The sequence below is a fragment of the Pollachius pollachius genome (genome assembly GCF_949987615.1).
Source record: "Pollachius pollachius genome assembly, chromosome: 8".
Classification (NCBI taxonomy): Eukaryota; Metazoa; Chordata; class Actinopteri; order Gadiformes; family Gadidae; genus Pollachius; species Pollachius pollachius.
In genome coordinates, this window is record NC_136941.1 from 17,531,766 (window position 1) to 17,595,225 (window position 63,460).

Genomic DNA, 63,460 nt, shown 5'->3' on the forward strand with positions numbered 1-63,460 from the left:
GATGGGGTGAAAAATGAATTCAAGTCAAATGAATCTATATAGCGAAGTAGAACTGACCCAAGGATTCTTTACTTATGGATACTATCATACACAGGAAAAAGCTTTTCTTTTAAAAAATATGTAAATCGAAACCACAAACACAAAATAATAATAATAAGATTGTGTGGCCTCATTGCATCTGATACATTGGAGGAGTTGATGTCCTTCTGACTCGAGGCTTGGTTGAACATGTGTGCATATCATACTGAACAACAAATTCCCAAATAGCTAAGCAATATTGCAAGCAATAAAGGGTTCATCTGAAACTAATTGGGTTTTTTATCCTGACAAGTGAGCGCTACACCGGGGTGAAGTCAGTCTGGGGTTTGTAGAATGACCCGATGTCTCCGTGTCGTGGAAGACCTATCAAAGATCCCTGCTCAAGGAAACGGTGGAGAACATACTAATACAACTGTCGAACGTGACTCCGAGAGTACCTTGAATAGTCCATGCAGGTGAAGCAAATCTACCTCATTAGTCTCAGCGTCGGGTCTGTTTGATTTATTCTTCGGCGCCGGGGACGTGGATGGGCGCCCACTCGTTGGCTCGGGGCAGGCACCATGACAAAAGCAAAGCAGTCTCGCTAGCTTTCGCTGCCTACCCTTTGGCATTAATCATCACGTCTCACCCCATTTACATTTTCAGGCAGAATGGCCTGTTGCTTTCGACAACAACAAATTGGCATTTCATGCAACTCTCTCTTCTTCAGGTGCATCTCTAAACAATTTGTAACTAATGAGACTGACACAGACTTAACCTAATGAAACCCTTACATTATCAGAGCTTCTGTTTAGAGGTTTGCTGTTGCTGTTGTTGTTGTTGTTGTTGTTTATGCCCTTTTAAATCAATTTGGGCAGTGCCAGTTGTCCATGCAGCCCTGTATTTAAAACATGGAACGGTCACTTACATATTTGGTATTATAATGTTCATGTTTTATTGTAGCTAGAGCTTATCTGGCTCAATCCGGCTGACTTCAACATGAAACCCAGCCTTGTGGCCAACAGCCCAAAATAGACCTATTGTGGCATATTAAGTTCGAGCGCGCCACTTCCATATTCACAAAATATCTTTTTTTTTTCTAACACATATGTTATCAAGACTTCACCAGTCATTTAATGCAGAGACTTCAAGTTTATTTCTTTTTATATATAACTGAGGAAATTATCGACAAAGGGGACGGTAGTTGTATGAAAGAAGTTCTTTGTTGGAAAACAATATTTCATCTTTACATACCCATTCTGAGCTTCTTTGTTATGTTCCCACTGAATCGTCGCAGTCCCCCGGTCGTCGCCAAAGCCCAGAGCTTATTGCCAGCCGGCACAGACACAACCGTGTAATGCATCCCTGCTCATGAGATTCCAATTGAACTGACTTGTATGTGGGGGGAAGTCTATCGAGAGGTACTTTAAGACATGATGAACACTTTATTATCGACGCCCACCGTGTAATCTCGGTGTATCTATAGGACTAGACGTCCTTTGACCGAACACCCCCACCCACCCACACCCAGCACACACACACACAGACACACACACACACACACACGCACACACACACACACACACACACACACACACACACACACACACACACACACACACACACACACACACACATACACATACCATATGAATGGAAACTAACTCACACACCTCCAGCCAGCTTTAGCGAGCACGGTCGTCACACTCAACAACCTCATCATGTTGCTCCCAGACTGGGCAGACGCTGCCCTTGAAAAGCACAAAAAATATAAAAAAAACACCTCTGAGGACACGGATTCGCTCGAGCTATTGTGATGCTGACTCAAGTCGGCCACACCGCGCGTGTATTCAACGCGGGCCTTCCTGCGCATAGGGGATAATGAAGCACGCCCGCAAATTCTGTTGCTATAGCTAAGACGTGGCGTCCATTGTTATCCACCCCTCTGAAGAAAAATGATAAAACATTCTTGATTAAATCAAGACATTCATGAGTGGATGTTGATAGCGTGGCTAGCCCTCGCATGCTATTAGCATTCCTGCTACGTTCTTCCCTATCCCGCCTCATGATGTGCTTAATGATTCTGCCGGCCATCGACAGACCCCAACGCATGCCAGCCAATGGAAACATAATCCCTAGTATTACAAGTCCTCTGATATGTAATTACACAGATGTTAGGGTTGAGATGGCTCCTGCCATCGTGTTGCCGCTGCCCTTTTTTTCCCCCCTCGTTTTGAGGCACGGACAAGCCGATACGCCTGGCTCGCTCCTCTAATTATTATTTTTTTGCTCTTCTCCCTTTTTCCACGGCCAGTCTCTGTGTCATACTCTCTAGTCGGAGCTGTGGCCCGGGGAGTTGGTCCCTAAAGACATGACACTGGCTGTCTCGTAGGACTGTAAATAGGCAGCGGGCGGCAGGCCCAGGTCAATCACGAGCTCTCCAGGTTCACAGCAAGGACTCGAGGAATATAAAGCTGAGACAACGCCGCCACTCAAAGTCAAGCCAGTCACACAGTTTGAAAGCCCTGATAGGCCTTCAGTCTGTCAGGTGTAATGCACTGGGGTGTGTATAATGTATACCCTTAAGGGTATATTACACAGCTCGATAGATGGATATAGGATGGATCTCATAATCAGAACAGTCAAATAATATTATTGCCAGATTCTATGTGGTAGCCTGAACAGTTTGATATCTATCTATCATCTGTCTATCTATCCATCTAAAGATGCATGGACGGTTTGACTGGCAGACAGACAGACAGACAGACAGACAGACAGACAGACAGACAGGCAGAGAGAAGAAAGCTGTAGTGAAATTGAGAATAGTATTAGGAAGAACAGATTTCTTCTTGTATTACATGCTTTGAGCAGCCCCAGTGTCTCCAGTCACACAGGCTTTAGTAATTGTCTGTATTCAGCAGATAAAGAGGGGAAACAATGGTTTTAATGCGCTTGTTGCGGGAGCAAGTCCAACAAGCAATGTTTCAGAGAAAGCCAATTGTTTCCTGTAAGGCTGAATTTAACTTGAGTGACAGATCATAAGCATATTGGTCTGTGACTGACCAATATGCTTATGATCTGCCACTCAGTGGTGCTGAATTGTTCTGCGTATGAAAAATGGGCTAAATGTGTGTCGGGACGATTATTCTACGACAAAACAGAACACTTTGCTCAATTTGGCAGGAAATAAAGTTGAATCACTCTAAATGATGTGTGGCGGCTATCTCATTTAGCCCTTAACTTTGCCTTGCTTCTCAATTTCATGAACCATTGTGAATGAATCCTAATTGAGTGGTCGGGGGATTCTGCAGCTCTTTGTTCTTGCATTGGTTCAAAGTGCAGCCTCGCTCTGTTTGGTCCAATTTTTAGTCTTGATGTTTCTTTGTTTCAACTCAATGCCATTGGTCTGAGCATAACTGCAACATTTCTAGTAGATAACGGCTGACATGATTTTGATTATTGCTTATCATTGCTTATTGCTACATAAATGGGCTACCTAAGAACATATCTGTATTTAGTTTCAGCGTTTCCTAATTAAACTAGGTACATTATTTCTCTGTTTAGGGACATGTCATCTCGGCATAGTCCCACTCGAAGACACTAGCACTAACACTAGCTCTCATCTGTCTGTGTTCTTGGTGCCTTGTTGTGGGATGTCTCCTCCAAATGGTTAATTGATGTCATCTGCCCTCTAGGGACGTGTTCAGGTAGCGCAAGAGCCTTAGTTCCTCCTCATCTTGCGGCTCAGGCCTCCACACACACGACACCCGCATCCTTAATTACACCCATAAGTCGATAGCAGTCACCTTATTGTGTGTCAAATGTAGCTCATTAACATAGCGCTCACGGTTAATCTTGTGTATCACGGAGACAGACTCTGCAATCAGGAGAAACGCCACCAGGGCCCTGACGCTCTCCACTCTGGAGAGGGTGATTGAGTCCTTGAAGGCTCCCTGGATAGACTGACATGGTAATTTATCCACTGACTGGTGGAACATTTTAACACCGCCTACACGTAGTACTACGGCTAAGATATAGGCTACACGGCCGTGCATTTAGACGTCCTGCCAGTCCAGATGCCACTGGCCCCCAGCGTGTGTGATGGGGTGACAGCTCAGAAACCACTAGTCCTAGGCAGGGGGACTGGGGGCTCCACCGCACAGTACAGTTAACTCCTGAATCTGGAATATGTTATAATAACACGGCATCGCCCTCCGCCGGAGCATAAACATCGCAAGCCTAGAGATTAGTGCCGCTGCTGCACCGCGCGTAAAGACGATTAGAGAAGATTATTAACAAACATGTTGGATTAGACGCCGCAGCATCAGCACCAGCGACTACTTTCCCCTGACATCCCAACTGTGTCATTAAAACAGTGTTACACTTAGTAAAAAAAAAAAAAGACAAATGTTTGCAACTGATAGCCACGCAGTGAAGGGGTTTTGCTTGATCGGCGTCCACCAATTTACAATTTACAGTATTTACCAATTTAAAGACTCCAGATAGGATGGGGGGGGGGGGGGGGGGGGGACGACTATCTGAAGTCTTTAAATTGGTTCAGGCTGGGGTTTGGATGTTGCCCTGCTTCACACCAGCTTACGGAACATCCTAGTAGTACCTATGGAATTATAATTAGTATTCGTTCTGGGTTGCAAGGCACACCCTATACTCGCCTGGCTGGCAGGCATTCTTTTGCAATGAATGTGCACAATTAAATGGATTTTTGACATTGTGTGTGCTTTGCTTCCCGATATGCAGTTTGCATATGAAAATGTAAAAGTAATTTCATACAAGCATGGAGCAATGAGTGCTCATGGTAGTGGTCACATTGCTTTGTAGGGGGGTTTGGTCGGCGCACTGTGGCCCCGGATTCAATCTGCTGGGTCTCAATTAACGTCAGATACACTGGCATCAGCCACAGTGCAGGACGATGATTATGTACAAGCTGTTCAGTAAGTAGTTGATACACAGATTATGGGAACCAGCCTTTTAATTAGGGCCCTTCGCTTTCTCCGTACAAGTATACAGAGTAAACCTAGTCATGCATGCGATTAATACACGCCTTGACTTGATGTTTTGGGCCAGTGTTTGACAAAAGCAGTATTTTAATTAAATCTGATAACAGTTTCAAGAGGATTCAAATTAAATCACAACGTCTGCTGCCGAGTTTCTATTGAACTTGATGGTTTGTCTCATTATCGATTGTGTTATTATCACAGATTATAATGAACACAATAACTCTGAGAAAGAGGTGTAGTTTCACCAGCCCCAGCCTCAGCCACTAGGACTGTAATCTTGTAACCTTTGTTGAAAGGACTGCTGCTGCGAAGCGCCCTTCTCCACATGTGAGTGGTTCATAAGCCCCTGACTGTAGAGGGCCGCTCTCTCAGGGAGACGCCAGAACAAAACCAAGATATTATTATTTGTTTCAATATTTCAATTTCGAGGCAAATTACCTATTGTTGTTATATTAGTAGTAGTAGTAGTAGTAGTAGTAGTAGTAGTAGTAGTATTAGTAGTAGTAGTAGTAGTAGTATAATAATTAGTAGTATAGTTTACAATGAACTAAAATGTACAAGAAACAATCTTTATCGAAATACTAATGGATAACATTTCACTCTCTTCTTGGCATTTTAAAAAGGGAAACATAGACTCATTATCTCTCTAAATCACAGGACTCGAATGCAAGTATTTATTGCCATCTAGTGGTGAAATAGTTACATTTTGGTTCATGTTGTTGTTTTTCTGTGGGTGGTTTTACGTCAGATCTATGTTTTACATGAATTCAAAATGTAAGTAAGAAAAGCAACCCACCGGCCGGGGGAGTGGGGGCTCTTTCACACTCACACAAAGGCTGTTACTCTACTGCTGACGTTTCTAAACAATTTATTTAATAACTTATAACAAACTCCACATATGTCAACGTCAACATATAAACACGCATGTATCCACTTAGGTTCCCCTTCCAGCGTAAAGATTCAGGATGTATCCTTTATTCAGTGTCTTCGCTTATGAAATGTGTTTTCACAGTCGAAAAGGACAAGACACACAGAAAACATAACTAAGAGACAAACAAGAACAAACAGGAAACACGATGTATAATTTAGAGTGTGCTGGGGCGATGCTGGCCGAGGGCAGTTCTTTCCAAAGAAAGCGTTCCCTCTAACAGAATAGCGCTGACAACCTCTGGCAGGGTGGGAGGAGGGTAGGAGCAGTAGGGTGAAGCTTGGGCTGGGTGAAGAACAATGGTGAGTGCTTTGGGGGGAGATGGTGGAACATTTTAAAAGTGACACGAACAGGAATGGTACACCTTGCAGTTTACCCAGGGCTACTGAATAAAAGCTGAATTTGTTCATCCACATATAGTTTATGACATTACGATAGCAGCAGCCAACATATTAGCTTACGATTATCATGCATAATGTATCACCCTTGGGGAAGGCCAATATTGAAACATTTATATTAAAATGTACGAATTATCTATTTTTTTCTTTTTGTAGAAATGCAATCAATATGTTCTTATAGAAGCTATGTATATACATGGTATGAGAGTGAATGATAGCAGAATGCATGTAGGCCTATACCAGATAATGGATAGAGTGATGTTTAATTGGGAGGCTGTTCATTACTAGAGCCGATTCATGTGGTCAAATTAAAAGGACTGACTTGCCATATCCCAATAAAATGTATCCTAATGTGTGCAAGCACAGTTCGATAGGCTGATGGATCAACCTGAAAGGTACAGATATTGTGTTTATCGATTCTGAATCGGCCCAACACCCGGCAGTGCAGCATCCATACTCACCAGCAGGTGGCGGTATACGCGGATCATCGCATTGTGTTGTTACAGCGGCGAGCAGAAAAAGAAAGGTGACGTTCGTTACGAAAGTAACCTGCAAACGCACTGGACCAATACCATACAACCATTGTTGGTGTTGTTGCTGAATGACTTCTTCGTTCGTACAACACACCATACATTGGCATTGCTTGAATTTACTTTAGGTTTAAGTTGGCTGCTTAATTGAGCGTTTATACCCTGAATAACACTTGTGTAACCATTGAAATGTGTTATAACTGACTTGTGTAAGGTGTTTTGTCATTGATGTTAACCGCCTCATCTGGCAAGACGTTGGTCGTTTAAGATTCGGTTCAATATGTTTCATATGCTTCCCAAAGCACGGATGCCAATGACATTGGCATTAGCCAGAGGAGTTCCTTCCTTGGCGAGCTGCAGATCTCTCTGCCGCCATCAGAATCGGACCTTCTCGACGCAACAATCACTTGTCAGGGTAAAAAAATACTGGTTTACAACACACTTGTGTATTATTTATTTATTATTTATTTACCCCCTTACTGAATGACAATGGGGTAAATAAATACGGCAGTATAATGATTATAATTGTGTATAATGATTATAATTGAGTATAATCATTTATTCAAACCAATTGCAGGTGTTGTACGATGGACTTTGTCCCATTTGTGTGACAGAGATACGGTTCCTCCAGTATTATCAGAGAAACAAAGCAGAAAAAGTCACATTTGTTGACATCTCACTTCCTGGTTATGACGGAGGAGAGTTCGCAGGGGTCAGCTACGACATGGCCATGGATGAGATGCACGTGATTGATGAAAGGGACCAGGTGAGCATCTTCTAATTCATAGGGCTAGCAATGCATTTGATGTGTGTATGTAGACACTGCACTGCATGCATTTACGTAATTATAAATTATAATCACAAAATCAAACACAGTTTATGTAACACATTTTCTATTTCTGTTCACTCTGTCAGAAGAGATGGAGAGCATACTGTATGGTCTTTGCAGCAGGACTTCTAATTGGTGTAGTCAGTGGAAATTATGCTGTATATACTTACCATTACCTTCCTGTGAACTCTGCAGGTACACCGTGGGATCCCAGCGTTCTCAGTCATGTACGGCGCCGTCGGCCTGGGCTGGTTGGGGCGCTTGATGATGTGGGCCCCTTTGAGGCCCTTGATGGACAAAAGCTACGCCATCTTTGCCAGGAATCGCCTGAAGTGGACTGGACGTGGGGATGAGTGCCGTAGCGGAAGCTGTGCAAAGAAAACAGGTTGATTGTTTGGATGGCAGTTCGACTATTTATGGGATGGATTTCAAAACTGCTGGGCACCTGGCACTAGATGACAATGAAGGTTGGAAAACAAGCTCAAGTGTCGCAATGAAATGCTAGCAAATGTGTTTTTGAAGGAAAGCATTTTCAAGAATGACAACATTTACAACAACACAACACCTGATGTTGATTATACAGTGGCATTACCTTGGCCAACACAGAATGTAATCCACACCTTTGTATGGTTTGTGCAATAAAAACGTCAGTAAAGCTTTAACACGAGTGACATTATATTGCTTACGCAATAGCTCTATTGCATACACAGTACAGTGGGCCACACCCCTTTCAACTCCTGTGGACATTCTTGTGTCGAACTGACCTAAGATCTATAAAATAAGATGCTGGTGACAGATAGTTTCTTAGAGACATTGGAGTAGAGGATGATTAATAGAGGGGAATCAAACATTGTTTCCAAGAAACACAAGGGTGGCTCTTCCAGGCTTGTCCCTGTCCTGTAACCTTCATGGGAGAGGCACTGTGCTGGTGTCCTCTGACGCCTGCGCTGGGCCTGCTGGCTTTCAAGACCCACAACTTGTTGTCTTCCCTAATATTAGCCCTGTGCTTGTGTGCTGTACAGTCAGCCACGATGGCACATGACCTTAAGCTTTTGTTTCCTTGCACGGCATTGGTCAGCCAGCAGGGCTGAGGCGTCCACCCCTAAGCCAGTTTAGCCAATTCGATTAGAGCTCCTCTATGTATAGCAGGAATAGCAAAACACTCTAGTGTCAACATGCTAGCTACTTTAGTGGAATTGTGTACAAGACGTTAAAGCACAACAAACTGGCTAAATGGAAGAATGAACAATCATGATTGGTGCAATAGAATAAGGTATGTTTTGGGCTTAGAAGTAGTTTACATAGATAATGATTTTATTTCCATATTATTGAATCTGTAAGCCACCATAGCTGTTGACCTTGATCATTTTAATGCAATTCCTGTTTCAATGTATGGTTTCTTTAATAGCTTTGCCACTATTTAACTTTATTTTCTTTATTTTCTGAAATTATTATTAAGTTATTAATTATTTAACTTTGTAAATCAGTAAATCATTATATAGCTATGATTTACTATTATTATGATTGTTAACTAGATTAACTAGGGTGAAGCACTTTCCATTCACCAACAACAAACAAACGTGTATACCAATGGCAGAGGTACTGGACTGCTTATTATTTTGAGGTTTAGAATTGAGATGGCGCTTGTGTCTTTACAGTTTTTTACAGTCCAAAGCACGGATAAATCCACAGCCAATATTCAACCATGACTATACTTACCTTTTGCTGGTTTGGGTAGAGCATGATCAATCCCCCTTTGACCCAGGCCTTATCCATTGCTTTACCTTAGCTGGAAGAGATTTCAATATGTGTCTCATTTCCGGTCATTAAATTAATGATATCCCACTTTGTTGAGGATGCGGTCAACCGATTACTTTGTACATTGAATCATTTTCTCTAGATTAATATGTTTATTTTATAATACGACAAGAATGTTAATACCATACAATTGTTTGTTATTCCAGGATACCAGAGGACTCTGGTACACGTATAGTATATATAATTAGACTGCAATATTTCCACATTTTCCTTTAAATCCAGAGATGGGACGCTACCTATGCACCAACCTCTTCAGCGCAGGGACACTACCATCGTACTGTAAGCTAAGGCTCCTCATTGGCTTTCTCAGAGGCCTTCCCCGCTTTGCCAGGCCACCCTTCTGCTCTGACCTCAGTCTCAACCCAACCCAGCTCGACCGCCTCCAGCGCCACCGCTTCACACAAAGCGCTAGACGCAGAAATGCCAAGATAAGCGGGCGCTGCATACTGCGGTCTACCTCCGACCCCTTGGCCAGGAATAGCATCAGGGAGGTGAGATACCTCCAGGCTGTTGGGTTCTGCTCATCCTCTAACCGGAGTGACTTTAAGGCCAGCCCTCCCATCGGGATCATACAGGAGTCTCCGACGGGTTTCCAATGGAGTGCCCTGGGAGCTCGTCTGGGCCACTCTTTTAATAGACTGTCACGACACATCAATGTTTATTTCCAGAAGAAAGACACTCATCCTGTTACTCTTGCAGAAAATGCCAGTCTTCTGTTAGCCGCTCCAGAATATATGAGCAGGTTACGAAAACGTAATCAAAGTCAGAGGGCGGTCGGAGATAGGGTAGTTTTTTGGGAAAAGGACACGGCACTGGAACTAAAGCGTGAAGATAAGGACAGGTCCTCTAAAACTCCACCTGAAGAAGAAACATCGCCTGCCAAACATTCTGCGGTGCAACTATTTCACCCAAGCTCTCTGGCCACTAGATTCGGAGAGAACTACATTCATGTTGCAAATCACGTCAACACTTTTTTCTCCAGAATTGGTTCATCGGATTTAACGATTCAGAATGACTTGGAAAATGTGCACTCCAATATAGTTCCATCCAGGAGGCAAAGAAAGAGAAATACAAAAGCGGAACAGAAGCCTAGAGGGCAAATAGATGCTGAGCCAGATAAAGGCAACACCTCCAGCAACATAGCAGAAGCATACCTTCTGTTTGCAAGCCACATCAACAGATATTTTGGTGCCAAAGTGGAAGATAATGCTTCTAAAGATCAATTCCTTGGAGACAAACCCAGGCAGACAGTAGAGAGCAATCAAACGGATCCCTCAGAACTATCTACCTCTGAAACTCAAATTAACTTCTCACAATTGCATCAGGAAAAACACTCCAATTCTAAAAGTGATGGGCTTTTCCACTCCAGCACCAACACAACCCATTTTGGGGAGAGCTACCTGCAAATGGCTAACCACGTGAATGAGTATTTCAATGGACCCAAAACCTTAGAAGAAGATGATGGAGCTGATGCTTTAAGTTACTTGAGAGCGCTTGAATCCCAAGTGTACTTATCCCAGAAACCAAAGGTGGTGTCTTTTGTGGACTGCCTTCTTCAACCCACAAGTGCCATCCCCAGCCTGCTTGGTGGCTATCTCAGAGCATTACCCTGGGCCCAGAGCAGTCCCTCCACACAGACACCAGCACCACCACAGGCTGTCTTCAAAAGAAAGGTGGGTGGAACAAATCGTTCAATCATAATACACACAAAATTACAGTATGACATTAATCTCAACATTTTATGTTATGCCAAAAATGTGTTCAGTAAAAATCCAGAGGAACAGAGTAAACTTTAATATTACACCATATCATATGTTTAATATGTCTTAAAAAAATTCACGAGCGGTTGATCATAACGAGAAAACCTGCAAAGTCATGGATTTTAGCTCCAGCTGTTGGCAAACTATCTTCTGTATTCTCAGGCTGGGTTGAGTAGGACCGAGGCTGAGGAGATGACCTACACATGGATCGGTCATCTAGAGCAGCGCTTGTCTCCGGACGATCTCAGAACCTGTATCGAGACCCTCAACCAACACCTGGTCCGCTACCCATCATGCAAAGCGGTCGTGTGGCAGGTAGGATATACAGAAGACGAAATATAGAACTATGAAAAAATAGACCCATATCAAGTAAATGTAACTAATAAGTCATGTCATTCCAGCAAAAGACAGCGGTTAAAATGTTGAAACAGCGACGTGCTCATAGAGATCACCAGGAACTTCAGGATGCCATCAGGGAAACCTTGGCTCTGATTGGCTACGTGGACCCAGTCAAAGGCCGTGGAATAAGGGTGCTCTCCATTGACGGTGGCGGTACAAGGTAACTACATGTCCTACCAAATATATCTATCGGTCTATCTGTCCGTCTGTCCCTCTCTGCTGGTCTAGCGGTCCGTGAGCTAGCTAGCCTGCGTGCTTCCTGGTGGCTCATGTTAACGCTATGCCCTCCGCAGAGGTCTGGTGCCTCTGCAGCTGTTAAAGCTGCTGGAGGCGGAGACAGGAAGACCCATCCACCAGCTCTTTGATTACATCTGCGGAGTAAGCACAGGTGTGTCAAGACGTTGTGCAGGAGGAGGAGACTCCACCAGTATGAACAATATTCAGCCATCCAAAAAATAAGATGCATGTATACAATTTGAATGTAAGCCTCCTCTCACACCACCGCATGCTTTCTCCTTCTCTCTCTCTGTCGCCCCGCTGCAACACCACAGGGGCTGTCCTGGCCTTCATGCTCGGCCTGGCCCGCTTCTCCTTGGAGGAGTGTGAGGACATGTACAGGCGCTTCGGCTCCGACGTGTTCCGGCAGAACCCCCTGGTGGGCACGGTGAAGATGGGCTGGAGCCACTCGTATTACAACACAGAGACCTGGGAGAAGATACTGCGGTAGAGACAAGGGTTTTATGAGGCTGTTACTCAATACATTGGGGGGCACCTACTGCTCTCTGGAAGGCTGCAATAACATTTGTTATCTTTTATCGGTTTGGTTTCTTTCAGAGAGAGGATGGGTGAAGAAATACTAATCAGGACATCCCGAGATGTGCTGAGTCCGAAGGTAAAAAACAAAGTCAAAACTATTGTTAAATTCGACATAAAAACTTGTAGAACTACTATTACTGATGATATACTGATGCTTTGTATGATATAAAAATGTGGATTATCCAACATGGACCTCGAGTGATGATGAGTTAAAGTACACAGTTGTTAGCTGTTGTACACTGTAGCGGTACATATTGAGAACGTCCCACATGTAGCTGACGTTTGGTTGCTACCTGTCCAGGTTTCTGCGGTCAGCGCCGTGGTGAACTGGGGCACCAGCCCCAAGGCGTTTGTTTTCCGTAACTACAACCACAGGCCGGGCTCTCTGAGCCGCTACGCAGGCGGCTCCGTCTACCCGATGTGGGAGGCAGTGCGGGCCTCGTCGGCGGCCCCCGGCTACTTCGAGGAGTTCACGCTGCAGAGCGACATCCATCAGGTAAGCTAGGTGGTGCTAAGCACAGACCCCTGTGGTGTCACTATCACTGTTAGCACACTAGCTGATTCATGGCTCGGCTATCACACAGCTCAGGAGGTAGAGCGGGTTGGCTGGTAACCGCAAGATTGCTAGATCGATCCCCGGCTCCTCATAGTGTCGAGGTATCCCTGAGCAAGGCACCTCACCCTAACTGCTCTCAACGAGCTGGCTGTCGCCTTGCATGGTTGACGCCGCCGTCGGTGTGTGAACGTGTGTATAAATGGGTGAATGTTGAATATTGTAAAGCACTTTTGGTGGCCACTGGTTACAAAAAAGTGTTCCAGTCCATTTATTATCAACATGTAAACATTGGTTTAAAATACTTTTTTGTAGAGACTCTAAAGTAAAGGATACAACTGTGTATATATATATATATATACGGTACATCTGTGGTTGCAGGACGGAGGAATCATCCTGAACAACCCGTGTGCGCTGGCTGTGCACGAGAGCCGCCTGCTGTGGCCCAGGCAGCCCTTCCAGTGTGTTCTGTCCCTGGGCACCGGCCGCTACGACACCGTGAAGAGAGGCCCCACCACCACCACGAGCTGGAGGGCCAAAATCAGCAACCTCATATGCAGCGCCACGGACACAGAGGGGGTCCACACGCTGCTGGATGACCTGCTGGCCCCCGACGTCTACTTCCGCTTCAACCCCATGCTGAGAGCCGAGGTCTCTCTGGATGAGAGCCGGCCGGGGGTCCTGGACCACCTGCGCAGGGACACCCACGTGTACCTGGACAGAAACCGCCTGAAGCTGGCCAGGCTGTGTCTGGTTCTGGGGGCGGAGCGGTCGGCCGCGAGCCTCACCAAGGACTGGGTCTGTGAGCGGGCCTGGGAGGCCAAGCAGAGATGGGTATGAGGTGCGGCAGAGGGGGTTGAATGGAGGAGGTGAATGCACACAGACACACACACGCACCTATACGCACACACACACACACACACACGCTCATACACATGAAGGAGTACATCCTCAATGTGCCAGATTAGCAATGTGTTTTTAATGATCTGTTTCAGCATGCATAGCATCCACAGAAAAAGCTTGACGTGAATGTAGACAAATTGAATGCACCTTTGGTTGAACAATTCTGTACAGTTTAATTTTATGAAATTGGTATGCTAATGGTTGACCTTTCCACGTGGCACACAATACCAACACACACGATATATTCTTGTGAATCAAAGCACTTGACATTTCTAATGTACTGTATGCCGACATTGGCACTCCACGATCTCAAAGAGACAATAGTATTTCACTCTGATGGGTGAATAATGTATACAATGTATAACTGGCTTGTGAAATGTATTGTAATAAATAATATTTTGGAAAATATTACATTGATGGTTATTATTGATCACCTATGTAATTCATCCTTACTTCATTATCACATTATTAATGGGATCAACTTGAAAGTATTATTGAATGTACAACTTGACGCTATTAATACCTGCACGTCCAAAACCAAGTGATTCATTCTGGCTATGGGTATGCAAGAAATACTTAATCTATTAGGTAGTAGAAAATCCTATGTAGCATTAACCCAGAGCCACTTGAATGTGAGGGGTTAATTTCTCTATAAATCTGCTCCCTCTCCGTCAACAATAGAGAGGCTTTGTCTGAAACAGAAAGGCCTTGTGCGAGAGAGAGCTTGTGGTTGTGCCAGCCAGAGCGAAGACACAAGGTCAGTAACTACTGGTCACCCACACACACACGCGCGCACACACGCACAAACACACACGCACACACCTTCAGTCCATTGACAAATAACCCCAGTGATGAACACGACATACTTTAATTTCATTAAAACCAATGCTGATTACAGAAGTCGGTTGAATACCAGGTCCAGCAAACATATCATAATCATAATTATGCCTTTATTTATAAGACCAATGTAGTAGAATCTAGCATCACAATGGAGATGACGTGATGCTAACGTGTGGATTTCTCAAAGGATTTATTCTGTGACCCCGGAGGCAGCGGTTAGCGCTCGTGTGACCAGAGCGTGTGATGACTGTGCTGACGTCGCACATGGCGGGGGGCTGGGACGGGGGGGGGGCGCTTGGTTCCTTCCTCCTCTCATCGGTTCACCTGCTTTGACGTGACAGAGTCAGCGTGGTAACAGATAACACCGTGAGGAGAGAGATGCTGCGGGTCCCAGAAAATAAAACTACGACCTGACATTTAAGTTAACAATGTGAGTACGGCCTAAAGAAGATCCAGTGGAGGAGGTGGTTGAGGGGGCGAGGATCTCACCGCACACCGTTTGAAGGTAGGAGCTCTTGACGTTCAGATCTGTTGTCATTATTTGTATAGTAAGTTAGTAAGTTAAGTAGGTAAAATGTATTGATTCAGCACCCTTGCACATCATTTGTCACAAAGTGCTTAACAAAGTTATAAAAAGCAATACAACAATAATAAAAATAAGTGGTCATGTATACGTGAACGCCTGCCTGTACTGTTAGGTTAGCTAACGCTTGTTGATATAGGAATTGACTTTCACCTGAGCATTGATGTATCCGTTACATCAGTCAGGACAGTGTGACAAGTTATGTTTTAATTGTTGCATTGGTAGGCATCTCTTTATTATTTTGTTCCCTTGTGTATAGACTATTGGCATGCATCCAAAGACAGCCTTGTGATGGCGTCTCATCGCAGCTTTGTGTTGTTAAAGGGTAAAGAGAAATAAGTTATTGTTTATCCTTTTTTAAACAGGCTGGTCGAGGTTAGACTGTAGGGGCCTGTGCTAATATGTATTTACAATCCATCATCACTAAAATAGTCAATAACATAGCATTACTTTTGTATGTCATACTGAATATGTGAGGCACCTATTTGAATATACACATATATATAAATATATTTACAGCGTGTATATGCAAATATATAGAATACACTTAGGAAGGGGGGGTTGAGGTCATACTCATAGGGTCATACAGGTGCTGTCATTCTGTACACAAGCATTGGACCTTAACCTGAGAGAAGGTAATGTTTATAAAGTTTCATTATATATATCCGGTCGACCGAAACGTAATTTCCGTTCTCCTACAACCTTTGAGCTGTGTACGTCAGTAAACATTCACCGGAGCAAGACAAACAACAACAGCTTTGTGGGCGTAGATCTAGTTGATATAGAATCCATATTCAATCTCTCCGCATTCTTTTCACTCCCAGGCTGTTTCAGCTATCGGTCCTTCCTATCCTTCGCTCCACCCCCTCGCCAAACGAATATCGCTCCATCAGAAGTCCCGCCCCCTCTCCTAATACACGCACATGCAAAGCATCTCATTGCAGGCATTCTGTCTAGTACAGTTCCTCTCTGATAGGGGTTGAAATCCGTTCATCCTCGACAACATGGACCCGTGTTGTGCGGGGGGACCCACCCCCCCCGGCATAGAGGGTCTCTTGTGGTCACTTAGCTGAGCTGTGTGTTCACCCACTGTGCCTCTCGACCGGCCCATATGGTGGTTGGCACGCATCCCTGCTCTGCTCGATGTGTGAGGAGAGCCCAGAGCAGGGAGCCAAGTGGCGCAGCATACTCTCTGGCTTTTGTTGTCATGTGTTCGTCATACAGATGGTCGGGGCGAAGGGAGCTTGGCGCCTCAGAGGAGCGAGAGTGTCAACGCACTGCTGGTGACGTTTTTTCTCTCGGATTCAACACAGGGAGCTACAGTATATGAGTTTAACTGGTCACATCACTCTGTGTTCTGACAGCAGGTTGAGCGTGGCGAGTTGTAAGAGTGTTTTGGCCGGTCAGTAGCAGGGCAGCAGTCGTAGACAGTGGTTGGTTACAAGCACTAATACAATTGGGCTTTCTGATAAAGTTGGATTGTTGTGTGTGTTTATGTTTGTGTTGCCCAGTTATAGAGCCATCGTTTATTTTCCGTTGTGTACGGGTGCCCATTTGGATGCCTGGCCGCCTACGCAGGACAGAACTGGGGACAGAGACAGATTGTTAGCCTTGGTGGCAACCTCTCCTGGGATTTTGTCAGGAAAAGATAACCTTATTCTTTCCTCGTGGGTCACTGACGGCTGAATGCCAAAGACATTTTCCACTGGTGAGAAAAAATGGAGACAAGGGAGGAAGGGAGAAAATGCAAGACAATATGCTAATTGTTTTGAATAAAGTATCACAGGAGGGGAGGTTTCTAATGATGAACAAAAGATTCATGACCTTTGTTGTATCAAACTGAGAATGGCATTGAGATTTCTTTAAACCGGGTCAATTGCTCTTATGTTTAATTAATAAGCGAGAAGGCAGACAAATATGTCTTTCATTTGATTCCAGGTTCTCACGAGCCAACAATAAGGCCCACACTTTGATGTCAGAGAGCTGACAGGAATGTCAAAATGTGTCTGCCACATTGAAGTGGTTCAAGCAAGTTTCATTGATATCTCAAACATGTCACCGCAGCTAACCTTCCAAGCATTTCTTCTTCTTTCTGAATCAACAATGACGATACTAGAGCGGCCTAATTCTTCTGGGAGAAGTTCTTGGTATCCATTGCCCTGAATGCTTGTGATTCGTTTTGCTGTCCTGAATATCACCACTTGTTGTGGAATGGCTGGTTGATTGAGACCAGGGGGAGCTAGGACGCGTCCACTGAGAATGAGTGATTGTGTAGGTGGTTCCTGCAGCATCTCATTCATTATTCATCATGAGACGGGTGGGCAGAGTGCTGCTACTGGTAAAAGTCAGACAAGAACCTCTTTTCTTGATGCCCGGCCACTCTCCTGGGCTTCCAGCCGCCCCCACCATAATGAACGACAGAGAAATTAAACGCTACACCAACTTCAGGATAGTTCCCCGCGGACATTTGTTAAAGTTGTCAATGGACTAGAGGAGACAATACAGAGATGGGGAGGAGGGGTTCCTGGCTCTAGAGGCAGGTAGGCTACTTCCCTTTCAAGCGGTTGAAGAAAAGGTTGATATTGGGAATTGTTTTTGTTGTGTGGAGGTTACGATGGGGATAATGGCTTTAGCCTTCATTTGTGTTGCCACCTGAGGAGTCTGAAAACAAACAGTGTAATGAATGCTGTTGTATTACACTGTGTCTTTGTCCGCCATTTCGGTGTCAACATAAACACTGGTGATTAGTCTCCCAGACCCCATAAGACCTGGGAAAGACAAAAGATGGACGTTGCTGATGAGCAGAAAGATTCTAAACTCATATTTAATATTCAGTGAGGATTGCTTTCATAATTTTACACAGTAGTTTAAAGTTTGTTTCTCGCTAGCTTCTACTCGCGGCCTTGTTATGTAGACTGCGAAAAAAAACTTTTAGAAAAGAAGAATACAAAAGAGCCACTGTTAGAGTCTGATGGTGTCAGGCAAGTGGGGGAGTGATGGGAACGTTGCATTGTATGCTTTAAGAATACAGTGTTCAAATGCTATTTATTTATATAAATATAGCGTGATAAAATATTTTAATAGCTATTACTATTATTATTAAAATGTCCCCTACTATCTCCAATGTGACCAGGTGCATGTGAGTAGTGAACCTGCTGGTGGATTCCATGCACTGTGACGATGGGGACACTGGTTCCAGCAGCCCTGCTGCTACTAGCATGGCACTGCATACGTGCCTTGGACATCCCACTGGAGAGTGAGTCCATAGCCATCACGCCACCATTTAGCACCAAGTACTCCAGCTTCAGTGACACGCTTTCCATTTGGCCGCGCGGAAGAGAAAGAACACACTGAGGTAAACGATTTGTCTTTTCCTCTTGCAGTCAGACAACCTCCGACCATAGTGATGCAGTCGCCAAAGGACCACATTGTTGACCCGAAGGACACCATGGTCATCGAGTGTGAAGCTAAAGGCAACCCTCAGCCTATGTAAGAACCACCACCACCACGGCCCTGGAGGTTCACCCATACGACCGCCTGCAGCAATGAACACATTGTCTTGTGTTGTTCCCTCACGTGCCTCTGTTAGCTTCTCGTGGAGGCGTAACGGGAAGTATTTCAACGTGGCTCGCGACCCCCAGGCCTCCATGCGCAGGCGCTCCGGGACGCTGGACATCTACGCCTGGAAGGACCCGCAGGAGTATGAGGCGGAGTACCAGTGCATCGCCTCCAACGAGCACGGCTCTGCGTACTCCAACAAGATCCTGCTGCGACTTTCAAGTGGGTCCAGTCTGTTAAAAACGCCGGTGTCACGTGTGATCAGCGTCACGCTGAGTAAAAGCTAACTATTGTACCCGTGTTTGTGTCAGGACCTCCACTGTGGCCAAATGAGATCTTGGAGCCGGTGGTGGTCAGTGTGGGCCTCCCCCTGGTCCTCTCCTGCGACCCGCCGCGCGGTCCGCCCAGACCCGAGACCTACTGGATGTCCAGCTGTGAGTGCCTCTCCCGAGCCGAAACACACTCCCGATAAACCACACACAACAGGCGGACCAAAGCACACCCGCCGACACCGACCTCGTGGCGCTCAACGCCTTGTGTTTTTATGGTGCAAGCACCGCTGTCTGGTGCCCCATATCCTTTACGAGGGCAGCACTTAACAAGACCGTGTTTTACTGCAGGCTCGTTCGCTCGGCCGTTCTCCTGGCCCATCCAGACGGCCTTCCCCACCATGCAGGCTGTGCGGCAGGACCGCCGGGTCTCCGCCGGAATAAACGGGGATCTCTACTTCTCCAATGTGCTCTTTAACGACTCCCACACCGACTACTGCTGCAATGCCCGGCTCCCTCACAAAAACAGCATCCAGCAGAAGAGGCCTGTGGTGGTCAAGGTGATCACAAGTGAGTGAACACGTACCACAACAAAAAACTTCAGCCTGCACTTCACTTGTTTCCTAGACGTGTTGCGTCCTGAGCAAACAATTATCACAAGCCACTGTTTCAGATTGTCTCTCTATATATTTATTAACAGATTAATATATCTTTTTTTTTTAGTTTTCAGTTATCACTACTGCTTATAACAATTATCTGTATCATAAAACAGTGGTAACCCTCGGCACGTGTGTTCTAATATGGTGTCTTAACTCACAGGCCCTTTGTTTGATTTCAGACCACCCCTAACGACTTGCCACCCCCGTCCCCCATTCCCCCATGTATGTGGTGGTGAGTGTGGGCTCTCTTCATTTGGCCTCTGCTCTCCAGGCATCATGTTGCTAATCAATACCAAGCTAGCTAACCGCTAATTAATGTGCTTAGCGAGGATCACATTGAATCCTAATCCAGTACCTCTTGAGGACTCTGTGCATGCGGTGTGTTGTGTGTGGCGTCTGCAGCTCGTACCGTGTCCGAGGCCGCCCCCACCTGGCTGTCCCCCATCAGGTCCTCCAGCTCAGTCCTGGTCCTGCAGGGGGAGGAGCTGCTCCTGGAGTGTATCGCCGCAGGAGTGTGAGTGGACCATCAATAGGCCCCATTGTTCCCCACCACCACCACCACCACTGTTGTCCTGTTTTGACCAGTACTAGTTGGTGTAACACTGGTGAGGTGGTTGACGTGATACAGGTGGTTTGCTGGGGCTGGATAAAGTGTCTTTTGTCGACAGACCTTAATCACTACTCTGATTATATATGGTTTTTACCTGTGACCCTTTCAGCCACGGTGGACCACGTCATTGCTACTCCAGAAGTCGCCTTTCTGTTTGAATAAACACTGTGTTTACAACAGGCCGACTCCTCACATTGCCTGGACCAAAGACGGGGAGAAACTAGTGGTGAAGCCAGGAATGAGGTTAAAGAACTTCAACAAGATGATTCATATCCCCAAGGCCTCCTTTGATGACATCGGTGAATACGTCTGCTCGGCTACCAACAAGATTGGCTACACTGAGCGAACGATAATTGTCCAAGTCAAAGGTGAGTGACGTTAATTGGAGAAAACAATGTTGTTAAGTTGCTTATGAATACAAGGAGCCCTATCAGTACCCGTTCCTGCTTTCTGTTTGGCAGCGGCTCCATTCTGGTTGGAGAAGCCGGTGAACTTGGTGTTGGCCCCTGAGGAGAATGGAGCCCTAGTATGCCGGTCTGATGGGATTCCCCGGCCTACTATTCGGTGGTTCATCAACGGCGAGTCATTAGACAGTAGGTTTGAATGAGCTGAGCAAAAGAATTAGTCCTTAATACATACTGTTGTTTCTCTTTCTTCTGACAAATGTAATTATTGCAAGTCGCTTTGAAAAAAAAGCGTCCCTAAAATGTAAACGTAAATGTTACAGTTAAAGTGCTGTCAAATATGGGCCTGCAAAGCCCTTTGACTCTAACTGTGATAAAGGGCTATAGAAACATCTACCCAACTTGACCACACTGAATAATGTACTGAGGCTAGATGCTAGATAGCTGTTGACTGTATTAACTGTGACAGTGTTGTATATGTGTTCCTGTGTGTGTCTTTCCCAGCTGCCCTCCCCCATCCCAGCAGGCACATGTCCGGGGACACACTGAGCTTTCGTGGTGTGACGATGGAAAACACGGGCGTCTATCAATGCAACGCCTCCAATCAGTTTGGTTACCTACTTGCCAACGCCTATGTCAATGTGCTACGTGAGTTCCCACCTCCTTGCCTTGCATCTCATGCTACAGCCAGGGCTCTACATGTGATGCATCCTTCCGTCACTACGAGTAATGTGAATACTCTTCTGTGTCTGTAGACGCAACCCCCCGGATCATACCACCTCAGGAAGAGCATCTCAAGGTGGTGGAGGGAAGCAATACCTTCCTGGAATGCCGATATTTTGGTTCTCCAGTGCCTGACTTGCGATGGTAAGAACTTTATATTCACAAAAACTAAAACGCCAGATTCCCCTCACCAGCTGATTCAGGTTTGCATCTGTAAAAGCGTATCTCTCATTTAGCTTTTCTTCCACGTAGGAGTAAGTATGGGCAGGGGAACCTGGAAGGCCACCGCTTCAGGACCCACAGTAATGGCACCCTGGAGATCAAGCAGATCCGCTTGGAGGACACGGGGACGTACATGTGCATCGTGACCAACATCGCGGGCAGGGACGAGAGCCAGATCAGAGTAGAAGTGAAAGGTGGACATTCACCACGATAACTGTTATCCTTCCACAGTTTCTTATCCTTTCCGAGCCGTACAAGGGGGATGTCATAGACTGACCCCCCCCTCCCCACTCACTGTTTTCAGAGCCAACGCTGTTTGTGAGCAAACCTCAGAACCTAAGGGTCCTCCGTGGCAGCGACGTGACCTTTGAGTGTGGTGTGAAAGCAGACGCCACCACCCCTGTCACCACCACCTGGCTGAAGAACAAGCGGCCGCTCTCGCTGAACTGGAGGTGTGCCTCATAACAAACATAGTAACTTAAAGGTGCAGGGAGTAGAATGGAGTGACAGGTAGTGGAAAGGACTTGGAAATAATGGAAATAAAAACACAATAAGTCGTGTTTTTGTCACCTTAGAATGAGCCCTTTATATCGACATGGGGAGGGGGCCCACCATGTTTCTACAGCAGCCCAGATCACCCAGAACAGCTCTAGAGAGGAAGCAACCAACAATTGTACAGACTAAATAACTAAATATATTTATACATCTAGCAAGGACCCACATCTGTTGATGCCTCATCCCTTGTCGTAGATGATAACATCTTTTTGGTGCCTATTGGCAGCTTTGAGGTTGCATGTTCAGACAGTTGCAATCTACAATCTGAACGCTGATTCCACAAAATCCTATAACTGCACCTTTGAAAATTCTTGTCAGTCTATACGTATTCTAATTTATTCTGAAGTATAGATATAATAAAATGATATGTATATTTATTATTATTATATCATTATTGATATTAATTATCTTAATCGTTACTTTAGCATGGGGATAATATATTGGTGTAAAACAGTAACAATCAGTAAACCAATGGCTAAGGTAATTCTCACTGTACCCCATCCACAGGATCTCCCTAGACGAATCTAACCTGGTCATCACCACCGTGAACAGTGCGGATGACGGCGAATACACCTGCAGCATCAAGACGGAGATGGACGAGAAGTCGGCCTCTGCTCGCCTCATGGTGATGGGTACGGCACCTTTGAACCACGAGACATGACCCAGTGAGCGTCCGGTTAACGCCGTAACTCAACGTCTTCTCCTCTCACGCAGACCGCCCCAACCCCCCGACCAACCTGCAGCTATCAGACCCCCACGAGCGCAGCGTCCGGCTCAGCTGGGTCCCCGGGGACCACAACCACAGCCCCATCACAGGTCACCGACCTCATGATAGCCTCATGCTCCTCCTCTGACCTGCAGCCAGCCTCCTGGGTTTCTGCTCTGCACAGCCCGAGGGCCCCGCTGCGGAATGAACCGGGACGGATCTGTTGATGGGGGAAATAAAGACATAATAAATAAAGAGTTTTTAGCTTAAAAAGTGCCATCGCTGCTGAGGATTACCTTGATATTGCACAGAATGCAACCTCCTTACTGATCATCAGTCAGTTAATAGTCAGTGGGTTGACCAAAGGCTTCATCCTCCCCTCCTCAGAGTACCAGGTGCAGTACGACGAGGACGACTGGCTGCCCGGCAAGTGGAGGAACCTGTCCACCTACCCCGGGAACCTCAACTCGGTCATCCTGCAGCTGACGCCCTACACCTACTACGAGTTCCGGGTCATCGCCGTCAACGCCATCGGACCCAGCCGGCCCAGCAGGGTGTCTTCACGCCTGCAGACTGGCGGGGCACGTGAGTTCAAAGTACCACCCAGGGAGCACAACCAGGGCTGGATCCATAATCATAATCTCCCCTTACCACTCATCTATGCGTCCGGTTTTCCCCTCCAGCCCCGGACGTCATTCCCAGGAACATCCGGGGAGTGGGAACATGGAGGAACAACATGGAGATCAGCTGGGAGGTCTGTTGTGAGCGTGACCTCTGATTGTCCTTAAAGCGCAGTGAATTCCGTTTTAATCACGTCACTGTTTGACTGGTTCTCCCCCGTCGCGGTGCGGTGTCTCCAGCCGCTGACGTACCGGGAGTGGAACGGGCCCTACCTGAAGTACCTGGTGTGGTGGAAGAGGAAGGACTCCAGAGAGGAGTGGAAAAACGCCACCACCAAGTGGCTGAGATACTACATCTACGACGCCGACACCTTCACCCCCTACGAGATCAAGGTCCAGGCGGTCAACAGCTTCGGTCTGGGACCCGAGTCCAAGGTCATCATCGGATACTCTGGAGAGGACCGTGAGTGTTGCGTTGCGTTATAAAGTGTTAGCAACGTCACAATCAGTGTGCGGAAGAAAACGTTGACACTGTTTCTTGTGGGGCCGCAAGCTGTTTACCGGGGAAGTTTTAAATTCTACAAAATAATGGTACTGCATCATCCCCTGTTCCCTAGGGCCTAGCACGGCTCCCCTGAACCTGCGGGTGTCGGACATCGAGAGCACCCAGGTGACGGTGCACTGGGACCCCGTGAGTCGCAACAGCCTCATGGGGGAGCTCAAGGAGTACAAGGCGAGTCTACCTCTACATTCACTGTGTGGTGACTCGCGCCCAAAGACTGTGAGACCGATGTGAGTGTAGCATTGGTGATGCCACCCATCGGTTTGCATGTGACTGTTTTGAGGGTGAAGATTTGCCTTCTATTGAGATTTACGTTCTTTGGAACCATACAAGGAAACAATCCATATTTTACAGATCGACGACAGGACTTGAAGGCTACCTCACACTTGTATATCAGTGGCCAAAACTCAAATGAACTAACCTAATTTTAAATATATAACATATATATTATAACACTGAAACACTAACACTATAACTATAATAACACTAATATTGAATCTTTTGTCATTTTTGATTGAGCTCGTAACCAAACAAATAAACAAAATGATTCTCTTTGTATCTAAAGAATCCAATAACATTTCTTCTCTCTTCTTCTTTATCAAATAAACAAACTGATTCAATGGAAAAAAAAACTGCCCTTGACTGGAATTTACATTCTCTGAAAGTCCCATCATACGCTGTATTTTCTGAATGACTTGACGTCATCTCCCCAGGTGTACTACTGGAGGGACAGCAGCCAGCTCAGGTGGCTCAGCGTCAGCCGGGCCATGAAGTCCAAAGGTTTCCCGGCCGTGGACACAGAGTACACGGGTATCCTGGATGAGCTGCTCCCCTACAGCAACTACAAGATGCACATCGTGGTAGCCAACAACCGGTACGACGGCCCGCCCAGCCATACCATACAGTTCTCCACCCCCGAAGGAGGTAAGAAGCTACAATCAGACGTGACAAACCAGTTAATCACAAAACACAGCACTGTATCCCGGACTAAGAACTTAATCCACATTAATTATGTGTATTTTACACACGCCGTATGCTGCTTGTTTTCCTCGCCTTGTTTGTGTGTCTGTCTGCAGTCCCATCTGTTCCCAAGTCCTTCCGGATCCAACAGAGACATCTGGACACCATTTATGTGGACTGGGCCTTGCCGGCTGAGCCCAACGGCATCATCACCGGCTACACGCTCAAGTACCAGACAGGCAAGCGGCTTTGTGCTCCAAACAGTGTTTGTACAGCGCACAGAGGGCAGGGCCTCGCTGCTGTACACGAGACCCCCTGAACCCTGATTTGTCGACGCCACCCCGGCTAAATATGCACCTCACAAGTCCTCACGACAACACTCAGGTTCACAGCCGCTACACAACGCAACGGTCCGTGTCTAAGTACACAATTATCAAGGCAGTTGTTGTGCCTCAAAGCATGATAGACACACGCGAGTACGCAGTCCTCTAGGTAACGTACCATCCTCTGGAGTACGGCGTCAAGTACCGCCTTGAGTATTCTCCCCCGTCGCCCATCGTGTTTCCCTCTGCGACCACAGTGAACGCCACCAGAGGAGAGGAGATGCGGGTGGAGGAGTTCTACTCAAACGTCACCAGTTTCTCCGTGCGCCGCTACGACCGCTACACCCGCTACAGATTCTCTCTGGCGGCCAAGACTCAGGTGGGCCTGGGGGAGTGGCACACGGAGGAGTCAGCCCACTACACCACTGAAGGTAGGTGCTCTGTTCTCTACCCCGAGCACAACAGTGCTCGTACATCAGAATGCATCATGGGATGTTTGGTCGGCGATGCTCCGCCATAAAGTCCTAAATGAATCAAAGCCAAAGCTAATGAAAACTTAGTTTTGACACGTATTGCGTGAGAAATGAATTCATGATTAAAGAACAATGACCCCAGAAAACATTACTACCAACATAATAACCAACATTCCAATGCTCCTAAACTTCCAAAATGAAGGCGGTCATTGTGATATACAAGCCTTTTAGGCCAGATAGTGTATTGGCAAGTCCAAGATGAACACCTGCCACCAGCTTATGGCAGAGCCACTAGAACAGACTCACTCACTCAAACACACACACACACACACACACACACACACACACACACACACACCACACACACACGCACTTGTCAGCCTCCGTGCCTCTGTGTCTCCAGCCTATGCCACTGACCAGGTGGACCTCTCCACCAAGGGCTGGCTGATCGGCATCATGTGTGCTGTGGCCATCATCGTGCTCTTCCTCCTCATCGTCTGTTTCATCAAGAGGAGCCGGGGAGGGAAGTACCCAGGTACTGTCGGTAGAGCGCTGGACGTTTGGTACCTTCAGTCCTGAAAGGTGCATTTCAACAATCAGTCCTGTTTATTGAAGGGTGTGTGCTTAACATGGTAGTCCTCTTCCTTTTGATGCTTTAGTGCGGGAGAAGAAAGATATTTCGCTAGAGCCTGTGGATGACAAGGACCAGGAGGGAACATTCGACTATCGGTGAGCTGCCCCACACCAAACCGTTCCCACCCCTCCGTGTTGTAGCGTCATATATCGATGACTGACGACATGAAATGGTAATAAATACTGGACTGGAAATAATATATAAGAAATAGTATGTTTCTACAGAAAGCCACTCTGCAGCTGTGTATGAATGTTGGTTATTACTGCACTGCTATCAGAGATGCTTCATGTATAAAACAGCATTAATGTGTTTATTGTATTGCTACTTGAACTAAATACATGAATTTTCTTATTTCTTCCCCCAATTCACTCTACCTTATCCATTTAAATCTATGTTCTCCTTAAACTTCCCAAACTATAATTTTTCACACTGGATTATTCAAGGTCACTTGAAAGGTACGAACCCACTGACACAATGACACTGTTGATATGGCTGCAGTAAAACCTATTTACTATTGTAATATCTTATTGATATTTACTGGCCATAAACGAACATGAGCACCTGGGTATCTATGTCGGAGCGTGGTGGCTTGCATGATTAATGGTTAAGTTAACAGTGTGCTTCTGATTTAGGACAAGGAGCGTACATTAAAGGAATTCACATTTTGTGTATTACCATACAATGGGTTTTATGCCTTTAGGAGGGGGATAATGCATTAAAGGAATCCACATTTTTTGTATTACCATACAATGCTTTATGCTTTTTCTGTAAAACAATATTCATCATTTCAGGATCGCACGTGTGGTCACACTTCCCTACCCCCGACGGTAAGTCATCTCCTCTTGTGCTTTATCTTTTATCAAATACCACGACCTGCACCACGGAACAACATAAACACGTACGGTGACGGCTGAGATGCGGTCCAGGATGTCGTAGTTCACGGACCTGCGGCCTCAACCCATCTCCCCTCTCTCCCCCCCCGCAGGGAGGAGGAGCGGGGCCTGCAGCGGGGCCAGGCCTCGGTGGAGCCCATCATGAAGCGGACAGAGAGCGACGACAGCCTGGTGGACTACGGCGACGTGGAGATCCAGTTCAATGAGGACGGCTCCTTCATCGGCGAGTACACGGGCAGCAGCAGGAAGGACGCCGCGCGGGACGCCCGCGACGTCCGGGACGAGATGGACTACGGCGGGAACATGGACCTGCACTCCACCATGAACGCAATTTACTCCATGGCCTGACCCGTCTCTCCGGGCTCTGGTGAAGACCGGGGGGGGGGGGGGGGGGGGGGACAAGACCCTCATGGCGTCCACCGGTATCCAGGAGGAGCCTGGGAGCACCACCCACTGGGGTTGGAGCGCCGCTCGGGGGACGGTGACAAACATCAGGGCGATAAGAAACTTATGCAGCACCAAGTGCCTTTAATCTCTATCAACGTGCACTTTGACTTTTTACTCTGACGGACAAGATTCAGCCAGAACAGGTTGTGACCGGTCAGAGGTCACCAAAAAGAAGAAAAAATATGGATTTGAAAGGGCGTTATCTTCTGCCAAGTGTCACGCAGTGTGTGTGTGTGTGTGTGTGTGTATGGGTGTTTGTGTGTTCATTTATGCATGTGTGCTTTTGAGGTGTGTTTTTACTGTTTCATGTGCAAAAGGCATCTCTTGCAGATCATCCCCCCTTGTAATGTATTCCTTGCTGTCCTAGCAGTCTGTCTGGATAGCGAAACACTAACCTTCACACTCCTCTGCCTCGGTAACCCCCGTCGAGAACAAACCAATATTTGGCTGGATGTTTTCATGCAGTGTTGTTTGACCTCTAGAGCTGAGTGACTATTTGTGTCTTTTCTTTGCAAGATTTTGGTAAAAACTTTGTTTTGAAGATAAATTTAAATGGATAAAACTGGAAAATGTCATTGTCTGGAACAAACAAGTGTTAAGCCAGTGAAAAATATTTTTGTGAATAGGTCCCATCTTTAATCCATCTATTAACTCCTGCTATATTTAACCCTTTAAGATGTGTCACTTCATGTCACGCAATTGGAAAAGGTCAATGTCTGGAACAAAGAAGAGTTAAGCCAATGAAAAATAGTTTTGTGAATAGGTCCCATCTATAAACCCATCATTAACTCCTGCTATATTTAACTCTGTAGGAGGTGTCACCTCATGACCCGCGATCATTGCCAGGAGGCTTATGGAGTTGCTTTCGACATTTGATATTCCAATGACCTTTACAATGACATTTCCAAAGACAGTATGTCCTAGGAAACTTGTGCTGCCAGTTTATTATTTTATGGCACGCCTTTTCAATTTTTATTGCATTGTAGCTTCATTTCATTGGAGCACAAGAGGTGAAAGCAGAGCTTCATTGTAGTCCAACTCTCCATAAAACTATCTTAAAACAGGCAGACAGACTTTGTGCACAATTGTCTTAGTGGGTTTTATTGGTATTCAATTTAAGATCTATATGGAAGTAAACTGTATTTATTTTGCATGCTATATTATTTGCTTTAATTGACTTGTAACATGATCGATGTTTATCAACAACAGTAATTCAAATACAAGTAAATCAATAAACACTCCATTGAAATATCAATCTCTTTAAAGTGGCGATCCCATGAGGTATTCCTCTTCCTGGCCTTCCTCCTCCAGAATAACTAAACATTGCTTGCTATTTCTTCAACTAGAGCCACTTACTTTTCCAATTAGGCGTAGATATAAGTGAGCCACTCTATATATGAGAAGATTTGCTAACCAGTTTTATAACACAATCTGCTCAGTCAAGGATCTGAATCCAAATATTTGAGTGTTGTTGTTCAGGGATTCCCAAGACTGAAGTAAATCTTAGATAAACTCCACTTCAATTTCACTTAAATTAAACTATTTATTTTCATATTTTATATAATTGAAGCACTTGCCAGGAAACCCATTATAAATGCATGCGTCATATATTATCTTATCCACAGCGCAGCCCTTTCATTAGTGCAACTGTAAAACATATGCATGGTTTACATTACCCAACTACTTAATTACCCTAATCAAGATAAATCAGATAGGGAAGTTAATCATCAACGTAGTCGTAATGTATTGAAGGCATCTTGCACTTGACCGTGTGGGGTCAGGAGGCAAGCCTTTGTTCCTGAAACCTACTCCCGGTCGATAAATAACACTGCAGCACAGGCAGAGTGTCCAGAGTGTCCTCCAACATCAGTAAGTCTTTGCTCTGGTGTCTGGTGTAATATTTGTTCATCCATATAATAATCTGTTCTCTCATATTCATTTTTTGTAATTTTTTATTTATTGATTGCTGCTGATGGAGAAAAAATGATTGTGTGATGAGTTAGTCGTCAGCTTCTCCTGTTCTGGGAAATTATGTTTTGTGTTCAACCAACAGCTGATTGATATTAAAAAATGAATTAAATGTGGTTTTGGATGAGTGACGAATGCAAATTGTCTTCCCTGCAGGTGTCACCGTAACGAGAGGAAACCACAATCAGCCATGGCCAACCTAACCATCCTGTCTGGTAAGTTTCTCCTTTTGTCCATCAGTAAAATACCATACCTGTTGGAAATATTCATTCAATGTTCATCAAATATAACTCTCGTTTGTTTTTAGGATTGGTTCTTTTAATGTCTCTCCAAGTGGGTATGTCTCCAATTTCATACTCTTTTCTGAATTATGTCTTATAATTAGTTTAATATTATTTGTTTTCGCTCATACATACAGTAAATATACAGTCTATGCTAAGGTGACCATATTCCCCAAACAAAAAAAACGACCATTTGTAGTTTGGAGATCCATATATTGGCAGAAGGCCTATGTGCCCAAAGGCTTACTGTGTTAAAGGCTTTTACTGTGTTAAAGGCCAGCAAAAACATGCCAAGCAGCGGCCCGTATCGGGCTGAGGGTAGAAGGTTGACAGATACACCCAGGGGCTCACAGCCTGTCAAAGAGACACAAGACTCATGACCAACTGTTGAAAATATTTTTCATGAGCAAGCTGGAACCTTTTGGCATTTTTAAATCGATTGCATATTTAATAAATCTATTTAAAACTATCCCTGGGAAACGTGGACGTCTGGTCACCATAGTCTATGCATCATGTCCAAACATGTGTCGTGCTCTCTTTCCAACAGTGACGTCCACCAAACTGGTTTGCTACTTCACCAACTGGTCCCAGTATAGGCCGGGTGTGGGTAGATACCTGCCTGCTAACGTGGACCCCCACCTATGCACACATCTGATCTATGCCTTCTCCATCCTCAACCATGCCAACGAGCTTGTCACGTACGAATGGAACGACGAAGTCCTCTACAAGTCATTCAACGAACTCAAAAGAAGGTACATATACCAAGTTAATAACTACGCAGGGCTAACACTGAAAACAAACCACACTTTGGAAAAGAACATCTAAAATACAGACCACTTTGTTTTTCTCTGCATTAATTGAGCTATTTTCAAGCTTTCTAGATCTGCTAAAGTTAGATTGTAGAGATGGGGGTCGGGGGGGATCAGTTAATGTGAGGATCAGGCATCTTTGCTTCCACAATACTTGTATCGTCAGATTGACAAGACAAAACATAGATTCAATTATAGTGGAAGAAAAATTAATTTAATTTGCATTAAATACCTCTTCCGCCACATTCATTAAAGAAACTATACACCAGCAAACCTGCACTACAGTAACGTTAAACCCATACCACATAAAATACAAGATGGGAAAAAAACAATGTTTAGAGATTAGCTCTATTTACTGAATCATAATACATATGGTACCGGCACTCAGACTTGGGTTTTACCACATGATCATGTTTTACAAGGGTCCAGGGAGGGACATTGTTCACTGCTGACAAATTAAGGCAAATAGAAAATAAAGATATTATATTCTATGTTTTAGATGAACATTATTAGAAATGGTCTTCTCGTGTTTATTCAACAGCAACCCTAACCTGAAAACGTTATTGGCTGTTGGTGGCTGGAACTTTGGAACCTCACAGTAAGTAAAAAGTGAAAATATGAAGATGAATACTTTATATGCCACAGCCTGTTCTTTACACATGTCCTACTTCTTAATTTAGGTTCAGCATCATGGTGTCTACTGCTGACAACCGCCAGAGATTTATCCAGTCTTCCATCCATCTCTTGAGAACACATGGTTTTGATGGGCTGGACCTGGACTTTGAGTACCCTGGCTCACGGGGTAGCCCACCACAAGACAAGCAAAGGTTTACTCTGCTCTGCAAGGTCAGTCCATTACTCAAAGTCCAACTATTGATAAGCATGTCATCATTTATTACCCAATGATTATTAGGTGACCCAAATTAAGAATGGAGGTTAGACATTTATTGACTTATTATCATTATTATTTCTCATCATTATTACTATAATAAAAGTTATCATCATTATTATTTTTAAATTATTATTATTATTATTATTATTATTATTATTATTATTATTATTATTATTATTATTATTACTATTATTATATAAGTTATCATTATTATTCTCTTTATTATTTTTATCATCATACAAGTTATCTATTTTATTATTTTACAAATTATCAATTTATTTGCAACTCTAAAAGTGAATTCCTAATTCTTTCTTTGGTACAGGAGTTGCTTCATGCGTTTGAAAAAGAGGCAGTTGAGACCAGGAGGCCAAGGCTGCTGGTCACAGGCGCAGTGGCTGCTGGGAAGGAAACCATTGACAATGGTTTTGAGATTGCTGAGCTGTCCAAGTGAGTCTTGTTATGAAAGCAAGAGCCTTCAAACATTGCCCTCGTGAAAACATCTCAATATTATTATTCCAATTGGTCTCAAACTGTCCCATGTCTTTTTTCCATTTAGTATTCTAGATTTCATCAACGTTATGACCTATGACCTCCATGGAGCATGGGACCCCATGACCGGTCACAACAGTCCGCTGTACCGCAGCTCTTCTGACCACGGGATTCACATTTTCTTCAATGTGGTGAGTTTACAGCCACTCGGCCTTACAATCCGATAAGTCTCTTACGTTTTTGGTTCTGCTGTTAAATGTTCTCGTATGTGCAGGACTTTGCCATGAAGTACTGGAGAGACCAAGGAGCTTCAACTGACAAGCTGTTGCTCGGTATCGCCACCTATGGGCGGACGTTTCGCACGACCGGGCCAGCAGCAGGACTGGGGTCTCCAGCTAGCGGAGCGGCCTCGGCAGGCACCTACACCCGGGAGTCAGGGTTCTGGGCCTACTATGAGGTGTTGCTTCCGACCAGCGCAGCATTGCTCCACCTTCCTTCATGTTTTTGTTGCACCGTCACATCCCCCTTTCATTTTGTTTGGATGCTAGATTTGCACGTTCCTTGAAGGAGCAAAGGTTGGTTGGATCGATGAGCAGAAGGTGCCGTATGCCACCAAAGGAAACGAGTGGGTTGGATATGACAACAAGGAGAGCATTGAGATCAAGGTAAAACATGTGTGGAGTAGTATAACAATATTAAAATAACCAAAATGGGCATGAAAATGTGAATACTGTGCGGAAAGAACTGTTACAGTTTATAGTTTGTGAAATTGTTTTGGTTGTTTCTAGTTTTGGTTGTTTCACATATAAATGTAATGAATTGTACGGTTTATTTTCATTCCATAGGTGCAGTACCTCAAAACCAACAAGTATGCAGGAGCGTTCATTTGGGCTCTTGATCTAGATGATTTCTCAGGACAGTTCTGCAATCAGGGGAAAAATCCTCTGATTAGCCACCTCCGCGCTCTTCTGAATTCAGGTGAACACCCATCTCCACACTCCACCTACACACAAAACATTCAAAGCATCTCCGATAGAAGCTGACTGTTTCTTTCCTTGCCAGATGGGCCACTTCCCGTTCCCACTACAACGATAACAGTCCCGACAGTCCTGCCAGACGTCACTCACAGCAGCACCACCACCACCACCGCCGCCACCACCACCACCACTACCGCCCCGGTTCCCGGTGCTCCGTTCTGTGCAGGCAAGCCAGACGGCCTCTATAGCAATGATAAGGACGTCAACTCCTTCTACCAGTGCTCCCATGGGATAACTTATACACACAAGTGTCCAGCCAGCCTTGTTTTCAATAACATTTGCAAATGCTGTAATTGGGCATAGGAGTTAACATTGATTACTGATTTGGCTCAAACTCGCTTATTCAAGTGCAATTTTGAGTTTCAAATGCAAATTAAATGAACAATTATTTGAAGGTTGTGAGGGGAACACAATATTCTCTTGGTGGTGATTCGTGAATTCTGTGTATTTCGCCATTCAAATATGTCCCTCTTTTTGAAAACGTGTCTTAGCCTTTATTAAATACGATTTCAAATAAAGATTTCAAATAAAATTTTGCTCTGAGTTGTACTACTACACTGTTCTATTGACCCCTTTACCTGCTGTGATTCATTAAACATCATTTGAATACAAACACGGAGACAAGGACACACAGACACAGGCGTGCTCAATGTCTTTTATCCATGGAAAATGAATCAGTAACTTGTATTGTACAGCTTGTAGAAAGCCGGTCATGTATGTATTAAAGTCCAAGTCCAGAGATCTTTTCTCTATTGGGATATCTTGGCATTACCTGAATATACAACTGCCTGGCAGTCTTTAATATAGTATATGACCAGCTCCATTTAATTATTAGGTGATATATAAAAAAGGAAAGCTCAAAGTACGCTAGTTTCAATCATGTTCTTATCAATAATAAATGTGTTATGATAATTAAATTATTAAAAAATAAACTGCCTACCCTCCTATTAATTGATATGCATGTAGCTTTTTGTATTCTATTTTGGACAATGCTTCATAACAACAGTTGATCAGGGCTGAGTGATTGGCAATGATTCAATAACCAAGAGACAGGTCCTATGGGAGAAAATTATTTTGGCTTTAAGGAACTATGGGGAACACCTTGCCCATATGTTTGATACCAGTGCGGAAAGAGGCAGAGTTAACGGGGGCCCTGTTCCAGGGGATTCCCTTTGTCATTCAGAACACCTCCTGATAGTCTTCTGCTTGGACCCCTTATGGTTTTTAGCAGATCAGACATCACTAGGGTGACCGGCGACCACTGAGACAGTTATCCCTCTGTGGCCATTGACATCATCCTATTTCTCAGTTCACTTAGATGTTAAGGTTCAGTATAAAGCTTATGTATGTAAGGTAAATATTGTCACAATAAAGCTAAACCTTAGACGTTTATGTATAAGTGGCCTGGCTCGGGTCACCATGAGAGGGGGAGACGAGGAGGGTGTCCAAAAGGAAGAAAAGCCCTCCTGCGGTCTCCCTGTCTCGTGGTACTTGCTCTAACTTAGAGGTTAGAGTTAACGAGTCAATACTCCAGTTAGAGTCAGACACTGCCAGCTTTATGAATGCATACCACAGGCACATACAATGGTATTGTTGTGATTTTTTTGAATGCATGTTTTATTGTTTCAACAGAGTTGGTTACACAAGGCTCATCCCTTAAACACATGTGCTAAGTCATGTCTGTTTAAGATCAGGTTAATGAACAAGGTGACAAGTGGGCTTTAATCCCAGAGTATTTCTCTACCTCACATAGGCTATAACTGTATTGTTTAATATGCAACTTCTTCACAATGTAATGATTGAAATGTTTAAAATGTAAATTCTTCACAATGTAATGATTGAGATGTTTAAGATGTAACTTCTTCACACTGTAATGATTGAGAGGTTTAAGATGTAACTTCTTTACACTGTAATGATTGAGATGTTTAAGATGTAACTTCTTTACACTGTAATGATTAAGATGTTCATGATGTAACTTATTTTTACTGCGATGTTGATATGTCTTTGCATTTTAATATAATGGGATTACAGGGTGTGAAGATAAGTGTATGCTAAGTAAATGGGGAACACGAGTGGGAGACACAAGAGGAGTCTAATGTGGTTCCGGAAGTAAAAAATCCCATTCATTTTCTCCATTGAGGTTTTATAACAAAATAACAGCCATTATGTCGAAACCATCAAAAGTATACTTACCACGCGCCTTTATAATGTGAATCTATGGTATATGTTCCTGTAGAAGCCATAAGTTAAACGGGCAACATCTAGTTTGGGAAAAAACGGTTCCTGCTTCGGTTGATGCAGGCACTCTACTGCTTTACTTTTTCACATGGGCACTTGGCTTTATCCTCTCTTTAACTCTATATAGTCTCACATCTAACATACAGAGACATTCGCCGTATCCACTCACACACAAACCATATCCTTGCATGTAAACATTAACCCTAGACATTTGTTTTTCCCCTTGTTTTGTATCATTTCAAATAAATTACCTTTTTGATATAATATAAAAAATGTAAATCTGTTTGACTCCATTTATTGTTTGATGGTGTACGAGTCCACCATTACATAATTTGGGTTAGCAGGGAAGATGGCAACTTGTTCTCTTGGAGGACTTCAAGAACTTTCTCCCTGAAGCTGTCACTGTGCCCCTGAACGAACAGGAGGCGCAAAAGCTGGATGCAGACAAGCTGGATCCGTTCTTGCAGACAAGCTTGTGCTTGAGCATAAGCGTGTTCCTAGTAGCGGTTGGGTAAGCCAACATAACAGAACATGACATCCTCCTAAGAGGCAACCACAATCTGGAGGTGGAAATGAACCTCCGCGCTCATCCCCCCCTTTACTCTAGCCGTCCTCCCACTAACAGAGCAGAGGTCACTTGCAACTATTGTAAGAAGGTAGGCCATATGAAATATGACTGGAGCTTCGTAAGAGAAAAGGCAATGCGAAAGGTTATGGCCTGGTGGCTTCTTGGGGAAATGCCCTGCCTTCTTTGAATGATGCATTGAATGTTGTGCCTGAGGTTGCTACTGAGGTGGATGAATGTTCAATTTACTCTCCCTTTGTCACCAAAGGCTCTGTGTCTTTGCCTGATGGGCAATGCAGTGGGCCAGTACGCATAATGAGAGACAATGAGGCGGCATTTATGCGATCTGGTATTTTTGACTCTGTCTGACAGTCCTTCCACTGGAACATGTTCTAATCAGGGAATTCTAAATGACATATTTTCGGGGGGGACCGCATTCCATTCAGACATAATGCCACTCCGACATTGACGTCTAATTGTCGTAGCGGCGGCACTTCCATTGTTTTCAAAAAAATAAAATTTCTGTTTCCATGGTGGGAGTGGCGGTACTTTGCTTTTATCAGTGTACTTTCATTAATTAATATGATTTTTTCTCAGTTGCATAGTGTCCTACACTGAAATTCGTAATTGGTGATTGGGACAGTCCCGATTTTGAGTTGCGTTTTCCGAGTCCCAGCAAAAGCCTGTCGGGACGCTATGTCCTGGTTTCCACCATCCACTATGAAATGTCCCCTTTTGTCCGCGATTACATAGCCAACGTGGTCTTATTATAGCCCGATCATTAACTTTAAAACACATAGAAAGATTAAAGCATCCAGCATGTGATTTCAACAATGTGAGAGGGCATACGCAACAGGGATAATCGCACAGTGGAATGCTGCGCGATTTAATCTGCACAGTGGACAGCGCTCGTCCACTTGGCGGACGAGCGCTGGCCGGAGATGTTCGATCATTTCAGAAGCAGAGAGATTACAAAACAAAAATAAATGTATAATTTGCCGTGTGCTGCCTGGCACTAATGCTCCCGTTGAACTGATCTTTATTCCATCATGAACAATACTTGAACTGACGAGATGAACCGCACCATTCCCACCTTAAAGGCGTTGCTTATCACACGGGCCAATTATGATGACACCTGTCCGCAATTCCACAGCAGCAGGCTGTCAGCAAACAAATCGATTTTGGAGCAAATTCACTCCTACAAATATGTGTAGGCTTATTTGAAGAGCGTTTGTCTCTGTGTTGAGGTCATGTTTTCGGAGCTCTATGAGGTTGACGTCTTAAACACACGCACGCACACACACAGACAGACAGACAGACAGACAGACAGACAGACAGACAGACAGACAGACAGACAGACAGACAGACAGACAGACAGACAGACACACACACACACACACACACACACACACAGATCCGGCCCGCAAGGGAATATTTACTTGCCCTTTAAGTGGAAACCTAAAGAAAAAAAGTCGGGGGATATTGTTTAACAGTCTATGTTTAACGGATTTCCCTTCTATGGGCAAAAACTGTTGGTTTATTTTTATTGATCCCCTTCGAGAATTTGTGTGGAAAGGGGTGGGGTGGGCTATATTCTCACCTTTGTCCTGAAGTCGGCGCCACTGATTGATAGACTGTCGGAATGGCGGTACTAAAAGGTGTCGGAATGGGGGCATGTCGAAATGGCGGCATTGTCGGAATGGCGGCATGTCGGACTGGCGGCATGTTGGACTGGCAGCATGTCTGAAAGCAGAATATAACCCTTTTCGGGTGCCTTTGCATAGACTTCGTCTCTCTTCAAGACTGGTCAAAGGTGAATCTCTCCCTCTCTTCATTCATCTTGGCAACGACCTGGCTGGCGGGAAGGTCTGGGGTAACACAGAGGCCGTCTTGCCACCGATTGTTTTGTCTAATTTGTTGCCTGAAGTAAGCCTGTAAAAGTAGTCCCTCCTTTTGAGGTGAATAATGATGAGTCAGCATCCACTATTTTGACTATGAATGAGCTTGAGAGCTGTTCTTTGCCTGTTTTGTTCAAGGTTTCACGTGAAGAACTGATTAGAGAACAGTCAGTTGACTCTTCTCTTAAGCCTTACTTTCTTTCAGCTTCTCAAACCGTAGGATGATTCCTCCTACTTTGTGCAAGATGGTTTGTTGTGTAGAAGGTTTTTGTAACAAGAGACTTTTTCCAACACTTTTGTACAGTTAGTGGTTCCTTGTAAGTTCAGGAAAGCTGTGCTAAACCTTGCGCACAATGATCTAGCTGGACACACTGGGGGGCAGAAGACTTGTGAAAGGATTGTGCATCAGTTCTTTTGGCCTAAGTAAAGGAAAGATGTTTCAGTTTATGTAAAATCATGTCATGTGCCAAATAACCTATCCAAAAGCACCTGTCACACCATTACAGCAGTGTGTAATGGTGCCCTGCGGTGTCTCATCCTTTTGAACACCTCACAGTTGATTGTGTGGGTCCATTGCCTTGCGCTAAGGCAGGACATACTTTGCTTCTGACAGCGATGTGTAAATTTACACGCTATCCTGCAGCGTATCCACTGAGGGAAATTACGACTAGGTCTGTGTTGAAGGCTCTTGCTAAATTCATGACAACTTTTGGAATTCCAAATGTCCTTCAAAGTGACTGAGGGTCTTATTTTCTTTTGGTTGGTTTATTTGTTTGTTTGAGGTTTTAAGCAAACCTCTCTTTTTAGCATGGGAAGTGTGACAACCCCCTTTATCCCCTTTTGGTCGTAGCTGCCACTACAAGGGCAGGGCTAGGCCTCAGAGACATAATGACTTAATTGACCACACCTGAGCACCGAGGGTGAGGTTATATAAGCAGGTTTTCACTCTCCTTCAGTGGGGTACCCTTTCGGTTGATGCAGGCACTCGTATTTAAAGATTATCCCTAGACATTTGTTTTGTACCAATTCAAATAGATTACCTTTTTGATTCAAAATTGAATTCAGTTTGACTCCCTTTATTATGTGATGGTGTACGAGTCCACCGTTACAATATATAAACACACATACAGAATCCCATTCACAAATATATATACCGAGTTTAAACAGTACTTTACTTTACCTTTCTTGTTGAAGTTATTTATTTTGTTTAATTTATTATTGATGCTTTTTATTTAAACGTTATTTTTTTATTACATACATTGAACATTCAACAAATAAGTTATAATACAGCATCAAGTCTGATGAATGTCAAAAGTTCATCTACTTTGATTACTGAACTCATCAACACAGTTCAATGGTAAACTATGTTTTTTCATGTTATTGTTGTTCAAGTCTCTTCATCTAGACTAGGGTGCTACTTCACCAACTGGTCCCAGTACAGACCTGGTGCTGGGAAGTTCCTTCCTTCTGATGTAGACCCCAATCTGTGCACGCACCTGATTTATGCCTTTGCTGGTATAAACAATGCTAACGTGATCCCTACTGTTGAATGGATTGACGAGGTGCTCTACAAATCCTTCAACAAGCTCAAAGAAAGGTGAGCTTCACTTCCAGGACAATCAGGAATTTAGATTTTCACACCAAACACAACCGCCTACTTATTTGTGTGTTTGTTTAGGAATCCCCTCTTGAAGACACTGGTGGCCGTTGGAGGATGGAATTTCGGCTCAGCAAAGTGAGATGGTTTATATTTATTACCATGTGTATCATTTCAGTTCTTTAAGAGCAAGCTTCTCTTCCGACTTCAGAGCACAATTTCTCATATTTGTTCAACAGGTTTACAAAGATGGTGGCGACGCCCGCCAGTAGAGGCACGTTCATCCAGTCCTCCATCAGCATGCTGAGACTACACGGGTTTGATGGACTGGATCTAGACTAGGGATCTAGATCTAGGGAATACCCTGGAGCGAGGGGAAGCCCCGCGGAGGACAAGCACAGGTTTACACTGCTCTGCAAGGTTAGATCCAACGCACCTTATGGGTAACCTCCTCCCAAGGGGGTCACATTCACATATTTAACCAAGAAACTAGAATGTAGAGCAGACACACACTGCACACACATGCGCGCGGACGCAGACGTTGAAAGACAACGGCAAGGTCGATCCGGTATCCCGCACTGTCTTGCGATATTGATATCCCCCCCTCCCCCCTTCCGTCTGTTTTAACGGCCCCTCCGTCGACAAACTCCCAGGTTAGACATTCTGTGTATAGACTGTAGAAATGCGATAAAAGAAGTGAATAGACAATTTCTCACGTCGACAAGGCAACAGCAGGTCGCTCATTTTATCATATAAAAACCGTTAAATTTAAACATTGCGCCGACCGGCATATCAACACACAGTCACGTGATCTGAAAGAGACAGCGTCCCTATAACTCAGAGTGAAAACATGTCAATAACACAGTATGGTGAATTATGTCTATAGAGTTCACCACAAGACTACCCTTTGTTGCTAAAATGTAATATCACTCTCCTCCTTGAGCCTCCCCAAATGTCTTTACACTTTGTTGCTCAAACTTAATATTACTTTTCCTCGTTGACCCTCCTAAAAGGTCTTACCATATTGATATCCCCCCTCCCCCTGCCGACTATTTAAGTTGTTTTATTTTTCTAATGTTTTGTGTGTATGCTATGTGTGACTATAGGCTACTGCTGTCTGTCTTGGCCAGGTCACTTGAAGAGATGTTTAATCAAAATGACGTATTCTTATGGCAAAAATAGTAAAATAAAGATCTTAAACTCTCACGTCAGGTAGCCAATGTACAACCCGCAATCTTGCCCTGGCACCCCCCTTCTCCCTCTCCCCCTCCCCACACAAGCCCGTGCTTTATTTCACTATAGTTAGGTAGGTTGCTGCCTTAGTGGTTACACTTAGTTTCATTCACTAAAGTGCTTCTGTAAATGAACACAATTTTCAGCTGTTTGTTATTATTATGTTAAACTAACCAATAGTAGTTGACATGCATATTTTAAATGTCAATGCACTTTGAGCCCTGAATAACAGTCAAAGCTTTTGAATAATTGATTTGCATGTATAGTATACTACACTTTCCATTGAACAATTACCCCTTTAACCCATAAATTGACTCATTTTATAATGTAATCAAATGCTCACACACAAGCTGCTTTCAGACACGAGTAATTGTGTGATATTCTTCTGCTATTCTCCTGACGGGCCATAAGTGTGAACAACATATCCTGACATTTGTACCCTGAAAATCTCCTGATTAATACTACCCCTGAGGTAGTATTTGCATTTTTATATGTGAATGAGGAGTAGAAAGTCGCTATTCCTCACAACACTTGAGTGTGTGTGTTGAGGACACTTCTGTATGTCATTGACTGGCCCCCTAAATTATAATCAGCCTGTTGCCTTTTTTCCGCTGATTGGTTAAAGAGGCTTGGTTCCACTCCCTGTTTTCTATGTTATACACAGAAATCAACTTCATTTGTCGTTTTCGAATTTGTGGATGCAACAGAATATATAATGGTTCATTTTAGAAACATTTAGGATGATCACGATGAGCTCTGCTCCTTCTGCCTCCATTTTGTCTATGGTCAAATCGAAACAAACTAGTTACAGGGGCCACACTTAACCCGCCTCTTGCGAACTTAGACCCTACGTCATATCCCGCCCCTTGCAAGCCCACCCCGCTAAACCCCCCGTTGTGACTACAGATGTCTAAACGACATTGATGTCTGCAAATAAAGCATCAAGTGTGAATCACCCTCAGGGTCGAACTCCTGATATACAAATGCGGCAAAAATGTGTGAAAATGGCTCATAAGTATAAAATGATTATGCTTGCTCCATAACGTAAGGAGAAAACTATTATGCTTGCTTCATTAAGTAATAGGTGAACCAAAATGTTATACGTTGTAACATTATACGCAAATTGTTATTATATTATGTGCTCAGAAATGTGTTACATTATCGACTGGGGTTTTAACATTCTAGCTATGAGTTTAATTACAACTTGAGTCTGAGCGCGCCCAGAAACCCGGCCGTGTGTGTGGAGCCCCGTTAATATGGCTACAGCCGAGCTGCTTCCTACATATCCGGTGAACTTCAGGTAGAAGCTAAATGCTATCGTAAACGACATTTTCTACACATCTACACAAAATTGTCAGATGAAAGCTGGGACTCCAAGGAGACTGACGGCATAATATAAAACGGTATCTTATCATTTTGTGAGCTTATATCGGTTATCTATGTGTGAAAGAATAACGTAAATAACACTTTCCTGGTTACTAGAAATGATGACCCCCACCCCACTCAAAACACACACAGACACACACAAGACTGTAACCCACACACACACACACACACACACACACACACACACACACACACACACACACACACACACACACACACACACACACACACACACACACACACACACACACACACACACACACACACACACACACACACACACACACACACACACACACACATGAATGTAACACTGACTTGATTCAACCATTTCAAACTTTTCCAGAAATGCTCATTGCTTTATTTACGGTTCAAAATGTGCTTTATTAAAACATATTTTCAACCTCACATTGCACTACAGAGCTCACCGAATTTTCAGCAGAAAATGCATTTTCTAGTTTTTATTTATTCTCCTTGTCTAGGTTGTTGTTATTCTTGCCTGGGCCTTATTGGCTTACTGGCTTACACACCTCATAGGAAAAGGCGTTGCGGTAGACTGGGATAACGCCACATCCTCTATCCACCTAGCATTTTTTTTTCCAGATCAAACATTAACAGTTTCTTATTTACAATATTGATCTGGTCCAAGAGGCCCCACCAGGAATAAAGGTACAAATAACAAATACACAGGCATAACTCATTTAGACAAATATAAAACGGATATACAAATGCACAGCCTATGTACAGAAAGAAATTTGAAAACACAAATGCACTAAAACTAGTCAGGGGATGGCCGCAAAGGTCTGGACAGGGTGTAATAAATAAGAGACAGCATAAAAATGAAAGGGTTGTATGTGTGTGTGTGTGTGTGTGTGTGTGTGTGTGTGTGTGTGTGTGCGCGCATGTGGGTGCGTGTGCGAGCATGCGTGCATGTGTGTGTGTGTATGCGAGCAGATGCGTGTGTTTGGGTGAAAAAATAAAAAAATTAAGATGTGTCAATGTTATATTGTATGTGAAGGGTGTATGCAAGTGAGAAACGGTGGAATCAACAGGAGCAGGGGGGGTCTACTAAGACAGTTAAGTTTCTGCTTGAAGGCAGACTGTGATATGAAAGCTGTAAGTTTGAGGATGTCTTGAATGTTGTTCCAGTCAAAAGCTGGGGCAAAATGAAAGGAGTTTCGGCCGAAGGTAGTCCTGGTGAGTGGGTTGATGAGTTTGATAAGCTCAGATGATCTTGTGCGGTAAGTGCTTCTAGAGAGATGGAGAAGGGAGGAAAGGTAAGACAGAGTCTTGCCCAGGAGTGTCTTATAAATAAACTGGAGCCAATGTCGGAGTCGGCGGGTTTGGAGGGAGGGCCAGTCCACCAGTTTGAGAAGTTGGTGTGTATTAAAGGGAGCATTAGTGGCAAAGCGGATGGCTGAATGGTGAAGAACGTCCAGTTTGTGTAGCACTGTTTTTTTTTGTCCCACTCTGATAAGATGTTTATTTCAATCATGTAAAAAAGTGCTTTGGTTTGTTCAGGAACTAATGAAGGCTTATGAAGAAGAGGCCACGGCCACAGGCCGTCCCAGACTGATGCTTACTGCTGCTGTAGCTGCTGGGAAAGATACAATTGATGGTGGATATGAGATAACAGAGATCTCAAAGTATAAACCCTGTATTTTCCTTAAAGATAATTCTCCTTGAAAGAGAATGTGTGTGGCGAAATTAAAGGGTCATTTTCTTTTATTTTTCAGGTACTTGGACTTCATCAACGTTATGACCTATGACTTTCATACTAGTGGGGAGAACAAAGTAGCACATCAAAGCCCGCTGTACAAGGGGACGCATGAGACGGGACAAGATGCTCAGTTCAACACAGTAAGTGTAACATTGACTGAATACATGTATCCCTGCACTTTGACGCATCCTCACTATCTCTAAGCCGGGTTTGTTTCTCTCGGACAGGACTTTGCCATGAAGTACTGGCGGGACCAGGGAGCCCCTGCAGCCAAACTGAATTTGGGTCTGGCTGCCTACGGCCGAGCCTTCCACCTGTCGTCCCCACTCAGTGAGTCTGGAGCCCCAGCCACCAGTTGCAAGGGCTGCAGGCCCTTACACAAGAGAGGCTGGCTTCTGGTCTTACTATGAGGTACAGTTGGATGGATAGGATATCCAACCAGGAAACAAAGCATTTCCTGTGGATGCAGTGTATACAACCTACATGCTTGGAAAAGTGTTTGGTATGACGTTCCTCGCTATACGCTTGACTCGTGGTTGTTCTTCTTTTAGATTTGCACTTTAATTCAGCAAGGTGCCGTCCATTGGCTAGACGATCAGCAGGTTCCCTATGCCACCAAAGGAGCTGAATGGGTCGGATATGACAACAAGGACAGCTTCAGGAACAAAGTAATGATCTGTTAAATCTATCTATTATCTACTATTTAAAGTAGTGTAACAATATTTAAATATCCAAAATGGGAATGACAATATTAAAACTGTTTATTTTTATTCCATAGGTAGAGTACCTCAAAACCAACCACTATGGAGGAGCGTTCATTTGGGCTCTGGATCTAGATGATTTCTCAGGACAGTTCTGCAATCAGGGGAAATACCCTCTGATTAGCCAACTCCACACTCTGAATTCAGGTGAACACCCATCTCCACACTCCACCTTCACACACAAAACATTCCAAAAATCTCAGATTGGAGTTGACGGTTCCTTTTCTTGCCAGATGGGCCACTTCCCGTTCCCACTACAGCGATAACAGTCCCGACTTCAGAGCCACACGTCACTCACATCAGCACCACCGCTAGCCCCATCGGTAACGCCTCGCCTACGTCTACGGCTGCTGCCCCCACCACCACCACCACCACCACCACCACCACCACCACCACAACCATCACCACCACCGCCACAACCACCACCACCACCACCACCTCCACCACCCCCTCCACCACCGCCACCTCCACCACCACCACCTCCACCACCGTCACCACCACCACCTCCACCACCCCCTCCACCACCACCACCACCGCCACAACCACCACCACCGCCACCACCACCGCCACCACCACCGCCACCACCACCGCCGCCACCACCACCGCCACCTCCACCACCCCCTCCACCACCGCCACCACCACCACCTCCACCACCACCACCACCGCCACAACCACCACCACCACCACCACCTCCACCACCACCTCCACCACCGCCCCCTCCACCACCACCACCACCACCGCCACCACCACCGCCGCCACCACCACCGCCACCTCCACCACCCCCACCACCACCTCCACCACCACCACCACCGCCACAACCACCACCACCACCACCACCTCCACCACCACCTCCACCACCACCCCCTCCACCACCACCACCACCACCACCCCCTCCACCACCGCCACCTCCACCACCACCACCGCCCCCATCGCCACCCCCACCTCCTCCGCCCTAGGTTTTCAAATAAAGATTTCAAATACATTTTTACTTTGAGTTGTACTACTGAAACACTGTTCTATTGACCCCTTTACCTGCTGTGATTCAATAAACATCATACTTTAAAATACAAACGTGAGACAAGGACACACAGAAACATGCAAGCTCAATGTGTTTTATCCATGGAAAGGTAACAGTAGCTTGAACTGTCCAGCTTGTAATTAAATAATACATTGCAACACACCACCAGCCACACACAGAATGTTTCAGAAAGCCAGACATGTAGTATGTATTAAAGTCCATGTACCTGGCTGTCTATAAAATAGTTAAACATTTAAGTATAAGGCAATATAAAAAAGCTCAAAGTATGGTCGTTTTAATCATGTTCTTATCAATAATAAATGTGTCAAGTAAATTCCATTATTCAAAATGAACTGCAAACCCTCCTTTTAACTGATAAGTATGTAGCTATTTGTATTATATTTTGGACAAGGCTTTATAACAACAATTGATCAGGGCTGAGTGATTGGCAGTGATTCAATAACCAGGAGACAGCCCCATGTAGTTAATGATTTGTGTCTTGTTTATTTTGTCTCGACCACAATCTAAGCTTATTCTCTCTAGTTCACTTATTTTGCAAGTTGACTCGTTCACAACTGGCCACATCATGAACAAGCTACATCTACTAGCAGGTAACACTTTTCCTTAAATTAACAATAATAAAAGAGAATCTGGGTTTTGTCTGCAGCTCAATTTGAACCAAAAATAATCTTTGTTTGAAGGTGTTTGCTTTGCCCTGGGCAGTGTGGGTGAGTTCAGAAATATCAATACCATATATCACATACAGTATATACATGGTTGTTTGATGAATGTCAAAAGTTCTGACATCTATTTTGATTAATGAACTAATTAACACAGATCAATGGTAAACCATGACTTTTCATGTTATTGTTGTTCAAGTCTCTTCTTCTAGACTAGGGTGCTACCTCACCAACTGGTCCCAGTACAGACCTGGTGCTGGGAAGTTCCTTCCTTCTGATGTAGACCCCAATCTGTGCACGCACCTGATTTATGCCTTTGCTGGTATAAACAATGCTAACGAGCTCGCTACTGTTGAATGGAATGACGAGGTGCTCTACAAATCCTTAAACGAGCTCAAAGAAAGGTGAGCTTCACTTCCAGGACAATCAGGAATTTAGATTTTCACACCAAACACAACCGCCTACTTATTTGTGTGTTTGTTTAGGAATCCCCTCTTGAAGACACTGTTGGCCGTTGGAGGATGGAATTTCGGCTCAGCAAAGTGAGATGGTTTATATTTATTACCATGTGTATCATTTCAGTTCTTTTAGAGCAAGCTTCTCTTCCGACTTCAGAGCACAATTTCTCATATTTGTTCAACAGGTTTACAAAGATGGTGGCGACGCCCGCCAGTAGAGGCACGTTCATCCAGTCCTCCATCAGCATGCTGAGACTACACGGGTTTGATGGACTGGATCTAGACTGGGAATACCCTGGAGCAAGGGGAAGCCCCGCGGAGGACAAGCACAGGTTTACACTGCTCTGTAAGGTTAGATCCAACGCACCTTATTGGTAATCTCCTCCCAAGGGGGTCACATTCACGCCTGAACGCCGGAACGGAAGCCTGAGGACGGAGGGATGCAAATGAGGGTTACTGGTGTGAGAGAGGGCGGGAGAGATTATACCACCAGGTGTGAGCATGATTAGCCGTTACAAGCTGTTTTGAAATCACTTCTGAAATCACAAGTGGGCGTGTCCACCAAATGTATGACAGATAGATGAGCAACGTTTGCACAGTCCACTGGTTAGGCTGGTGGACTGATCTGTCCAGCACACATCTAGGTGGACACGCCCACTTGTGATGTCAGAAGAGGCAGATTTCTAAAACGTCTTTAAACGGCTTATCACACTCACACCAGGGGATACAATATGTCACCTTTAAAACATATTTTCAACCTCAGTTTGCAATACAGCACTCACCACATTTTCTGCAGTAAATTAATTTTCTAGTTTTTATTTATTCTCCTTGTCTTACTTGTTGTTATTCTTGTCTGGGCCTTATTGTTTTCGCTGCAGGGACAGTCAACTGGCGTAAACGTGTCATAGGAAATGGCGTTGCGGTAAACCGGGATAACACCACAACTGAGGATCCTCTATCCGCTTAGCATTTGACCCAAATGCTTAGCATTTGGCCCACCATCAAAATAAACAATGTTTATTTCAATCATGTAAAAAAGTGCTTTGGTTTGTTCAGGAACTAATGGAGGCTTATGAAGCAGAGGCCACGGCCACAGGCCGTCCCAGACTGATGCTTACTGCTGCTGTAGCTGCTGGGAAAGATACAATTGACGGTGGATATGAAATAGCAGAGATCTCGAGGTATATAAGAGTAAGAAAGGGATTTAAAGGGAAATAAAGGGTTGATATATAAACCCTTTATTTTCCTTGAAAATATTTCCCCTTAAAAGAAAAGGCTGTGTGGTGAAATTAAAGGGTCTTCAATTGCTTTATTTTTCAGGTACTTGGACTTCATCAACATTATGACCTATGACTTTCATACTAGTGGGGAGAACAAAGTAGCACATCAAAGCCCGCTGTACAAGGGGACGCATGAGACGGGACAAGTTGCTCAGTTCAACACAGTAAGTGTAACATTGACTGAATACATGTATCCCTGCACTTTGACGGATCCTCACTATCTCTAAGCCGGGTTTGTTTCTCTCGGACAGGACTTTGCCATGAAGTACTGGCGGGACCAGGGAGCCCCTGCAGCCAAACTGAATTTGGGTCTGGCTGCCTACGGCCGAGCCTTCCACCTGTCGTCCCCACTCAGTGAGTCTGGAGCCCCAGCCAACGGGGCCGCTGCTGCAGGCCCTTACACAAGAGAAGCTGGCTTCTGGTCTTACTATGAGGTACAGTTCGATCGATAGGATATCCAACCAGGAAACAAAGCATTTCCTGTGGATGCGGTGTATACAACCTACATGCTTAGAAAAGTGTTTGGTATGAGGATTTGCGCAATATGCTTGACTCGTGGTTGTTCTTCTTTTAGATTTGCACTTTTATCCAGCAAGGTGCGGTCCATTGGCTAGATGATCAGCAGGTTCCCTATGCCACCAAAGGAGCTGAGTGGGTCGGATATGACAACAAGGACAGCTTCAGGAACAAAGTAATGCTCTGTTCAATCCATCTATGATCCCTCTCTAGACCACCACGCTGTATATTATATAATTTAAGAGGTCCCCTTTTAACATCCAGTAATCGACAATGAGTAAAAAAAAATTGTTTGTTTTGCCAAGGTCCAGTACCTAAAAGCCAATGGCTTTGGAGGAACGTTCATCTGGGCTCTAGATCTGGATGACTTCAAAGGAGAATTCTGCAGACAAGGAAACTACTCCTTGATCAGCTACCTGCGCTCTGTCTTGCATTCAGGTAACGCATTCCTATGTATTTAGTGTCATAATAGCATTTGCTTTATTTGAATATTAAATAAATACAAAATAATCATTTTTAATTCAGATCCCACCCTTCTACCTACAAACGCCTCTCCACGACCCACTAGGGGATCCCCTGCTAGGCAACCCACTGCACGGGGACCCACTGCAAGGGGACCCACAGGTGACTTCTGTTCCGGTAAACCAGGTGGGCTGTACGTTAAGCCTGACGCCCCGGGGTCATTCTACAACTGTGCCAATGACGTTACCTGGGTTCAGAACTGCCCTCAGGGCTTGGTCTTCAGAGGAGGTTGTAAATGCTGTGACTGGCCCTGAAACAAAGTCCTTTCCAGCAGTCGACCAACGTATTGTACCAACTGTTTAAACAATAATAAAATAAAGAGCCAAGGCGTAGCCTAATTTCATTTTTATTACTTGGCATGCTCTTGCCATAGCTGTTCATTTCCAGTGCATCAGAAAAAACAATTCACAGCTTACAAAATGTTATTGCTTCATATCAAATGTGGAAGTTAAAAGGTAAAAGCATTCATTATTATGTGCAACATGAGGTAAGGCTATAAATCAGCATCAAGAATGAGGAAGGCTTCAAATTCCTGTGTGTAAACGATTTAACCCTTTTTATAATGTTATTATATTGGTTGAAAAAAATACATTTTCTTAAGGTCAATCTCCAATAAAAAATAAAAATAATGGCTCAACAAAATAGCTTATTTAGAAGCAGAATAAAGTACCACAGGGTGACATCATTTGGTATCATATTGCACAAGGCATAAAAGGCATTTTGTGTCAAAATGTAATATTAATTAATTAAACAATGTATTTGCAACTTTCTGTCAAGGTCTCATGCTAATCCTTCACAGCAGAGCGAATGCAACACAGCATTTTCACCACAAAATGTCACAATAAAAAATTAAATAATATCCCCAGCAGTATTGTGCACATTCTGATAGCAAACGTTCTCATAGCAAACCATGTCCTTCAGAACTCATGAACCCCACTGTGAGTTTCCGGTAGCTCCTTAACGTCACAGTTTTGAATCAAAGTGAAGTAAAATCCTACTATGTCCTCATAGTTTTTTTTGGATATTCTCTCATTGATGCCATGAATCCTGAGAATAAAAGGAGCTGGTTTGTTTCTGCTGTTACATTTATCAACGCTACAATGCGGCTTCAGCCAGATCTCACGAGAGAGCACTTACCTCTGAGCATCCCCTGCTTTGGCCCAGATCGGAATAAAGCGATAAATATCGGCGACCAGATCTTTGAAGTGACGACTGTCTGTGTTGGCTACACAGATACCTGGGAAACATATCACAGGCCTTAGGGTGGACGTTTTACATGAGACAGAGCAAGACAGCTTGCCAATAAGACAAGACACAACAACTTACCAAGGTCATGTGCCTTGTTGTTTTGACATATTTTTACTAGGTGTTTGCTAATGTGGTACAATTCCCAGACTTTTGGGATGCTTACACGATGTGTTTGACCTAATACAATGATGTTATATGTGAAACTAAAATTGAGTGCCTTTAGGTAGATGATACGTTGATTTTTCCTACCAGGCGCAACTGTTAGTTGTGGGAATACATCCAGTATGCTCTTCTTGAGGATCTGAAAGCCATATGAGGTCTCACTGTATGAGCTGACGGGCAGCGGGTCAAAGCCATCCACCACCTCTACCTTCACACGCTGGTCCCCTACTGTTGAATCGACCAGGTCCAGAACCTACAAAATCCCAAAAGTCTACATGAACTGAGCATACAGGACAGAATCAGAATGCTTCTTGTGATTTTTTGTTGCCAATACTCGGCTACATGGAGAGGACTCAAGATGTTACGCCGCCTCCTGCTACGCTGTCCAATACTCCCATCTAGTGGTCGCTTGACTCCACTTCCCCTCATTCTCCCGATACACCTGCCATCAATTTCCACTCTCCACTCCCTACTTCATCCGGCGCCAGTTGGTCGTTTACAACTACCCAGTCAGTATCAGTGTCTTGCAAAGATCTGCTTGTTTTCCCTGTTCTTCCTAGTAACCCTTTTCCCTCTCTCCTTTAGTTCTCCGTCCGTCACCCTGCTTACCTGTTGTCGAACCCTTGCCTGCCTGACTACCCGCCTGTCGCCGAGCACTTGTCTGCCTGACTGCCGGTTAACAAACCCTTGCCTGTCCAACCATCGCTTGCCTTGCCCTGGCTAGTCATTTACCCCTGTCCCAATAAACCCCATTTCTTTTTACTCCGCCTCCCTGTGTGGAGCGTTTGGGTCCCCTCATTCTGTCCCCCTAACACAAGAGAGTTGTTATCCAAAACCACCGTAATATACCGTTAACTAGATTAATGATAACTTTGTTTCGCAACGTCTCGCATGAAAACCGCTTGGACAGTTTCAAATACAACAAAGTCTCTCAATGATAAATGGATGATAATGATAAATCCTTTCACATTAATTGCTAAACAATGACCAAAAATACATAACTGGAAAGAGTTGCAAAGAACATCTGCGAGAAAGCTTGCAGGATACTCAAATAAACTTTACTTATTGCTCTGTGGGGTAAAGGGCAGAAACCCCTTCCAAGTGGGAGTGGTATAGAATATTACTAGATAAAACTACATTTTATAAATACAAAAGAACGGAAAAAAAATCGTATCTTACCTCTTGTAATGACTGAGCCGAATGGATCCGGAAATTGACATAGGCTACAGCAGCAGAAGGGAGCACGTTAACCTGGCAGGTGGAATAGAAGTTATACTCGCCATCATATGAATTCTCAAACAAATGGTCACCGTGAGTCATGTCATCATTCTCTTCATCTACCTTCACCCCAGCATTAAACATGGTGACAGCAGTGGTAGTCCTCGAAAAAGCATTGGTTTCGGGTTTTAACGCCAATAGCCTGCAAAGTAGACCATGCTCATTATTTATTGTTGTGCAAACGTCAGTATGGGTATCGTACCTGAAGGACACTTGCTGCTGGAGCCATGGATTACCTGCCAACAATCGGTGCAAACAGCCACAGGTTCGATGCCAAAAAACGGATCGGTAAAATGAACTGAAAAAGAAGCATGTTGTACTTAGCTAGCTAATCCCTGAAAGGGGGTTGATTTAAAAGCATATAGAAAACGGCCAACGGGAAAAACTCAGAGATGTTTTTTCTGTTTCTCCGGGTCAGCCAGGGGACTGGCGACTAAACCGCCTCACCTTGTGGGCCAGGTGTTCAAAGGTGCCCCGCTCAGGGCCCTGGCCAAACAACATGGGCATGGGGTTGTCCTCCAGCCTACGAGAAACACCATGATTAGCAGGCTTTGTAGTCTCTGTGTGACTCGATTAATGGAATTATCTTGATACCGCATTGTGAAAAACAAAAATAATAAACATATGAAAGGACCCTTTACTCAGTACCTTTTGACGGCTGCAGCCAGAATACCAATGCTACTATCTCTTGGAGGCATCGAGGAGTGACCCGGGGCGGTGGTCACACTGAGCTTTACAGTGGCACCTCCCTTCTCACTCACCCCTATCCTACAACAACAAACATACGAGGCCAAAAGCATCACATATGCATGCATTTGGATGTGTTCTTCTGGAATGTTTGACGGTTCTCACAGCAGACAGATGGTGATGTGGTGCCTCTTACAGAGCGGCGGGTCCATCGAGACCCTTCATGACTCCATCTATCACCAGTAGTCCCTCATCCAGGAGGAAGGAAAGCTGAACGTTGCGCTGCTTCAGCAACCGCACAATGTTCACAGCCCCGTTCAAACCCGACACCTGTCAGAGTGCAGCGTTCCCATGGTGGAAAGAGACAAGAGCAAAACAATAAATTGACAGTTGGACATCATTCATTGCGTCCGAAAATTTACGGCATAAAGTATCATCATTTTTTTTTAATGAAAAATGTAAGTGTAAGTCATCATACTTCTTCATCATGTCCAAGCCCAATGTAAAATCCTCTCTGTGGTCTGTAGCCTTTCAAGAGTAAATACTCCAGAGCCTGTAAAATACCCTGGGGACAATATATACATTTATTTATTATGCATTACAGTTACATTTTTATCGCGAAGAGGGAGATGCATTTGAACTTGCTGCTGGTGAGTATAGAAACTAACTAGAAGAGCTTGTCTGCCTGCTCCTCTGCATAGCCCCCCCTCCTTACCTCCCACCGCCCCTCATCCCTTATTCTCCTAAAAACACCCGCTTACAAACTTATTGTATGTTGTACATCCTGGCACTAAAAAATAGTACTTAGCTTCGTATAGCATCTTATCCTAGCTATCTGTTGGATACAGATCCGTATCCAATTACGTTATGTCAGATCTGTTGGAATGCGTTAACCCAGAAATTGTAAGTGCTTGGTACTTGTTCTCTGACCATCCTTACTGTATCGACAGCGATAAATGTTGTTTCTCTTCTGACAAATGTACCTATTACTGCAAGTCGCTTTGAATAAAAGCGTCTGCTAAATGCCCTACATGTAATATACATATGTCCTCATTATGTCAACGATTCTCTTAACAATTTTGTCAAATAAGGTTATGTGTAGCTAGCCACATATAGCCATATTGTATTGGGGGAAAAGAACACTATCAACCTCTCACCATCACACACTCCTTGTCGTCAAGGGTCCCTCTACCGTAGATGAAGTTGTCTATTTCTTTAGCAGAGAATGGAGGAGCGTCCCAGCCATCAGACTCTGAGGCAGGCACCACATCGATATGGGCCAGCAGCATGTAGGGGACCAGGTCAGGCTGTGAGCCCTGCACCGTGAACAGGTGGCTGTAGTCGGCCACCACCTCATGTTGAACCAGGCTTGAACTGAACACTGTTGGGAAAGCTGACAAGACAGTCAAAAAGAGGCAATACAAATATCATAGGGAAAAAATGATAGGAACATTACAGCCTCCAGAATAAATGGACAAATGCCCCGCAGTGGACCACTTAGTTTAAGACTATTTTAATTATGTATTTGGTCGTTGTAAACCTACCTTTCCGTAATAACCTGCTGAATTCATGAAGCGCGGTGGCGTTGATGTCTGTCGGCGAGTAGGAAACCGTGGGGATCCGGATAGCCTCTGTACAAACAACACGCTGTCAGCTGTCATCGATACTGTGGCCAACGCTGTAGATTATCTGATCAAATGTGACACGTTTTTGAACAGTGGAAAAACAATAGCACCTTTGAAATTCGTAAAAACCTCTTCTCTCTGGCGCTGGCTAATGTCAAATCGGATATGGTTTGTCTTTTCCCAGTCGGCGAGTTGAAGTCCAACGTTGACATTTAGTGAAAAGGTCCTCAAAGTGGCTATAGTAAGGATTGATATAGTAATAAATAATAAGGCATACAATATACTTTTTACAAAACGGAATAATCTTGATTTTTTTCCAGGAGCCACCATGTTCGCTGCCTTCGCTTTGAACTACACGAGACGGATTTCCTACGGCGAGAAACAAGGACACAAATAAATGTAAACATTCTAGTTACCAGTAGCATCGGAGTACACGTGATGAAATAAAGATAATGAATTTACCCCGTGACCTAGGGAATTAATACTGAAGTGTCTCATAAACTTCAGCCGTACCCGAGTTGTCGTCCAAATAGCTATGATTCTCTGAATTAAATGCATTTCAAAAATCCCCCAAAAATGTTCAGACATAAAACAAGCCTTTATGCAAAAACATCCTTTATTGAAAATCAAGAATTCAAGACACATTTTAAAAAAGGCAGCATGGGCCGATGAACAATCACAGGTCCACAGGGGGGTCGGCCGGGTCCCCGGGGTGGGCCAGACCCACAGGGTCCTTCTCCTGGCTCTCTAGGGCCTCGCTCAGACCGTCCAAGAGAGGCAACAGCGGGTGGTAGGGGTTCTCCTCCATGCAGGCGTACACCAGATAGAGCAGACAGGCCATGGCGAGGAAGACCAGGACCTGGGCGTAGACCGGAACTAGGCGAGCGTCCACCTCCCGGCGCTCGAGCGTCGTGGGACTGGTGGGCGGGGCGTCCGGGTACTTGTACCGGACGGGTCTCCCAGCGGCCCCCTTGATGGGCCTCCGACAGGTAGCGCTGCAGCACAGCCCATGTATATAGAGTTATACATGACATACCATAATGATACCGTACATACGGGATGGTTAAGGGATCATGCCATGACTTTTCCAAAATACACTGTTGAGAAAAACTGCAGCATAGGAATACTCTTAATGCTTTCTAAATTATTCAGTGCATAGTGAAAATACGAACATTAATTTGATCTCTTAAAGTCTGAGTTCAGTTGGTCCCTAAAGATTTGAAGTTGCTGAAATGCCTGAAAGATGTATTGAGTTATGAGCCCTTTCAATTAAATTACTTCCTCTAGTAATCCAATTACACGCCCAACTTCTTTACCTTTTCAACAACATTAAAGAAATAATAGATTTGGAAAAAAAAAGTGTCACTAGTGCAAACACAACAATGCATGCCAGAATGTATGCAGAATTTTTTTAAATGTATATATTTTCATACGTTTCAAATGTTGAACTTACGTAATACCAGTGGGTATCGGTACCGCCGCTGGATACAACCTGGTTGGAACAACAGTCAATCCCTCCTAGGGAAGCAAGAACACAAAATGTCTGTTTTCATTTTTAATCCACAGACACTATGTGAAGTACCAGACATCTCTAGGTCACCGGTGTCTAAGAGATAGAAGGCAAAGGCAGTGAAGTGTAATGGAAAGGCGATGGATATTCCACGTAGGGACTTCATAAACCCCACACACAGAATTAAAATACTGCTCTAATGGGAAAAAAAACAACATGTCCTCAGGAGTGCTACAGAACATCAAATTACATTAAGTCATAAAGTCACATATACATTTTATGTAATTGGCAGATTGTCAAAAAAAAACATCTAAATCACTGACCCAAAGTTATAGTTACCCACTACCAACTAAATTAAAGGAGGCAAGTGGACTTTGAACAAGAAGTCAAAGGATGAGGAAAGAAAGAGCACACATAACAATACAGTGTATGTGCCTTGACCGTCTGCTTGTAAGAGGCATTAGGGGTGTAGTAGGGAGATTCATTCTTCGGGGTGCACAGTTCCCACTTTGGCTGCTCTGGCTGTAAAGAGGAAAAGCATCACATGTGGTGCACCATCGTTCTGTTAATGTTGATGTTGTTTCTTCCCTCTCAACCCAGTGCACTCAAATAAGCGGGCCGTGACCCATACAACTGCAACCACCACCACCACCAGAGGTCATGTAGAGGAGTGATTCCCAACCAATACCATAGCTATATGTCAATTGTTGCTGATGGATAAAGACCAGATGTAGAACTACCCCTCAACTGCTATAAATTTAACATCTAGGCCATTACAATATGAGTATGATGATAAACGACCTGGTCGATTGTGGTTTGGAGTGGCCCATACTACTGGGGCTGTGAGGACATGTTTGGGAAGCCCTGATTCAGACCATGCATGTGCTGCACTGAGCCCAACTGACCGTAGCGACCTGGGACCAATCCCCCTGCCCTTTGCTCTCGCTCCACCTCCTCCCGTCGGCTCGCGACATCGGCGAGAAGCCGCGCTCCTGCTTCTGCGGTTTTAGTTGAATAATGCAATTCATATAAACGAAGACTTTATCATCATTATGACACATGCATCTTCATATCTCCATCTGTATATATCTATTTGCAAATATAAACAGCTTTAATCAAAGCTGCCCTTATCTACTCATAACGGAATAGATTGGGATGGTGGTAGCATGATCATTTGTTTTGGATGTGAGCCATGGCACTGGTTTACACAATGACTTTCCTCTTTAACCATCTGAGTGATGCTGAAGGTATGGGAACTTGACGAGGTGTCGCTCTTCACTGACATGGATGCGGACAGAACCTGTGGACGTTGGCCAAAGTATTAAACGTCAGCAGGCCTATTTCAGGAATATTTAAGACTGGATATTTTTGATAATTTAGATAAGGAGTTCATCTGAAGCAGAGAAGGAGGGAGATTCTGCATTACCGCTGGGATTAATCCTGTGGGCTCATCTACAGAGAAGGTTTCACCAAGCACAGAGGGAAGGTGGGAGCTGCGGGCCAAGCTCGCCTCTAACAGTGACTCTACTGCAATCTCCACAATCCTTCCGGAACGAGGTTCCAAGCTTTCAGGGGCCATGACACGCTAGGGTAATGACAACACACATACACATCTTCAACTTCATTTTCTGTAAATAATTACCCATTTTGGGATCCAAGTTGATCCGATATAGTTTACCAGTCTTGGAGAGGGTAAAAAGCAACGTTGGTAAAAGTAATCCCCATTTGGACATGACAAATCCTGTGAAACATTGAAAACACATATAGGGCAAAACCTGCAGGTCATCTCTTACCACTGGAAGGAATGATTTCAAATTGAAATAACAATAACAACATTTGTCCACATGGTGGCGCTTTGAGGCAGAAACATATTTGGGAGCTTGTAAGGGGTTAAGCACGAAACCTGTGCTGTGATCCGATATCCATACTTCCATGAGTACATTTAAACGTAGTACACTATTCGCACTCACTAAGTGCGCTGATTTTCAGATGTCAGTGTCGTTCCAAATCGAATACTCTGTTGTGCACTAACCGCAAACTACGATCGCAACTGCCGCCGCGGCTCCTCCCCCGCAATAAACATCCCACTTTGAACGGTGACCTCTTTACACATAGTAGTAATGAAAAGCTATGAAAACTACAAAATAACTCCATTAATGCAGGCTATGTGGAAAATGCATGGACCTATTAAAAAAATGCGCCGACGTTGGTTCAGCCTGGCTCCGCCTCTTCCGCTACGTAGCTAAGATGGCTGCCGTTGAGTACGAAAAGTGTACATCAATCCACACTCCGTGGTTTGACCGTTTTGAGTACGGAACGCCCTACGTACTCAAACTAAGTATAGTGAGTGCGGATAGTATAGATATTGGAACACAACTGCAACACAGTGAGGTCACCTGTTTGTCGTTCTCAGGAGCCAGTTCCAAAGTTAAAATGGCTTCTTGTCTTGAGTCATTTGAATCTGTATGGGCCATAGAAAAGTATATTGTTATAAAATAAACAATAAATAACACAACACTGTCAAAATTGATACTTGGATAAGATGGAACTAAACCGACTTTTTGAGATGCCATTTTGGATGTCGTAGCCGTACCTGAATCCTCGTCCTTCCCCTCTCCGTCCCCCTCCTCCTCACTGTCAGAGTATGTGTTGGCGTCCCCCGCTCCGTTCACTGGGGGCTCCGATGGCATGTTGCTCTGAAGGATCTTCAAGAGTCGCCGCTCATACAAAGCCCTGGTGGATGCTAGTCAAGTGTGAAACAAAAATAAGACATTTTAGCTTGTTTTACAAAGTTTGTTGGGTTCCTCCAATACTTTAACTGGCAGGTCTGTAGATGTACCACTTTTATGGACTAGTTATATGCATAACCAATAGAGAAATATATCAAAATGCCTATTTCTTGTTTATGTTAAAGATAACATGTGCTTGTAATGTTTGCTTCAACCCAAATAACTATGTGCCTATTAGATGTGAACATTAACCATCATAGAAAAAATATACTCTAGTACACATACAATGTGAAATTACGATAGAAAAAACTGCTTCACCATGACCGTGTCACCTTAATAAAGATTTTCCGAACCCTTTTCATTTGTAAGCTGGTAGCCTATAACCATAAAGTGAACTAACCAACAATGGGTCCAGCGTTGAGCCCATGCTTGAGCAGTGAAGCCTTGAGCTGGTCGTCGGTCAGCCCATTGACGTCCAGCATGTCCACCCCTGGTGGCTTCTCCTCCGGCGTGTCCTCCTGGTGGCCCACAAAGACATGTCCCTGTTTCTACAGGATAGTAATAACGCCACGGCTTTGACTAAAATGGCAGAAACATGCAAGAAAATTCTCTATTCTTTGAGTAGAAATTCCCCAATTGTGGCAAACATTTTTCAGTCAGGTCAGTCTGATTTTCAGTCATCTGGGATCAGGAAGGAATTGGATTTTGTATCTGACTTTGATGGGTTGTGTTTTTTTTAAAGGAATTCCATACTTCTTATCACATCAAAGGCAGCCCTGACCCTCAATGCTACACTGAGCCGATCTGTGTTTATAAACAACCCCAAGCAGGCAGCACCTCCACCTCTCAAACGTGGATCTATGCGGACACTACAAGCTGGTGGGTCACACTACTAGTGGATGAAGCCATGGGGGACCAGGCTGAGCGGCCCAGATTAAACACGGCGCGCACATGCAGAGCTCCCAGCTGCTGACCTTGCAGAGTATCAGTTCCATGAAGGTATTCACGGCAGCTGAAAACAGTTGACTTGTCTTAGATAGTGTGCAGGGTTGGAGCCATTGAAAACATCGTATCCCACGGCGGTTGAAAATGTATTTTCATACATAGAATAGGAAATGCCATTTTATACTGTGTATATGGCAATGGATACAGTCTTAGCCATGTTTAGGTTAGCCAATCATTTCATTACCCGATATATTGCACGGACTTGGTAAATGAAAGAAAACATTGAGGGACGCAGTAGAATAGAATAAACAGTTCTGACAATAACAGGCCGAATGTATAACTAAAACAATAAAAATAAAAAAAAGTTTAACACAACTCACAACGACTTGGTCCTCTTCGTCACTTGAGAAATCAGCAGCATTTTTTGCAACAATATGCTTCAAATGCAAACCCACATACACATCCTTCTTGCTTTTTTCAGTTGGCAGTGTGACATTGTGGGCCACCAAATCTGACTTCAACCTGGACTTGGATAACTGAGCAGGGTCCTCCTCGAACACCGGCATGTCGAGAGCGACGCTGCGGCAGAACAGCGAGTGGAGCGACCCGGAGATGCCCTGGGGTTCGGCTATTCTTACCCCGGTCTACGATGAAATCAGACCAACTGGTTGGGCAACACTGAGAATACTATTGCAGCAGCACACTGACCCAGAACAGGTGCTACTCCGCCTTGATTGACGGTTACGACCCCGACCGGACACACACACACACACACACACACACACACACACACACACACACACACACACACACACACACACACACACACACACACACACACACACACACACACACACACACACACACACACACACACACACACACACACACACAGTGGGCCTTCAGCAACAGCTAGGTTAGGTCGCTCAAAACCACGACGTAGTTTACTGGCGCTGCTGACAGTGGCTTTGAACTTTAATCCAACTAGCTAACGTCAGCTGTGAACGTAATAGGATGTAAGCGACGTAAGAATGAGTTTGTAAACATTAATATTCACAATGTTATTGCATAAAAAGCAAGTAAATTGAATCAGTTTGGCGTAGTTACCGTGTAGCGACTCGGAGGTTGGACCTGATTGGTCGAACAGCGTTTGGGGCTGTGGGGGCGCGCCGAAAAAGTACCGCATGGTCATGATTGATGCTGCGCCACCTAGTGGAGAAGAAGAAGATAACGACACATGGGGGGGGGGGGGGGGGGGGAACCATACAAGTTTTTATGGTTGCTTAAAAAAAAAGGACTTTGGGTTACAGCTGAACGAGTCATCTTAATGAAAACTTGTTTGAGGATGATAGACATGTCTTTGTAGGGCAAAGGCCCTTTGATGTATTTATATTATATGTATCAACCCTGAGTCTAAATATGCCTACTTCATGACTTAATCTTTTGCAATAACCCCTCTTTATTGCTTTCATTTACTTAATTTCCTATCACCGCTGCTGAACAAAAGCCATTATATCCAGTAATTAACATTTGCTTGTCCTTTACCACTAAAGTGCCAGCTGCCTGGTAGATGGGAAATGAGCGTTCTCATAGTTGCATAATGTCATGGTATTTGCGCCGAACTCTCAGGGGCATCAGAGCGGAGTTAATTAATGGAGCCAACGTGAAGAATGATGTTGTCCCTCACGTAGCCTAAACTCACGTCCCTTGTAGCCTAAACTACTTCCTATTTCATTAATTTCTATTGCAGATTCAACCACAAACAGACAGATTATCACAAAGTATACAATCAATATTATAAACACGGTTGCATGTTATTTACAACTAATACAAATAATTATACATTTGATTTAATTTCCAACATAAAACATTAAAAGTGAGATGAATGACAAACTGTCAACATTGATTGGCACTAATCATTATTTTGGTGTAAGCCAACAAATAAACACATTTTATAGGATGTTGAAAACACGGATTTGGCTGCCCAGCTACAGTCCCATAGAGTACCTAGAGTCCCATGTCCACAAGGGTCCCAAGACTTTGAACATACAGTCACTCATTTTTTGACCCAGTAATTAGCCTGCCCCAGCAGCTATAGGTTCAGGATCAAGGCCTACTGGGGACATGCACACTTCAAGCTCTGATAGGACTATGTATTGGAGCTGGACTATATAATTCACTTTTTTATTGGGAACAATGCAGTGCAAGGCAGCCATTGTCGTCAGAAATAAGTAATATAAATAATCAAATTCCTCTCATAATTGTTTGGGATACATTGGGGAAGTGGAACAGTTCGGCTTGACATGTTTTTGGCCATGAAGCCGGAGTCAGAAAATGGATGTACATTAAGGCTTTGTGAATGAATAGGTCCTATTTCACCCTGAACATGCCGAAAATAATTTGTAGGAACCCTCCGAGCAAGCACAAACATCAAAGTACTCCTTACTGTGATACTGATGTGAGCAAATATGTTGCATCCAAAAGAGGGATATGGCTTAGAACCCCCTCCAACCCCAGATGTCCTGTCCACACCCATCTTGTGTCTCACCGTGTAGAAGGCTGTCTGCAGCATTCCCTTTATGTTGAAAGGTATGGATAATAGTCATAACATTACACACTATGGCCCTTTGTACAAATGAGGGAGCTACTTACACATCATTTTAGGCTTATGAGATTATTTTGATAACTCTCACTGACTCTGCCTTCATATAAAACATCAGCAGTACATGTATGAGAAGATGGCTGGTGATTCAAATCTGAAGGAAGCAAAGTCACGTGGACGGTCCCCAGAGCATCCAATGGCTTTGAACCCTACGTGATCCTCAAGAGCACAACTCACATAGGAATAGAAAGCCATAAGATGCACATGGGGTAAAGAGAGACATACTAGCACACCAATAAAACAGGCCAATTATTGTTTTCGCCATGCAGTTTTCATACGATTGAAAGGAGTTTAAGAAAGTGCAGTCACCCCCTAACAAGATGAAACAAGCGAAAAATAAGCAGGTTTCAGACTGTGCTAAGGATTCAAAATTCATAGCTGAATAAATAATTAATCATAGGAAGTGGTATTCCATTGTGGCCTGGGAGGAATGAAAACCCCCGACGTCTTAACGTGAAATCAAACATTTTATTTTCACAGTATATATACGGAACCAACATCATCCTGACTTCGATCGGAAAACAATCCCAAAACCATTTGATTTTAAAAGTTGTCTCTGACCTAGAATCATAGCCGGTGAACATCCAGCATCTTCAGGGGAATAGAGCATCAGAATGTAGAAGACATAACACAAATACATCAAACTTCTGTCTACCCATCAACATAGCAGGATTTATTTTAGTTTCAAATCCCACCCTTGGCATCTGTCTTCCTGTCATTCTTCTTCCACTGTGTAAATAATCAAAATATTAACAAGACTTTGGTATTGTCATCTTTGGATTTTAGTCTTGAAAGAAATATGTTCATTCAAATTCCTCTGCCGTTATTTACAATGGATTCATAGGAACTAAAGAGCTCAACTCATTTGAGTCCCAGAACACAGGGTCCTCTGTAGTCCCGCTTTGCTCTCCCAGATGTCTGTTCATAAAATAGTTACCACAATTAAAAAAAAGGGGGGAAAAAGAAAACCAGATAGCTGTGGGCAGGAAGGAAACAAGCTACTATTGAAGACAGAGGAGGTATTTGTTGACACTGTATCGAGTGCAAAGCTGAGGTATTTGAGCTGAGAGGGGCCAGGTATTTGTCAGTCACTGTTTCTTGTGCTTTCGCTGTCTCAAGCTCAAACAACAAAAGCCCCATTGAAGCAGCCCTCTCTCTCTCTCTCTCTCTCTCTCTCTCTCTCTCTCTCTCTCTTTATTTGAGTTAGCACACAAAGCTCCCTCTACAAGGCTGCCACCGTCCACTCCGAAACACC

The 63,460-nt window shown here is 44.2% G+C and overlaps 6 protein-coding genes and 1 pseudogene across 7 annotated transcripts; 5 read left to right on the forward strand and 2 right to left on the reverse strand.

The window, feature by feature from the left end:
* Positions 1 to 6,909: 6,909 nt before the first annotated feature.
* LOC307079353 (uncharacterized protein) lies at positions 6,910 to 8,417 on the forward strand. Its single transcript, XM_079741619.1, has 3 exons — positions 6,910 to 7,307; positions 7,470 to 7,658; positions 7,917 to 8,417. Exons 1-3 carry the CDS (start codon positions 7,173 to 7,175, stop codon positions 8,109 to 8,111), a joined length of 519 nt encoding a protein of 172 aa, XP_079597745.1. The 5' UTR covers positions 6,910 to 7,172; the 3' UTR covers positions 8,112 to 8,417.
* Positions 8,418 to 9,763: 1,346 nt separating this feature from the next.
* On the forward strand, positions 9,764 to 14,186 carry LOC307079346 (calcium-independent phospholipase A2-gamma-like; the record flags this gene model as incomplete). The annotated part of the gene is made up of 8 exons (XM_079741609.1): positions 9,764 to 11,212; positions 11,462 to 11,614; positions 11,701 to 11,858; positions 11,992 to 12,086; positions 12,250 to 12,421; positions 12,533 to 12,590; positions 12,816 to 13,010; positions 13,449 to 14,186. 8 exons carry the CDS (start codon positions 9,764 to 9,766, stop codon positions 13,905 to 13,907), a joined length of 2,739 nt encoding a protein of 912 aa, XP_079597735.1. The 3' UTR covers positions 13,908 to 14,186.
* Positions 14,187 to 18,573: 4,387 nt separating this feature from the next.
* Positions 18,574 to 27,912, forward strand: nfascb (neurofascin homolog (chicken) b; the record flags this gene model as incomplete). Its single annotated transcript, XM_079741608.1, has 25 exons — positions 18,574 to 18,649; positions 18,777 to 18,882; positions 18,983 to 19,173; positions 19,263 to 19,385; positions 19,572 to 19,790; positions 20,282 to 20,393; positions 20,670 to 20,857; positions 20,951 to 21,082; positions 21,398 to 21,541; positions 21,649 to 21,760; positions 21,869 to 22,032; positions 22,143 to 22,290; positions 22,901 to 23,025; positions 23,108 to 23,209; positions 23,487 to 23,684; positions 23,783 to 23,853; positions 23,960 to 24,182; positions 24,337 to 24,452; positions 24,995 to 25,205; positions 25,358 to 25,492; positions 25,822 to 25,995; positions 26,441 to 26,572; positions 26,697 to 26,766; positions 27,463 to 27,498; positions 27,657 to 27,912. The coding sequence occupies 25 exons, from the start codon at positions 18,574 to 18,576 to the stop codon at positions 27,910 to 27,912; spliced, it is 3,564 nt and encodes a 1,187-aa protein (XP_079597734.1).
* Positions 27,913 to 30,169: 2,257 nt separating this feature from the next.
* LOC307079871 (acidic mammalian chitinase-like) lies at positions 30,170 to 45,151 on the forward strand (annotated as a pseudogene). Its single transcript has 19 exons — positions 30,170 to 30,194; positions 30,808 to 31,012; positions 31,611 to 31,667; positions 31,750 to 31,915; positions 32,284 to 32,408; positions 32,518 to 32,641; positions 32,725 to 32,907; positions 32,999 to 33,115; positions 33,296 to 33,428; positions 33,513 to 33,705; positions 39,039 to 39,052; positions 39,581 to 39,785; positions 39,867 to 39,923; positions 40,025 to 40,205; positions 43,926 to 44,050; positions 44,141 to 44,264; positions 44,352 to 44,535; positions 44,676 to 44,792; positions 44,903 to 45,151. The product of its transcript is annotated as an acidic mammalian chitinase-like (transcript).
* A 1,338-nt stretch (positions 45,152 to 46,489) lies between these two features.
* LOC307079350 (acidic mammalian chitinase-like) lies at positions 46,490 to 49,613 on the forward strand (the record flags this gene model as incomplete). The annotated part of the gene is made up of 11 exons (XM_079741616.1): positions 46,490 to 46,514; positions 46,605 to 46,631; positions 46,783 to 46,987; positions 47,069 to 47,125; positions 47,227 to 47,392; positions 48,098 to 48,222; positions 48,362 to 48,485; positions 48,573 to 48,755; positions 48,896 to 49,012; positions 49,143 to 49,275; positions 49,363 to 49,613. 11 exons carry the CDS (start codon positions 46,490 to 46,492, stop codon positions 49,611 to 49,613), a joined length of 1,413 nt encoding a protein of 470 aa, XP_079597742.1.
* Positions 49,614 to 49,741: 128 nt separating this feature from the next.
* Positions 49,742 to 54,689, reverse strand: pm20d1.2 (peptidase M20 domain containing 1, tandem duplicate 2; the record flags this gene model as incomplete). The annotated part of the gene is made up of 13 exons (XM_079742502.1): positions 49,742 to 50,406; positions 50,497 to 50,596; positions 50,857 to 51,022; positions 51,949 to 52,020; positions 52,111 to 52,189; positions 52,284 to 52,345; positions 52,495 to 52,570; positions 52,696 to 52,815; positions 52,931 to 53,064; positions 53,213 to 53,299; positions 53,892 to 54,127; positions 54,279 to 54,365; positions 54,470 to 54,689. 13 exons carry the CDS (start codon positions 54,687 to 54,689, stop codon positions 50,277 to 50,279), a joined length of 1,569 nt encoding a protein of 522 aa, XP_079598628.1. The 3' UTR covers positions 49,742 to 50,276.
* Positions 54,690 to 55,035: 346 nt separating this feature from the next.
* lemd1 (LEM domain containing 1) lies at positions 55,036 to 60,109 on the reverse strand (the record flags this gene model as incomplete). Its single annotated transcript, XM_079742198.1, has 10 exons — positions 55,036 to 55,354; positions 55,813 to 55,877; positions 56,305 to 56,391; positions 56,775 to 56,867; positions 57,089 to 57,169; positions 57,296 to 57,454; positions 58,266 to 58,330; positions 58,463 to 58,612; positions 58,999 to 59,146; positions 59,924 to 60,109. The coding sequence occupies 10 exons, from the start codon at positions 60,107 to 60,109 to the stop codon at positions 55,036 to 55,038; spliced, it is 1,353 nt and encodes a 450-aa protein (XP_079598324.1).
* Between the last annotated feature and the right edge of the window lie 3,351 nt (positions 60,110 to 63,460).

Bases quoted from the DNA above. Each gene is read 5' to 3' on its own strand.
- LOC307079353 (XM_079741619.1), top strand. From the start codon at position 7,173: ATGTTTCATATGCTTCCCAAAGCACGGATGCCAATGACATTGGCATTA. The intron at 7,308-7,469 runs GTAAAAAAATAC...AACCAATTGCAG, and splicing joins CGCAACAATCACTTGTCAGG to GTGTTGTACGATGGACTTTG. The intron at 7,659-7,916 runs GTGAGCATCTTC...TGAACTCTGCAG, and splicing joins TGATTGATGAAAGGGACCAG to GTACACCGTGGGATCCCAGC.